The sequence below is a fragment of the Bos javanicus genome, chromosome 10 (assembly GCF_032452875.1).
Source record: "Bos javanicus breed banteng chromosome 10, ARS-OSU_banteng_1.0, whole genome shotgun sequence".
NCBI classification, from domain to species: Eukaryota; Metazoa; Chordata; class Mammalia; order Artiodactyla; family Bovidae; genus Bos; species Bos javanicus.
The window spans coordinates 95624774-95696862 of record NC_083877.1 but is presented as its reverse complement, the minus strand read 5'-3'; positions in this window follow the sequence as shown (position 1 = coordinate 95696862).

The window sequence follows — 72089 nt, the reverse complement described above, 5'->3', positions numbered from 1 at the left end:
AGGATTCCAAATTCAAATACAGCAGGAAAAACTGAAGAAAAAGTAAACAGTATTAAGGAAGCAGTCAGAAAAGCAAGAATTGAAACTCTGGGTGGTCTTTTAGAACACATCAAATATTTTCAGTTCAGAGGACCACACAGAGGATGAGAAAAACTCAAGTATTTTATTATATTATTAACAGTCCTTTCAGCAAAATTTTTCCAGTTGTTAAAATTTAATTGCCTTACGTGTGTGTGTATATCTTAGAACTTCTGTGTCAGGCAGTCACTGGGAATTCTTATCAATAGAAAAAATAAAATCATTAGAAATATACTCAGGAAAATTTGAGGTTAGAAATGAAAATCTCATCTGTATCTCTTCTTTTTAGCTTTCTTTTGTGTTTTAGGTACCCTTGTTTAGACAAAAATCTCATTTACCCTTTTTGATCTTTACTGCACTGAGGCTGCCTTCTTTACAATATCTGTTCCACTTACTGTTTCATTTCTACTTCTGGGTGTTTTTTCCTAAGTCAGTTTGTAGCCCCTTGAAAGTTATTTTAATAAGCTCTATTTTGCCAGTGATCACTAGCTTATTTCCTTTTAACACAATTCAGAAACCATCAGACATTTGTATTTGTGACTTAGTAATATGGTCCCAATGTACATTTCTAAATGTTCTTCTAGCATTCTGTTGGTTGCCCCATATATGTGAACACAACTGGTCTCCATTTATTGCTCTGCTTTTTCACTGGAATGTGGCTTCCTCTGAAATATCCAGTGTGGTTTTGTACTTGTTTTATAAAACTAAACAACATTTTGCAGCTTAAAATGTGATTTTTCAAATAGCACCGCTAATTTATTTCTCACAATAAGTCTACATACAGTAATACTATAACTGTAATAGTATGTTTGCAAATATTGTCCATATTGAACACACACATATAAAACTTGGACTTAAAAAAAGGAGTAGGATACCAAAGATTTACCTATTATAGCCAAGTAAAATATCTATTTAAGAATTTTCTGCAGGGACCTGGGAGCTTCATGGGATTAGAGCCAAATGCGTGGATATCTCAGTGGAGACTTTATACAGCAAATCCCTTCTGCTACTGGAAAGACTCAAAGATTATGATCCTTTATTGCTGCCTCCCCCTAAGTATTTAATGTAAGTATATATATTTTACAGGGTACATTATGAATGATTATGAAATGAAAAAAAAAAATTTCTAACTAAAATGTTCTAATCCATTGACACTGGAAAACAAAATATCAAACATTTTGTTAATATATTAACTCATTATAGACTATATTTTATTCTAATTTTATCTTTTCACATAATTACAGAAGTCAGAAGACTGTGACTGAGCATTCTTTTCTCTTTCTGACCACCTGTTTTGGTCTTCATTGCATTATGTGACATACATGTTTTTCCTTAGGTATAACCCAGTGATCAGAAAGCTTGCTAATGAAATATGGCAGAAGCTGCCTCGGGCCTGCTTCTCATCTGGAACATGCTGGATTGCAGCCTCTTATTTATCCTGATGGATTGACAGTGGGACTCTAGAGACTTAGTTCAATTTCCTGCCTTAGACAGGCACTGTGAACATTAACCCCCCCTGAAATATTTTCCCCTAAAGATGGTATGAGTTATGGCTTTCTAGATAAACATAGCATTCTCCTACCTTTTCAGGTGTTTGTATTTGTTTTTAATTTTGAAATAAAGACAATTTTATTTTAATCTGATTTTCTCTTTTTACTCTTAAAGAGGTGATGCTACAGCAACTTTTGCCTTCTAAACGTGATAGTCCACACGGAGTTTTAAGAAGACCTGAGTTGCAGAAGGCCTGTGGACATCTGTTATCATATCCTTCATAAATGACAAACGGGGAAACTTCCTGGACAGAATAGCTGCAATTACAATTTTAATATGCTGCTTTAGGCTCTCCCACTGACCTCCTAAACACATCACAGCTTCGCGTTGATAGCCAAGGAAGGCGTTCCAACTGGGGGTGGGCTTGGGGTGAGGGCCACGTTCAGAGCTCTTCACAGCACACGACACAGCTTTTGATGGAAGTTGCTTCCCAGCACATCATTTTTACAGTAACAATGGTATGTGTGGCAGAGGGAGATGATAACACAGAAATAAGTGCAGATTGCATTTTCTTTACAGGTCCCCTGACCTTAATCCAATTGAGTTAGTAAGCCATCCTAGAAATGCCGCAGACCTAAAAAGATAAAGGGGATGAGCTGATTGCTTATGAAAAGTTATCCAAAAGCCAGGGTCTTATTTTCACCCTCCCTTTCAAAGCGTTCAGTGTTCCTGTATTATGTTCCTTTATAGAGGAAGAAACACGATAGAGGAAGAAAACTCTTGAAAACTTTTCAAGTCCAAATATTCATGGTAATTTGGGCTGAGATGAATCATAAAGACATATCACACAAGTTAATAACTCTTACAGGAAAGTGGGAAACCTAGCAATGGATCCACACTTCAGGACTACAGTAATCAAATATGTTCAGCATTTCTTCAGGGAAGAAATGAGTCTTATTTGGGAGATTTATTAAAGGTAAAAGGGAAGAGCTTACTATACTGTGTCAGGTTCAGTTCTGGCCCTCAGATTCTCTGTTACCAAGAGCTACACTTTCTATTCCTTCTCTGGCATAAACATTGGGAACCTTTTCTCTCTTTCAAGTAATTTATCAGTATTTTCTCCACAAAGGCATAAAATTCCCCCCATAAGGTCTCTGGTAAATACAATTTTCTCATTTTCATTAATTATTTCTCTAACGATCTTTTCATGTCGAAGTGATAGAAGTGGTCTTTCTTTTACACAGAGGGACCAGGGAAGGAAGTTGATACCACCTCCATCAACTCCATCGCTGCCACCAAAACCACTGCTGTGATCACATTACCACCAGGAGCCACCATCTTTGCATCACTATGCCATCAAAATCACTGCCATCCTAGCACCATATGTATCTTTAAATAAGTTACACAGAGAATTCTTCAGACTGGTACAGTGCTTCTCAAAAGTAAATGAGCATATGATCAATAGAGGATCTTATCAAAATATAGGTTTTCATTTATTAGGCCTGGAGTGTGACCTGTGATTCTGAATTTCTAACAGCTTCCAGGGAATGCTGTGACTGTTGCTTTGTGGCCAGCCTTCAAGACACAAGGCTTTGGTCTATCCTATACAGAGATAATTATAAGACCTGGATCTCTACCAATACAAAGTCTACAACCACAATAGAAATATTTTTAAACAAACCTAGAATATACAAATCTGAACTTACATACAAGATAAACTTGAGGCAACTTTTGCTACAAAAGAATTCACTATAATATTCAACTAAAGAGCAACTTAAGGCTTCTCAGGTGGCGCTAGTTGTAAAGAACCCGCCTGTCAAATGCTGGAGACATAAGAGATGTGTTCGATCCCTGGGTGGTGAAGACCCCCAGGAGGAGGGCATGGCAACCCACTCTAGTATTACTGCCTGGAAAATCCCATGGACAGAGGAGCCTGGTGGGCTGTAGTCCATGGGGTTGCAAAGAATCAGTCATGACTGAAGTGACTTGGCACAAAGAGCAACCCATGTTTTAAAGTTGAGCCTGAGAAAAATGTTATTGCCATAAAACCATTCATTAGCACAACTTTTATTGATATTACTTAAATAAAATAAGCAAAATTTTGAGAAGAAAACCATGTACAAGGAACATTAGCATAAGAATAATATAAAAATATTAAATAGATATAGGAGTCTATCATAAGACAAATATACTACAAAATTGGTAGAAAGTAAGCAGAGACATTACTTTGCCAACAAAGGTCCGTCTAGTCAAAGCTATGGTTTTTCCAGTGGTCATGTATGGATGTGAGAGTTGGACTATAAAGAAAGCTGAGCACCAAAGAATTGATGCTTTTGAACTGTGGTGTTGGAAAAGGCTCTTGCGAGTCCCTTGGACTGCAAGGAGATCCAACCAGAACATCCTAAAGGACATCAGTCCTGGGTGTTCTTTGGAAGGACTGATGCTGAAGCTGAAACTCCAATACTTTGGCCACCTGATGTGAAGAGCTGACTCATTGGAAAAGACCCTGATGCTGGGAGGGATTGAGGGCAGGAGGAGAAGGGGACAACAAAGGATGAGATGGTTGGATGGCATCACCGACTCAATGGACATGGATTTGGGTAGATTCCAGCAGTTGGTGATGGATAGGGAGGCCTGGCGTGCTGCGGTTCATGGGGTCTCAGAGTCGGACAAGACTGAGCGACTGAACTGAACTGAAGCACTTATCGTTTGCAAAGATGTTAAGAAGACTAAACTTGAGATTTCCACTGGCCTGTTGCAGGTTCTATGGCCTTTGGATTTCAAATTTCTAATCTTATTTTGTCTTCTTTTTGAAGCACATAGTTTTTACCTAAAAGTTAGTTTAAGAAAAAGCCTAACATAGAATTGAGATTTTGCATTTGTAAGAGGTGGCTTTATTCTACTACATTTTATTTTCTCCTAGTGCTTTGACATGCTGAATTCAGGAATAATCCTCACTGAGTTTAGAGTTTAGAGGTCAAAGGTTCTATGTATTCCATTCATTTGATTGTGATGTAGACAACAGGCAGATGTTAATATCTTTGCCCAGAGTAGGACATCTTATTCTTATTTACCTGCTAAGGTCCCTACTCATTTCATCCCCATGTCATAGCTGTCTGCAATTTTCTTTTACATCATTCATTTCATTTCTGCACCTACTTTGAAAGCTCATTTGTGCAAATATGGAAATATATTATCTCTCTTCCTGTTTCTAGCTATTGTTTCCAAATGAATGTCCCTCAGATTCAGTGAGTAAGCTTTTAGATTTCTATTTCGCATCTTCTTCTGTATTTGCAGCATGAACCTGAATTACAATTTCTGAATGGTGTGTAGCCTTCACTTCCTAGCTGCAGACAGATCAAATTTGCCTCATTCTCAAAGGGGTAATCAGAATTTATCCTCCTCCTGGGACAAAAGCAAATCAAGCCAGCTTATTTAGTTCTGTTTTAAGTGCCAGTGAGCTAGTTTAGAAGAGAGAAGAATGCTGCAAGGTCCCTATCTAACTCTTCTAACAGATGTTCAATCCCAGTACATTTCAGCACATTGAGATGTAAAAATAGGGACTGAGTTTTTTTTTTTTTTTAAGTAAACTCTGCCTTGTATTCCATGAATAACTATTCAAACACAATTGTACATTTTGAGTTTTCTGTGTGCTTTTAATAAAGAAAGAACATAGATCGTACCATTCAAATGGAAATTATTTTTTCATCTAATCGTATCTAATGTGATGGTGGCAATCTTACAGCAAAAGAATACTTGTCAAAGCTAATAAGCAAGGTTACAAGAATGTTTGCATCTTTCCTGGCATCTTTATATGTATGACAGCTGCCTCAATTATTAAATGAGAGGGTACTATAACATCAGTAATTATTGCTGTGCCTCAGGTGGGAGATTAATAAAAAGTGAGTTTATCGTAATTGCACAGCAATAAAGTGGGCCTTTTGTATTTTGTTGATATATACTGTTATCTTATTAGGAGAATTATGCCCCTCATATCTTTAAGTTGAATAAGTGAAAAAATTATACCCCTGATGCTAAGGTGTTATTCTGATTAAATTTTTGTGTATGGACATAGATAGGATTATATTTCTAATCAGTTTCTGTAGCTTGAATTTAGGAAAAAATCTCCCTCTCCTTGGATGCTTTATATAATTTTTATATATATAATGGCAACCCACTCCAGTGTTCTTGCCTGGAGAATCCCAGGGATGGGGGAGCTTGGTGGGCTGCTGTCTATGGGGTCGCACAGAGTCAGACATGACTGAAGTGACTTAGTAATAGTAGTAGTAGTATGCTTTATATAATTTTCACGACCTTGCTAATCATAAAGACAGTGAATTTCAGCTGCTCTTTAAGTAACAAGAACGATTTGAACATGTGAGGCATATTCTAAAATATAACAAACAAACAATAAGACCATTAGTTCAGTTCTGTTCTGAACTCTGCATTGACCTATGCAACTACAACCAGATGCTGTACTATATTTCTTTATTTTTTTTCTGATTTTTAAAAAATGTAGTTGGCTATACCAGGTTTTACTTGTGGCACGTGGGCCCTTAAGAAGTTGTGGCATGTGGGATATAAATTCCCTGACCAGGACTCGAACCCTGGCCCCCTGCATCGGATGCATGGAGTCTTACTCACTGGACCACCAGGGGAATCCCTGAATGACATTTCTATGGTAAACATTATGTCAGGATTTGGGAATGGAATAGTCACAAATCCAAATGAACAAAAATCACATTTTTAATTTATTTACTTAGTTTTTTTTTTTTTTTTTTTTTAGTATGTGACCTCTTCACTGATTTGCTTGTCTTCCCTAGCTCGGCTTTGGCCTAGTTGATATGATGTTCAAATTCAAGTGTGAATATTTTTGCTAAGTATTAGTCATTCCTATTTTTTATGTGTATATTCTCCAGTTTCTCTGTTTTGTTTGTTTGTTTGTTTTTTCCCTAATCTTAAAAAAACTAGCAGAATTGAGTTTTCCAGCCCAGACTCAACTGCTTGGACTTTATAGTTCTCCCTTTTTTCTTGGTACTGTTTAGATTTTTCAAGGGATTAGTCTAGGCTCCAATGGCAATTAATCTCTACAGGACTCCTAATCCCCCACCTCCAAAGCACGCCAAGTAGATGTAAGTGCTTTAACCTAATAGAGAAAAAATCATCCTTTCAAATCCAATTAAACACCTCTATGTGTTAAAATGATATAGAATGTGAAAGTGGACAGCAGTTAGTACTTAAGTTCCCACTGCCATATACTCATATAAAATCATGTACTTTATTAGTACACTGGGGAATGATTTAAATAATGAGTGCTATATTCTTCAGAGTTGGATGAGTTTAGCAAAGCTGTTGGAGGGAGGGAAGGTTCTGCAGGCTTAGGTGAAATGATCAGTCTAGGATTATCAATTCAGGATGGTGAACATTCCAAGTAGATTACCAAGTGTGACAGCTAAAGTCTCCAATATACTTCTTTATGGTAAGATCTCGGTACTACTTGAATGGATATTAAAATCATTATGTAGTTTTAACATTTACTTGAAAGTCTCTATTGATATCTATACTACATCTGTGTGTATACATTTATCTATGAATACATCTATATATTCTAAGTGTTGTTTATTTCTTCTCTTTCCTTCTGGATAATGTATAGCCCCTAAGAAATATAAACAAAATAAAAGTACTGTCAATTGTATATGCAGAGAAAGCCTGGTAACCTTAACTTCTTTAATAAAAGTAAAGTCTTTGTGATGTCTGAATAAGAAAATATAAAATGTATACAGTTGAAAATAAAAAACCCTGAAGTTTATAATAATATTTGTACCATACTGTTATAAAATTTAGAATGTAGAAAATATTTCTTGTTCACATATCAGCCTGAAGTGTGTGTTCTTGGTCAAGAGGCAGATTTTAACCCCCCAGTGATTTAGAAGCCCAGCTCGCTCTTTGCCGTGGCTCCATGACCCTCTCATGCTAGTGTGCATTCTGCCTGCGGGAGCAGAAAGAGACATGTTTACCCCTAGTCCATGAGCAACATGGAGCAGTACAGTTATCCCTAAAAATAAGGGAGGCTGGAAAATGTCTAACCATGTGTCCAAGATGAAGAGGGATAGTATTTTGGTAATCAGATAGCATGATAATATTAATATCTTACAATTAACCTATATCAATAAACACCATAAACTATTTATTCATCTTCAATACTATATTCCCTTTGTTCTTCTGAACAAATTCAAGGCTTCTCTTGATTTGAAATTTGCCTTTTTTTTAAATGTACCTGTTTTCTGAAAATACATTTTGCTGTTTTTCCAGGTTGATGTTGCATAGCTCGATATTCTACACCATATCCTCATCTCAACCACTATTTCCCTCTGCAGAACATTTGTTATTATTATAAGCATTCACCAAGAGCTTTTTCTATGTTACATATTTATCTGTGGACTTTGCACACCACGTTTACCAAATTTTAACCAGTACACAGATAGGCACTGTACTCCATTATTTATTAAAAGGATACATGATGTCTACATTATTTTTTATTCCTTCTTTCAACAAATATTTTTAACAAAACATTAAACTGCTCTGCAGCAGGTATTGACTATGGATAAAAGGTAAAAAAAAATAGGCAAATCTAATGAGAGGAACATATAAGTACACTTGCAGTTTGGAATGCAGTGTGGTAAATGGATTCTAGGAGGAAGAACAGAATGCTTTTGAAACTCATAGAAGGGGCTCCTTACCAATTAGAAGGAAGTCAACGTGGAGTCTCTGTTGGAGGCTCAATCGAAAGAGACCTGAAAGAGGAGGAGGAAGCAGGGTGTGGGAAACAGACCGCTCTGGGCAGAGGGAACAGCACTGACAGATATACAGAGATGAGATAAAAATCCATTTACTCGGGACATTGAAAGACATCCAGTATAGCTGGGGCATAGTAAGTGAGGTAGGGAGATGGGTCTAGGAGATAACTATGAAGTGCCTCATAAGCCATGCAAGCAAGTCTGAACTTTATTTGAGGGCAAAAGGGAAACATTAGAAGGTGTAAAGGCGAGAGTGGCTTGATGCTGTGTAAGCAATTGCCCGGTGTGGAGGGGGAGAAGAAACGCTGCCAAGAGTGATGGGTCCGCTGCAGCGTGAATGAAGGACTCTCAGAGGGCGCTCAGCACTCTGTTCAAGAGTCCAGAAGATGTCGTGAAAAGCCTCCTGCGTGCCCCATGCAGATGTTTTCCAGATCATGGGAACAGGATGACTTCAGATGAAATTAAAGGCCATTAAATGTACAACAAACAGAAAGAAAGATTGCTTCAGCTTGAGTGTAGCCTACTTCTTCCAATTTCCTGCATTAGAGGATCACAGAATCGTATCTGATGCCTGGATAATTTAAAGGGCTGTGTAGGTTATTTCATTAATCACTAATAATGTTTGTATACTTGTCCTAAGATAAGGGTGATAATTTATCATAAATAAAGCAATTGTAGCTGAAACCAAGAACTCCCTCCCCTCAATCCATGATGCTCTCGCTATTAAAGGGTAGCAAGTCAACTAGATCATAGAAAATCTACTCACCCGAAACCGCCATTCTCAACTAAAACTAATATTCTAGTCAAGATGTGTTTTTGTTTTTAACCTTGCGTGCGTGCTAAGTCACTTCAGTCCTGTCCAGCTCTTTGTGACCCTAGGAACTGTAGCCCACCAGACTCATCTGTCCTTGGGGTTTCCCAAGCAAGAATCCTGGAGTGTGGTTGCCATGCCCACCTCCTAGGAATCTTCCTGACTCAGGGACTGAACACATGTCTCTTGTGTCTCCTGCATCATCATGTGGGTTCTTTACCACTACTTCCACCTGGGAATTCCCCAGAAGATATGCCTGTTTTCTTGTTCAGGTGTTGTGAGCTGCAAAAATAAGACACTTTTTAACAAGTGCTAGTCTGAGTGCCTTTTCTACCCTTCATCCTGCCTGGGTCTTACTTATTCATTCAAATAAGAGTGACTGAGTATATACTGTTAATAGATGTCAGGCAATGAATGAAACAGTGATAAGTAGTCAAATTAATGACATAATTTTAACCAAAAGTAGTTTAAAACCACTGTATACTGTTTTCCCTTTCCAAGAATTTATAATGCACATCATTTAATTAACATCTCTGAAAAAACGTACAGAAAAGAAATGTTTTTAACCTTGTCTAACTTAGCATCCTCTCACTTATTAAATCAAAGGATCGTTTCTCACATGACGCCTGTTTAACACCTGTGGAATGCTAGTATTTGGAAGCACAGTGTGAGGGAAAAAAGTCTGATGGGCTGTTAATAGTATACAATCTTCATCTCTCCTAAAGAATGTATCTGTATCTTGAGAATGGTGATCAAAGACCTCTATATACTGTTCTTTCCCATTTGAAAAGAGGAAGAAAGAAAGAACTTTTATTTACTTCTGCCTTGACCACCTGATGTGAAGAGCTGACTCATTGGAAAAGATCCTGATGCTGGGAAAGACTGAAGGCAAAAGGAGAAGAGGGCAGCAGAGGATGAGATGTTTAGACAGTATCCCTGACTCAATAGACATGAATTTGAGAAAACTCCCAGAGAGTGGAGGACAGGGGAGCCTGGTGTGCTGCAGTCCATGAGGTCGCAAAGAATCAGACACAAGTTAGGAACTGAACAACAACAATAACCCCTTTTGTGAGACTGAACAATCTCTGGCAAACAGCCACTCTAATAAATTCTTACAATTAATTTTTTTAATTTATTATCTCTTAAATTTTGTTTCATGATCCCTGCCCAGAAGCATGCCCAACAGAGCTAGGGGTACACAAAGATCATCACTGGCATTTACTAAGTGCTTATCACGTGCATGCTCTTGTGAGGAGAGCTGTACATCTTTTATCTCACAATAATCTCATAAAGTAGATACCTGAATCCCTGTTTTCAAAGTTAGGTACCAGACTCAGTGGCATTGGGGCGATAAAGACAGTCTGAGTTAGACTGTAAAGGCCACACACTTTCACCCCTAAATTTGGCTTTCTGGTACCAGTTTATGGCATGGAATGTAGAACTACCATCATGATTTGCAAAATATTTCTAGTCCATAAAGTACTCCCACGCGCTGTGTTTTCACAGAAACTCCTGGAGTGAAGGCAGTACGGTTATGGTGTCTTTTTACAAGGTGAATAAATTGAACTGAGAAAACAGACAGACCACACCAACTGAAAATGGTGTCCCTAGTCTCCAAAAAGAAACATGAACAAAATGCCTAATAATAATCAGAGACCCCAAGAGCTGGAAGGAAACACAGAAATCATTTAGTCCAATGCTCTTATGTCACCCAGAAGCTCTTTACACAAACAGCAACTGAGCTTCTAGACTTCACTTCCACAAAGTCTATTTCTTGTAACGCGATATATAGTTTTATTTCCTTTGCAGACTCATTATATATAAAATTATAAAGCAAACATTTAAAAATCTCACATTTGTTATTTTGGGGGTTGTATGCATAGAAATGGTGCTTCCCAGCTAGTGCTAGTGGTAAAGAACCCACCTGCCAATGCAGGAGAGGTAACAAAAGTGAGTTCGATCCTTGGATCAGGAAGGCCCCCTGGAGGAGGGCATGGCAACACACTCCCTCTATTACTTGCCTGAAGAGTAGAGGAGGCTGGCAGGCTGCAGTCCATAAGGTCACAGAGTTGAACATGATTGAAGCAACTTAGCATGCACAGACATAAGTAAAAATGAGAAAATGTTAGCATGGCAGAATGCAATGGGATTGATAATTTTGACTTCTATTAGTTATATTGGGCTTCCCTGGTGGCTCAGAGGATAAACTGTCTGCCTGCAATGCGGGAGACCCAGGTTCGATCCCTGGGTTGGGAAGATCCCCTAGAGAAGAAAATGGCAACCCACTCCAGTATTATTGCTTGGAGAATCCCATGGACAGAGGAGCCTGGTAGGCTACAGTCCATGGGGTCACAAAGAGTCGGACATGACTGAGCGACTTCACTGAACTGATTTTATGGACTTCCCTGGTGAATCAGGTTGTAAAGATCTATCCCTGAGTTGATAAGATGCCCTGGAGAAGGGAATGTCAATGCACTCCAGTATTCTTGCCTAGAGAATTCCATAAACACAGGCGTCCTTGGGATTGCAAACAGTAGAGCAACTAAAACTTTCACGTTTAACTATTGCTATACTCATTCATATTTGATTTTGCTATATGTCTTTGACATTTAACTTTCAGTTCAGTTGCTCAGTCCTGTCTGACTTTTTGCAACCCAATGGACTACAGCATGCCAGGCCTCCCTGTCCATCACCAACACCTGGAGTTTACTCAGACTCATGTCCATTGAGTTGGTGAGGCCATCCAACCATCTCATCCTCTGTTATCACCATCTCCTCCTGCCTTCAATCTTTCCCAGAATCAGGGGCTTTTCAAATGAGTCACTCTTCCCATCAGGTGGCCAAAGTACTGGAGTTTCAGCTTCAACATCAGTCCTTCCAATGAATATTCAGGATTGATTTCCTTTAGGATGGACTGGTTGCTCTCCATGCAGTCCAAGGGACTCTCAAGACTCTGCTCCAACACCACAGTTCAAAAGCATCAATTCTTCGGCGCTCAGCTTTCTTTATAGTTCAGCTCTCACATCCATACATGACTATTGGAAAAGCCATAGCTTTAACTAGATGGACCTTTGTCAGCAAAGTAATGTCTCTGCTTTTTAATATATGCTGTCTAGGTTGTCATAGCTTTTCTTCCATGGAGCAAGGGTCTTTTAATTTCACGGCTGCAATCACCATCTGCAGAGATTTTGGAAACCAAAAATAAAGTCTGTCAATGTTTCCACTGTTTCTCCATCTATTTGCCATGAAGTGGTGGGACTGGATGCCATTATCTTTCCTTTTTGAATGTTGAGTTTTAAGCCAGTTTTTTCACTCTCCTCTTTTACTTTCATCAAGAGGCTCTTTAATTCTTCTTTACTTTCTGCCATAAGGGTGGTGTCATCTGCATATCTGAGGTTATTAATATTTCTCCCAGAAATCTTGATTCCAGCTTGTGCTTCATCTAGCCTGGCATTTCACATAAGGTACTCTGCATATAAGTTAAATAAGCAGGGTGACAATATACGGCCTTGACATACTTTCCCGATTTGGAACCAGGCTGTTGTTCCACGTCGGGTTCTAACTGTTGCTTCTTGACCTGCATACAGACATTTAGCTTTAGCATTTGATAAAAGAATGCATGTTAGGAATATTAAATCAATTTTGTGGGCACTTTTTATGTGAAGAAATGTGAAAAGGATATGTTTGAAACTTTCATCAGTACCAAAAGATTGAAAAAATAAATGACAATTTGGACTACAAGTTAATAGAACCAGCAGAAGAAAGGCTTTGAATTGTAATGGATTTCGAGAATGAAAATGTTTTTAGGTTTAAGACCTGTGGTCTCATGACTATTATTGATTAAAATTTAAAATTTGACTAGAGTTCAGTCTGAATGGTTTAAAAAATTACTCAGGCTTGAGGTTGTCCAGACAGATACAACAGGATCTGAAAATTCAATTTTTTAAATGTAATTGCTTGGAAATGTCAGTTGGTTTTTGTTAGTTTGCTTGTTTTCTCCATTGTTGCCTTAGGGATCATCTGCTTATAGAAGTATTTTTCCCCTGCAATAAATGTGAACATATCCTTTCTTTTCCTGGGAGGAAACACCAGACTGAGTTATTTCTAAAGTCAGAGTCCCATTTTTCTTGTGGAAAAGAGAACACTAATTTATATTGCTATTGATTCTGCATGTTATTTTTTTTCATTGTTGTTGTTGTTATGAGTGAACCGTCTCTTCCTAATATGCCTTTTATGTGTATTATGAGAGGAACAATAATAAAAAGAATAATAGTATTTCAATAGAAAGGAGTAATGGCAATGTGAGACATCCAATGGGTGATTTTGGGAAAATGAAAGAGTTGGTGTTTGAGCTGGGAGAATTGTCCAGGTGTGTGATGCTTGACTGTCACTGGGATTGAGCTGGTCAAAAAACCACTGCAAAGAAATCAGGGCTGTATTTGAATGTGCAGAGTCCTTGCTAGATCTCTGCTTGGTTTACTTGAAAATGTTACTTCCTCTCCTGACTTCACCACTCAGTCTTCCCGTGAGTGGGAACTCCATCCCTGATCCAGCGAGCAGCATGGCAGCTAATTGCCTGGTTACCCACCTAACCACTCTACAATATTCTTTCCACAGGGTTTTTCAACCCAGAATAACTGTGAGACCAGAGGGAAACTTCTGGCAACTCAGCAGTGTGATGGGGTGAGTTCCAGTGGTTGGGGTGAAGATGACTGCTCCCGGCTGCCCTCCATACTATGTCAGGATGGAGGGACTTATATATTTCATAGCCAAGCATGTCGATTCTCCTTTTAAAAACAATACGAACTTATTTTGTTTCTCATCCTTGAAAAAAAAGTGTGTTTGGTTAGAAATGAAATAACACAGCTGTCAAAATTATAGGTTTGTCCTGCCTTTGATGTATAGAATTATGGAAGACCCTGGAGGACTATGGAAAAACTTAAGCTAAGAGGGCAGAATAAATCATAGTTTTGCTTGAAGAAGTTTCCTTGCATGACTGACAGTATTATGCCCTGAAGGATTTCTAGAATTCCACGGCACCCTCCTCATGGAGAAATGTCTAAGATCCAGAGGCAGAGGCAAAGGGCTAAGATCCACCCAGACGGAGTTTAGAAGGATAGCTTTAGCCTTTAAACACTGACAGTGGCTGATGGCGACTCTTAAAGCAAAGATAAGACATAATTCAGAAACATCCCTTTGAAATCAATGTGAGTGGAAATTTCATCTCTTCTGATATTTAATTCATTATATTTTGAAATTCCAGTATTTCCTATTGCTAATTATTTACCTCATCTCCCTTGGATTTTTTTGTTATCATTTTTGAAATATATTCCTATTTTTATATAACTCTTTAATGTCATTTTTTGAAGACTAATCCCTAGAAATTGAGAGCTGATTTCTTTCTTTTTTTGGAATTTAGAGATTTCAAGGTATGGACCTGAAACATATAATTTACTCTGAGGAATGTGTTATGAAAGTTTCTTTATTAATCAAAAGTAACCAGAGGAACTGTTGACCCCATATGTTATTTTGAAATACAGTTTATGTATGAAAAAATAAGATTTTATTGATGTAGTTAATATATTTCAGTGTTATAATATGGAGGACATAAATACAGACTATATTCACAAATCGAGAGAATGTGCTTTGTAAACTACCAAGTCCATCTTTTATACAAATCTTCCTTTTGACGTGATCAAAGGGAAATTGCTATCACATGCTGGATACTGCTTTTCGCCCTCCTCTCCTTCTGTAGGCACAAACTATGATCTTAATCTGCACATGAGATGATGCGTGCATGACTTCAAAAGGCATATTGATCAGGTAATTAAATGAAAGCTGATGTTTGACATCATGTACAAGAATCATTTCTTGACTAACAGAATATTTTGTTTTCAAATCATTGCTGTGGCACCCTGAGAGAAAATGAAAAATGATTTTTTACACAGTTAAAGTTCACTGTATTTGCAGAGCATTTGCAGAAAGATATATAAAAATTAGAATAGAACTTAGGTTTTCCCTTGTTAATTGTTTAATGATAACACCAGCTATGGTAGTATCTTCCATTTACTGAGCATTTTTACTTGTCATATCTCATGTGATTAATTTGTATTTAAAGAAACTGGGTCTAGTAAGTAAACAAGGTTGGAATAAAGGAATACATAGATAATAATATTTTTTGTTTAAAAGCTTCCTAAAAATAATTAAATAATGTATGTCCAGTTGCTCAGTCGTGTCCTTCTCTTTGTGACTCCATGAACTGTATCCTGTCAGGCTACTCTGTCCATAGAATTTTTCAGACAAGAATGCTGGAGAGGGTGGCCATATCCTCCTCCAGGGGATCTTCCTGACCCAGGGATCGAACCCGCATCTCCTGTGTCTCCTGCATTGCAGGCGGTTTCTTTACCACTGAGCCACTGGGGAAGTCCTATGATTAAATAATTATTAGGCCAAATTTACAAACTTCCATGTCTTCCATACAAGCAGACATGAGACTGGTAATTAGCTCTGATCCTCTTGTGAGCAGACAGACTAGGAGGCAAGATCCCCTTAGAAGGGATTCAAAAAGACAGAGAAACATGGTACAGACTTTCTGTAAGAGCAGGAGCTCACCTGGAGCAGCGTGAGTGTGGAAAACTGTCACAGAGTGGAGAAATGAGCAGTCAGCGGCCTGGCTTATGTTAGACAGTTATCTTCAAAAATATGAACACAGGGAAGTCATCGTGGTGATTGCCACTGTGAGTTGTGAAGGTCATCAGATAAATGCGAGCAGCCAAGAAAATCAGATAAATAAGAGAGCATCTTCAGGTGGCAGTATTGGCAGAAGGCCTGGTTTGCAGGACCAGCCGGGCACAAGGAAAAGTAGAGGTAGACAGCAGTGTAACCTGAAACTGAAGACACGCAGAAGGAGACGTTACTTCCTAAAAGACAGACGGCCTCCTCTGCTTTGGGCTATAGTTTTCACTGTTCTTCCGATACGAACTGAGGCAAAGAAATGCAGTCTTGAAATAATTTTGTAAGTTCCCGCTTAAGGTCCCCCACTGTAACGCAGACTGGTAACATGTGAATACTTCTCAGATTCAAATTTGTAGATTATTCAGTAATTGGTTATGGCTAAAGGGCTTCTATGGGCTTCCCTGGTGACTCAGCAGTAGAGAATTCACCTACCAATGCAGGAAATTTGGGTTTGATCCCTGGGTGGGGAAGATCCTCTGGAGAAGGAAATGGCAACCCACTCCAGTTTTCTTCCCTGGGAAATCCCATAGACAGAGGAGCCTGGCAGGCTACAATCCATGGAGGCACAAGAGTTGGACATAATTTAGCAACTAAACAGTAACAACAATGGTCTCCTATATTTTCATTCCATTTTTCCAATAGATATTTTTATTGAGAAACCATTCTATGCTAAACACTGACATTCTAACACTGATTTAGATCTTGGTGATAGAGATAAGTGAAAGTGAGAGGGTTTTCCTGCTACCATGAAGCTTACATTTTAACGAGGAGTGATATGCAAAAGAACATGCCAAATATGGTGCAAAGATGTATAATTGGCTCTTGTAGCGAAGAGGGACCAGTTAACTTTTAAACATTAGGATTTAAAAGATGATGATAATGTGACCGCAAATGATTCTGAGGAAATACACCATTTCAGTAAGAAAATGCAAGGCCCATTGTAAGGATGCTAAAGTATAAGTGAGATTTATCTGAAAATCTAAAATGATATTTGGCAAAACTAATACAATTATGTAAAGTTTAAAAATAAAATAAAATTAAAAAAAAATAATATGAAGCCATGTGTTAGAGCATAATGAACAAACTAGAAAGTGGCAGGGAATGAAATCTGAGACATATGTTTCATGCAATGAGGTAACAATTTGGAGATTTATTTGAAATGCAGTTATGAACTGAGCCGTTTTGTCTCCTCAAAATCCATATGTTGAAATCTAACCCCTAATATGATAGTATTTGGAGGTGAGTACTTAGGGAGGTAATTGAGGGTGGAGTCTTCATGAATGGGATTAGTGCCCTCATCAGAAGAGGACACGGAGAAGGCAATGACACCCCACTCCAGTACTCTTGCCTGGAAAATCCCATGGATGGAGGAGCCTGGAAGGCTGCAGCCCATGGGGTCGCTGAGGGTCAGACACGACTGAGCAACTTCCCTTTCACTTTTCACTTTCATGCATTGGAGAAGGAAATGGCAACCCGCTCCAGTGTTCTTGCCTGGAGAATCCCAGGGACGGGAGAACCTGGTGGGCTGCCGTCTGTGGGGTCACACAGAGTCGGACACGACTGAAGTGACTTAGCAGCAGCAGCAGAAGAGGACAGAGAACTAGCTTGCTTGCTTTCCACTATGTGAAGATTTAGCAAGGCGACAACCTTGTGCAGACACAAACAAAACCTTTTTCAGACACAAACAAAACCTTTTTCAGACACAGGATTGGCCGATACCTTCACCTTGGACTTCCCAACCTCTAGAACTTGTATTGATAAGCCTTCAGGTCTGTGGTATTTTATAATAGCAGCCTGAGCTAAGAGAGCAAGAGTAAAGCACTAGAGGGTTTTTAGGTAGGAGACAAACTGGTTTGCTGTTGTTGTTTTTTTGGCCATTCCATGCAGGGATGTGTTCTTAATTCCCCAACCAGGGATCAAACCTGGGCTCGTAGCAGTGAAAGGACTGAGCTTTCACCATCTGACCAAAAAGGAATTCCCTGTTTTGTTCTTTTAAAAGAACATACTGGAAAATAAATGCAGAATTAAAGGGAGTAGGAACAACAGAAGGAGCAAGAAAATCATTTTGGAGACTACTATAGTACTTAGGACTATGGATATGTGTGATGGTGGTGATGACAGAGATGAATGAAAATGGGATATAATTTGGAGGCAGGGACAAGAGGATTTGTTGAGATGGGTTGGACGTGGAGGGTGAGGGAAGAGGAAAAAAGACTTTTACTTTATGCAGCTTGGTTAGTGATGTGGGAATTTAGAGTAAAGCAGAAGTGTGACATCCAGAGAACACAACTGGAATGAATCTATCAAAAGTTATGTGTCTTTGACTTTAGAGTTTAGGCACCATTTGGAAATGCAAGTGGAGAAGTCCAACAAGCAGTTGGATATTCAAATCTGGACTTTCAGGGAAAGTTTCAGTTTAGATATATTAACAAGTAACACATCATCAGAGTAAATGCAGTCTTTAAAATCCTCACTGTGGCGACATTCCCAAGTATGTAGCATCACACTTGCACCTAGTAGGAACTCAATAAGCATTTATGTGCATTTTTATGCAGAGAGTATAGTGCTAAAGGTAGGGCAGAGAGAAAAGAATCAGAAACAGTTTGAGCAATTTAAGAGATGGCCTGTTAGTTTCCCACAGCGAGTGTAACATTATTAATACCACAACCCAGATGGCTTTCAAGAACAAAAATTTAGTCTTTCATATTCTCAGAGGTCACAAGTCTGAAGTCAGTATCCCTGGGCTGGAATCCGTGCCGGGGGACATGCTCTATCTGAAGATGCTAGGGGAGAACCCTTTCCTGTCTCTCCCAGTTTCTGATAGCTTCTGTCATTCCTTGGCTTTTGGATGGGTCCTTCCAGTCTTTGAGATCAGTATCTTCAAATATCTGCTCTGCATACACATCACCTACTCCTGGCTTCCCAAGTGGCTCAGTGGTAAAGAATACACATGCAATGAAGAAAACACAGGAAACTCAGGTTTAACCCCTGGGTCAGGAAGATTCCCTGGAGGAAGAAATGACAACCAACTCCAGTATTCTTGCCTGGAAAGTTCTGTGAACAGAGGAGCCTGGCAGGCTACAGTACCTATGGTTGCAAAGAGTCAGACACAACTGAGCACGCGTGCACACACTCTCCTTTATATGTGTTACAATTCCCTACTATCTCCTCCTTAAAGGATAGATACGAATGGAGTTAGAGCTCACCTGGATAGTCTAGGGTAATCTTTTTTATTTTTGTGAGTTATAAATTACTTTATGAGAAAACCTCCCAAGTTTTAGAATATAGGCTGCTAAGTGAATCAACACTGCAATACAGCTGGTATAAAAATATCAAACACTGTGCTAAATGTATTCAAATTTGATTTAAATGTAAAGATTTGACTTCATTATTTATTCCAACTAAAACTTCCATATAAGTTATAGAAAAAAATAGGAAAAAGTATAAAGATATTCTCTAAGTGTGAGTGTAAACTTTTCATCTCAAAATCTTTAATTTAATTACATCTTTAAGACCTCACCCCTCCTGTGTGTGTGTGTGTGTGTGTGTGTGTGTGTGTGTGTGTTTTGCCTTATAAGGTAACATTCCCAAGTTACAGGGATTAGGAGGTGGATATCTTTGGGGGGGGTCATTTTTCAATCTAATACAGATAGCAATGAATTTGATAAGTTTATAAATGTTAACATTGTAAGGGTATGTAATTACAGCTAAAGTAGAGTACTGTGTATAGTATCATAGGAGAATATAAGTAAAGCAAATTAATTTTGGGGATGTCCAAGGAGAAATACTTCAATGCCCTGGGTCTTGACAAACAAGTTGGTGCTTATAAGGTTGGAGGTAGAGAGAGGAAACCCCAGGCATAGAGAAGTATATGAATGAAGGTGTGGAGCTGTGAGCAAATGATGTAATAAGCAAAGGAAAATTCAATGAACATGCTTCAATCCCAACTCCTAAGCGAGAAGTGTTATTCAGCCTTTGGAGAATACAAACTAATTTAAGATATGATATTTGTAAAAGTCTGTAAACTTAGATCATCCTTGGGGAAATAAAGTGTGCATACATCGAACAAATAGAGAACACTATAAATCAATATGCAATTATATGCTAACCTTTGTAATATTTACCAGAACTTCAGGGATAGAAAGAATCATCAGGAAATAAGTTTATTTGTGGGGATGAGGTATGCATCACGAAAGAGGGGCAGAATTTGAGTATGTAGAGAAAGTAGAATATGCAGAAAAAAGAACTAGAGTTAAAGCTGAATTAGGAGCTGTGTGAGTGTGAGAATATAAGGCCCACAGAATAACTGGAGTCCTTTGAAACATAACAAGAAATGAGATTGGATAAGCTAAGATGAGGTCCTTCTGTTGAAGGGTTTAAGGACACACAGAAGGTGATTCCTTGGAGCCCTTCTCACATAATAAGGACCATGTTGACACTTGCATTTCTGTCATGCAGTTTGGAGTGTGTGATTATTGTCATGTATCAAGAAGCAATGACTGAAACAGGGAACAAGTTTTAGTAATCCATTAAATTGCAAACTCCCTGAGAGAAGAATACATGGTTTATACTTTTTAGTTTGTTCCCCAATTCAGGGAACAAGAAGTATTGTAGAAAGCCACACATGGAAAGGAGAAGAGGGAGACTGATACGGGAATGGAGAAGGAGGGACTTCCCTGGCAGTCCTGTGGTTGAGACGTCACCAGTGCAGGGGGTACAAGTTTGATCCCTGGTTTGGGAGCTAGGACCCCACATCCTTTGGGGCCAAGGAGCCAAAACAGAGAACAGAAGCAATGCTGTAACACATTCAATGGGGACTTTAAAAATGACCCATATCAAAAAAGATTCTTTAAAGAGATAGAGAAAGAAATAGAGATAAATTGTGTTGTTGACTGGTGTCTAGGATTACACAAACAGAGTGTGTGAAGCCTGGAAGGAGAGTCATTTAAATGATTGATCTGGATCTCTGCCTGACTGTCTTGGTAAGTTTCATGTAATCTAGCAAGGCTCTGAGAGAGACAGGTTGGAGAAAACTCAGCATAGTAAAGGTTGATTTCCATTCACAACACATACACACAAAGACAAACAGACATGCACACATGCACGCACACACGTGCACACACACACACACACACACACACACTCCCTTGGCCTCTCTTCTGGAGCATAAGTGTAATGTTTGCAGCCTGTCTACATTAGTTGAGTTGAAAAGATAATATTTACAAATTGCTCTTTAACCACAGAAGTTGATCCACTAATAAAAAAATATTTTCCTAATGTGACATTGGATCTGAAAGATTTGAAATGTACCTACCTGGTATATTTGTGTGGTTGTTGTTGGCAAAAGAGACAATTTCAGAGCTCACAAGTTTGTCTTTCTGTCTGCCTCCATAAGGTTTTCTTGTTGATTTCACAGATATTTCAGCACCGATTACAAAACAAGCAATATGCAAGAATCTGGCCTTTAATTTTGGTCTGTTTTCAATTGTAGATGGAAGCAGTTCATAACCCCTGTTCTTTCATTCATTCATTTATTAAAATGGACACAAGTTTTCATGCCTGATGTTCTGAACACATTTTCCCCAAGAGCATGCTATGCTTCAGCACCTATATTATCCTCTGGGAATAAACAACTCAAAAGTCTGGATATATGCTTTTGAGGCTACAATATAATATAAAATCATGCAAAAACTCAAAAATATTTGTGTATGGTATGTTGTGTAAAAAAATAAAGAGTAAAAAAAGTGTTAATGGAAACATTATTGGGAATTTCTAATTAATTACTCTTTTTCAGGAAGTCAGGGAAGACCTCACCAAGAAGATATGAATAACTATCGAAGAAAAAAGAAGAGAATGGAATAAGAAGATTTCATACCAAAGAATAAGTGTGATAAAAGACTCAGATTTACAGAGTAATAAGACATATTGGAAATCTCTGTCTTCTACATGGTAGGTGCATAGGATCCAAGGTGAAAGGGCCACGGTAGATGATGGGACTTGTAGGCAACTGAACCTTGTTCACATTGCTTAATAGAAACTGTTTTTTTAAATTACAGAATTTCCCAGTTGATTGAGACTTTGACTTAATTATTATTTCTGCCTGTCTGTTTTGTGCTCAGTTGTGTCTGACTTTTTGTGACCCTTCCAGGCTCCTCTGTCCTTGGGATTTCCCAAGGAGTGGGTTACCATTTCCTACTCAAGGGGATCTTCCCGACCCAGGGATCAGACAGCATCTCTTGCACCTCCTGCATTGACAGGCTGCTTCTTTAACCATTGTGCCACCTGGGAAACCCTATTTATTATTCATTTATTGTCCAAGTTTTCCTGCATTAGGGATCTTAATTTCCTGACCAGGGATTGAACCTGCACCCCTGCAGTGGAAATTCAGTCTTAAACCCTGGACCCCTAGGGATGTCCCTAACAGAAATTCTCGAAACTCTATAAGTGGAGAGCAATTTCGTCAGATTTGCTTTTAAAGGTAAGTGGCTGAACAGAGTGAACAAGCCCCAACAAGATAAGATGCTCTGTGCTCTGTAAGTATTAGTTAATGGCAATATTCAAGTGTTTTTGGAAGACACATATTGTGATGTGGTAATTAAGATCCATAAGTCTCAGTCACTGTTGTAATACCAATACTTTTTGTATCAAGGGTTGGCAGTTTTGAGATTCTTCCTTCTTTTCTATTTTCCTGTTTTGGAGGTTTGGTCCCTCTGGGTCTCTCCATTCATTGCAATTTTGTGTGGCTGAGCTATTACTCTTGATATGGTAACTCAGGAATCAGCAGTCCTAGGTGGGCAGGTCAAGACTCAGTGGAGCCTGAGAATAGTACTTAAAGGAGGAAAACCAAGGGAAAGTAATGACTATAATATAACATGTCCAGCGAGGGGGCTTGACCTTTCAGAATCCTATGAGCTGCTGCAGACGCTCCACTAGCTGTGCTGAATAGTGAAGAGATCAGTCGCCCCTACCAGGCTAAATACCCTTTTCCAAGAGATCTCTATTGGGAAAGAAAGTGAGTGATTTGTCTGCTGAGTTAATGCAGGGCTTTCAGTTGTTTGGAAGTCCAGGACTGGATGCCAAGGAGGAGAAAGAGAACGTTTAACCCTAACGGGATCTAATGTACATTCAGAAGCACAAAACTGGTTAGCACATAAGATCTGAAGATCAAAATGCTCTGGGAAAGAAGGAATGACAGGGGATCTCTGTGAACAGAGTTAAACTTTAAGAATCAACACATAGCTACTGTGACACCACTGCTGAAGTAAATTTCTTACGGTCATAAGGCTGCCTTCAATGCCTGTAGATCACTTATCTCAATCTGCAGTTAGGCTTTTCATTTAGGAGATTCTGTCTTTCCTACTACAGGAGTAAAAGCCAATGTTTGTTTCTGGCTTCTCTTATAGCCACTGAACCCACCATAGGATCAGGGGCACAGTCGGTACTAAGTAAATTAATAACGTTATCATTTATGGGAGGCTTGCTGTATGGTATTGAAGTGAACTGTCAAATTTTAACATGACTACAATCACCTGGGAACTTTGCTTGAAAGGGGGTTTTCATTCAGAGATTTTGGGGTGATGTCGACACTGGGCATACATTGAGAAACAGGAGTTAGGCACCTCGGGCAGAATACCTGGGGATCCGAAAGTTTAGTAACTTGTCTGTTTACCCAGCACTCTCACCCAGGCTGATGACCCTTAGTTCTCAAGCCCGCTCTCTGCCTTCCTAAACTCCAGCCATTCCTAATTGGAGCCACACAACTACCCTTTCTCCCCCTTCCAAAACGGTGCCTGTCTTTCTGGCTCCTGAAACTACTGCAATGGGACACGTGGTTAGCTTGCTCCCAACTCATGAGTAATACAGGGTGCCGAAGGAATCTTGTACAGGAGAGAGCTGCCTTCTTAGAGAAACAGCGCATGCACATTTCTCCAGACCTAGATGAAATAAACTGAGAAAAGTGAGTGAAAGTGAGGGTCACTCAATCATGTCTGACTCTTTGTGACCACATGGATTGTAGCCCGCCAGGCTTCTCTGTCCATAGGATTCTGCAGGCAAGAATACTGGAGTCGGTTGTCATGCCTTTCTCCAGGGGATCTTCCCTTGACCCAGGTCTCCTGCATTGCAGGCAAACTTCTTACCATCATGCCAAATAGCTCTACCAGTCATAAATTACCAGTGGTCTTTTCTGAACAGAAAATAGGTCCTAACACTGATAGAAAAAATAGAACCTCTGTCTTTGCCTGTCTCAGCTGAAGTGACCTTTGCAACAGCACCTAGAAGTGGAATTGAAGAGAAATTGTCAGACCAGAGATAAGTTCAAAAATGAGGGTGAAAAAATTGCCCACAGCTAATTACCTTAAAACATCTCTCTTTCATTACTGGACAGCAATTATGCTCTGATCTTTGAAAGATGAGTTTTTTTTAAAAAATGGCAGAAAATAAAACAATTGAATCTCATCATTAGTCTCTTTACCCTTCCTGAAACGGTCTGTGTAACTGTAGGTTGACATGTGTGTGTATGTGTGACTCATCTTACAACATGCCTGTGATCATGTACCATATGCCTTTTGGCTTCTACTGGGTGGGTTTTACAAGAAAGAAGAGGCAGGGTTTCATTTTTCCCAGCTGTGAAGATGCAAAATTTTTAAATTAAAAATAACCTTTCAGCTGATTTCTTGCATAATTGCTATCTTGTTTTGCTAATACTGTGGCTGAATTATAACTTGCTGAGGCCTTGGGGATTTGCATGCTGGTTTATCCTCTGAATTTGCATTGACATGGTTTTCAGTGAAGTGAGCAACTAAATCCTGTGGCCATGAGCCTGGCTGGCAGTATTTGCATTGGAAATCAGTAGGAGATTATGGGAACAAGGGCTCTGTGCAGCCTCCCTAAATAGACCCAATGGTGAAAATTTTGGGTCTCTCAAAATGCTCTTCTCTCCTATTAAGTGTCGACAGTTGCTGAGACTTTAACTGCACTTCATCAAAGGACCGAAATGACAAGAGAATCCATGGGGGAAATGTACAGACCAACTACCACTCTATGACACATATTGAATGATATGATCATTTGCCAGAATCTTTTAAAATATATTTTTGGGAAGAAAAATTTGGGGAGATTCTTTCTGAATGAATACAAACTTTCTGATACAAAACACTCCCTCAAAACCCCATTGTGTTTCCTGGGGCCAGGAGTTAATGTATAAGGCCAATGAGGAACTTAGCATCTTTAACGATGTTGTCAAACTTCACCAGCTTACAAAATATTTTAAAGGCAGTCAGTGAGACATTCTGTAAATTAAAAGTGAGTGAACTTTTTTATAGACTGGCCTTTTTTTTCTTTCTAGGCATTGGTTGTATAGTGAGATTTGTACCTGCTATAACTAGGCATTGGGGGTTATGCCTGATGCTGAAGAAGCACAAAGAGTTTTAACTGCAAACAAGTTGTTTTTTTTTTTTTTTAAGCTCTGATTATGATTGAATTGCTTTTACTTGGCACCACGGACTCTTTCCCTTTTGAATTTGTAAACCATGCGAGAGTGCACGCAGAGCCACCCAAGGAAGGAAACTACATCTCTGAGATGTTGAGGGGCATCCCCAGACAACGCATGAGTCTCTGGGAGTGTATCAAATCAGTCTTTTTCCAGAAAGAGGGGAGGTGGACATGGAAAAAGATGGTCATTTTAAAGAAAGAAATATGTAAAAAGGATGCTTGGTCTTCTTATATTGTCTCCTCCTGTTGAGTGTCTATGTTGTGAGAGCTAGGCTAAGACCCAAGGTTTCCGAAAACCACCCTCTTGTGATGGGGCTCAAGTTCAGATACCATCAGAGAAGAATCAGGAAGAAGGGGCTCACGTTTGCTCTTATTTGAGAAGGAGGCTACGCCGGTTTGTGGACCAGATATGAAAGCACGTCCTTATTATCCAAACATGATGCCTCGTTTTGATGCCCCAGGTAGTGAAGCAGCAAGCAATTATTGCAAGACCTGCAGAGTAAAGCCTCCTGTGACTATCCCAACAAATCCCTGTCATGAAGAGGAAACACCAGGGCTGTTTACATTTATATTAATTTATAACAGAAACAAATTAGAGAGCTAAGAGTGTCCCAACAAATTTAGACAAATAATGTTTGCTTAAGTTTAAAAAAAAAAAAAGGAGAGCTTTTGCAAGGCATTCTATCACTATAATACAAAGTGTGTTCTGTTGTAAAGTGATGATAAAAAATTATAAAGGATACAATACAATATCCATATAAAATTACCATTACATCTCAGTAAGTCACAGCAATGGAAAAGAATGCTTCACGACTTAAGAAGGCTGAGTGAGATTTGGAAAACTCTTCAAGGTCAATGGCTATAAATATAAATACATGGCCTCTTCATGTTTCCCTCTCCAATTTCCTGGTTCCATTTTGGGTTGCTGGGCAAGCAAAAAGAAGATAAATAAACCAAAAAAATAAAACAAAAAAAAGCCAATTTTCAAACAGAGGAAAGAACATTTTCCTTTCTTTATGATTAACATTTTCCTTTCTTTCTAAAGTTCTTTATGAACATTTCCTTTCTTATCATTTCATATATTTATTCTTTTATTAGTAGCAGTGAATTCACATTCAAAGATCAAATTGATAGCATAAGCATGCGGTTCTCAGAGCATAGCCCTCGGTCAAGCAGCTTTAGCATCACCTGGGAACTTGTAGAAAAGGCATGTGGTTGGTTCCACTGCAGACCAGCTGAATCAGAAATTCAGGGTGGAGTGCAGCAGTCTGCTTATAAAGCCTTCTAGGTGATTCTGGTGCATTCTAAAATTTAAGAACCACCGTTTTAAACAAATATTATGATAACCGAGGGCTTCTCTGGTGGCTCAGCAGTAAAGAATCTGCCTGCAATGCAGGAAACCCAAGTTCAATCCCTGGGTCAGGAAGATCTCTTGGAGGAGGGCATGGCAACCCGCTCTAGTCTTTTTGCCTGGAGAATCCCATGGACAGAGGAGCCTGGCGGGCTACAGTTCATAGGGCTGCAGAGAGTCAGATAAGACTGAAGCGACTAAGCAGCAGCAGCTTGGTCTCTTAAGTTTTTATAATTTATTTCTATTCAAATTGTCTTAGCATGGAAGTTCTCAATTCAATTATTTGGTATTAAACTGTTTTTTAATGCTTTAATGCAGATGAGATTTCATGTTCTAAAACTGATGAGTTGTTTCTTCATAAAGAAAAATAAGCATATCATTTAATAGTTAAAAATTATGTATTTGCTATAAATTAAATAACCCCCAGGCTAGCCTCCTAGTTATCCTTCATAAATATTTGAAAAATGTTTGCCATGATTTTGAAAGGACTGAACATTTTTCATAAAAGACTTTCATTATATGAAGAATATTTTCAATAAAAAATAAATTTAATAAAATAAGAATTGGTTTAAGAGCTTTTCCCTAAAATTTCAATTTATTTACAATATATCAACTCATTATATTTCTCTTTATAAAAAAATATTATTTGCCTGGCAGCAGTGGCACATTATTGGTAACTATTTAAAAAATGTCATGAAGTATCAAAAATTTGTAAGTTTCAATATGTAAATACTAAACAAAACTAATGCTTTTTGCTTTTTTAATTTCACTAGTATTTCTCTGGATGTTTTATTCTTTCATGAGGAAATATGTATACATGATGAATATATATGTTTATCTATATTTTACAATATACTCAATTCTGAACATGAATGAAAATGTTAACTAAATAACTTTCTATGTAAGCCGAATTCAAACAAAAATAGTTCACATGGCATAAAAGGGTGTCACATCTACTGTGTATAGAATAAATCGTTTTTAGACATCACCTGTGATTTTTGATGTGGGCTGAAATAATGATTTTACCCCTTCTTTTTCAATTTCAGATGTATGTGAAAACTAGTCTTGAAGGCATTGTGAGAAAGGAAGCATTCAGTATGATTTCGATACCTCATGCTGTCAGAATATTCAGATATTTTCAATAAATTAAGTTTTGCTATAAAATTCCCTATGCTGTTTTGCAAACCTAACAAAAATGTTTTGGATTTGCATTGGTTCAGTTTCCTTTATGTTCAATCAACACAACATATATTGATGTCAAAACTGTGTAGTCAGGGACGTAGATACAGCTATATATCCGTCCAACTGGGATTGCAGAAAATGAAAGCTTTATCCTTGGATAAATAAGTACGTATTTTGCTATATGTGCATATGTGTGTGTAAAATATATAATAACATATGCTTATATATGACTTTTTAAAATTAAATTGCTTTTGCTTTCCAAGAGCTTCTGAAAGACTTTTCTGTTAACTGCCAAAGCAGATGGGTTTCATTAAACTGCCCAGACCATTCTGTCTCTAAGCATCTGCCTGGGCCAATCTGAGGGGGAAAGGGCAGACATATGAGGAATCTATTCTTCTTTAACCCTCTCTGCAAGGCATCTGCTAAGACCTCATTCATCACCGTGAAAGCTGTGAATGGATAGTTAGGCAATACCCCAAGGTCTCGTTGGGAGTGGTAGTGTAACGCCTAACCTCTCCGCTGGTAAAGCAAAAGCAACATGTACTTTTGTCAAACTGTCAGCAAACACTTCCCTCTTGATACAGTTTGCTCGACCCAACCTTCTGCAATGTCAACTGGCCGCAAATGTTTCATTTTGAAGAAAACCCCCAACCGGTGCCTTGATGTGGCTCTCACAAATGAGGACTTTTGCCTCTGCGGAGGCCGAAAGTGTGTGGTTTGCTTGCCTCCGGAGGGATCCAAACTATGGAGGAAATAAAATGGCTTTCAAATTTGCCTGTCAAATTATACCATTAGGCGATGAGGGCTCCGGAGCTATTGAGTAAAACCAGCCCAATATATCTCCTTATCAACCGAGTTTAAAATGATAGGAGCCCATTCCATCATTCATAATATCACAGAGTACGGCTCCGCGGGCCGCCGTGAGAAGTAACGGATGAAAGTTACAACATAAGCCGCAGACACCAGCCCTACCCCACCCCGCTCCTCACCTGAGGCTGAGCCCGAATGCAGTGTTAGCTACTCGGCCCCCCCTTACTTTCGGTTTTGAGTTCAATAACTTTTCAATCAGATGAAATTAAAGCCAGAATCATCATCCACTTCTTAATTACCGTGTGAAATATCTCAATCACTTTGTTTTTAGAGGTGGCATGAGAATTATGAAAGACAGTTAATGACACTTATTATGCAGGGTGCGGAGGGGTCCATTAAGCCTTAGAAACTTCTTCCGTGCAACAATATTCAGCCTGACTTCCCTCAGAATTCCAATTCCTTGTTGTCCAAAGCCTAAGACACTTGAGAACTCAGCATGACACCTGGTAAAATATCAACTTTCCCTCAGTCGTCTGGGAGTGTCCAATCACAGAGTAGCTTTCGATTCATTTTATTTATTTATTTAGTGCAACTACCTCTCCATCTCTAAATTGTTCCATGATTATTAAGTTATCACAGAAAGTATTTTTATTTATAGTGAATTCAGTTCACCTACCTAGTGCCAATGTAAGTATTGATGTTCTCAGGGAGGATTTTCTGTTCGCATTTTGCTTTAAATATTCAACATCAAATTTGCTGATATTCAGATCAGATCAGATCAGATCAGTCACTCAGTCATGTCCGACTCTTTGCGACCCCATGAATCGCAGCACACCAGGCCTCCCTGTCCATCACCAATTCCCGGAGTTCACTCAGATTCACATCCATTGAGTCAGTGATGCCATCCAGCCATCTCATCCTCTGTCGTCCCCTTCTCCTCTTGCCCCCAATCCCTCCCAACATCAGAGTCTTTTCCAATGAGTCAACTCTTTGCATGAGGTGGCCAAAGTACTAGAGTTTCAGCTTTAGCATCATTCCTTCCAAAGAAATCCCAGGGCTGATCTCCTTCAGAATGGACTGGTTGGATCTCCTTTCAGTCCAAGGGACTCTCAAGAGTCTTCTCCAACACCACAGTTCAAAAGCAGCAATTCTTCGGTGCTCAGCCTTCTTCACAGTCCAACGCTCACATCCTTGCATGACCACAGGAAAAACCATAGCCTTGACTAGACAGACCTTTGTTGGCAAAGTAATGTCTCTGCTTTTGAATATGCTATCTAGGTTGGTCATAACTTTCCTTCCAAGGAGTAAGCATCTTTTAATTTCACGGCTGAAGTCACCATCTGCAGTGATTTTGGAGCCCAGAAAAATAAAGTCTGATGCTATTTCCACTGTTTCCCCATCTATTTCCCATGAAGTGATGGGACTGGATGCCATGATCTTCGTTTTCTGAATGTTGAGCTTTAAGCCAACTTTTTCACTCTCCACTTTCACTTTCATCAAGAGGCTTTTTATTTCCTCTTCACTTTCTGCCATAAGGGTGGTGTTATCTGCATATCTGAGGTTATTGATATTTCTCCTGGCAATCTTGATTCCAGCTTGTGTTTCTTCCAGTCCAGCGTTTCTCATGATGTACTCTGCATATAAGTTAAATAAACAGGATGACAATATACAGCCTTGATGAACTCCTTTTCCTATTTGGAACCAGTCTGTTGTTTCATGTCCAGTTCTAACTGTTGCTTCCTGACCTGCATAAAAATTTCTCAAGAGGCAGATCAGGTGGTCTGGTATTCCCATCTCTTTCAAAATTTACTGATATTACATAGCCTAAACTCAGTTTTTTGTTCTGCTTTATTTTTCATCTGTATTAGCAAGTATGGCAAATGATAATAATCACTCTTAAGATGCCTTAATACAGTTTTTTTTCCCATTTACAAAATTGTTAAATATATTTCTCATTTTGAAAAGTATTTATAGATTGATTATAGTTTCTTTTAAGGAACTTAAATTATTCAAGTGACTATAAACTGTCCCAAATACTAAAGTAAATCTTGTAAATTAAATAGATGCAATATATATGAAAGTGAAAAGTGTTAGTTGCTCAGTCATGTCAATTCTTTGAGACCCCATGGACTGTAGCCTGCCAGACTGACCTGTCCATGGATTCACCAGGAAAGAATACTGGAGTGGGTAGCCACTCCCTTCTCCAGGGGTTCTTCCTTCCTGACCCAGTGAATGAACCCCAGGCCTGCTGCATTCCAGGCAAATTCTTTACCATCTGAGCCACCAGGGAAGTCCTCAGAAATATGGTGTTCTCTCAAATAATTTGTTAATGTGTATAAATTTTACTGGACTTCAATGTAAAGTTGCAAAACTAATCACTTGCTGTGGCATGCTGTCACTTCAGTTGTGTCCAACTCTGAGCAGCCTTATGTCCATGAGATTCTCCAGGCAAGAATACAGGAGTGGGTTAGACTAATCACCGGGCCCCAGAGTGCTCATTCATGTCCAACTCTTGTGACCACATGGACAGCATCCTGCTCTGTCCATTAGATTTCCCAGGCTAGAATACTGGAATGGGTCGCCACTTGCTTCTCCAGGAATCTTATTGACCCAGGGATCAAACTTCCATCTTTTGTATCTCTTGCATTGGCAGGCAGGTTTCTTTTTTTACCAGCTGAGCCACCAGCCAAGCCCTGACTGGTCACTTAACACATCTTAAAAAGGAATTGCAAGTATTAACATTTATCCTGATTAGCCAAATTCTCAAATTGTCAAATATGTACAGCATATTCTGAAATCAGACTATTGATATCCAAGTTAAATTCTCTTAAGTACTTCTCTACTTAATGTAATCTTCTTCAAATTAATAAATAGAACTCAATTAGATATAATAATTCATCCTAAAATCCTTGGCTTTTCTGTTCTGGTGATTATGGTTGGATAATGACCAGATACATAAATTGGGATTTGAATGGCACACCTTGGTTTTTAGAGTGTGTAATGGAGACTTTGTCATTTAAATAAAGAAGTAGTCAGGATACAAATATCCATGCCACCACATTACCTACTTCTGAAAGCTTGCAGAAGTCTGCAAATGTCGCCAATTTGGCATAGAATTTAGCTGTATTTTGCATTATTTTTTCTTTATATACATTTAAGTGGATTCCCATCTAGATATCCTAAGTAGTTTGATAGGACTCTATAATTCTTTAAAATAATAAGATGAAATCTGACCGATTTTTAAAATTTTTCTAATAGTTTAAGGGTATCGATATTATTTATACTTAAGTTGTGAAAAGACTTGTGTGACTGTCATTTTACATCCCAGTGAGAGTAAAGTTTCACATTCACTGAGACTATCTTGAGGACTATTCAGCTTCTTCCCTTTGATTTACCTGTTTTTAGCTATTTTCTTTCTTCAGGAAGTCTATAAGGAAGACATTTTATAACCTCACACCATTATCGGTCTTGATTTCTCAGTACAAATGTCCTGATTTTGTTAAATGGCTGGCTTTTCTTGTTGACCATCCCACAAAATAAAACTACTTTCCTAAGTAAAATCAGAGAAATGCTACTTATGATTTGAGGCCCACATCAAATCCCACCAGATTTGTGAGTCTTTCTCCATTAATTTACCCAGATGTGACCACAGATACTATAGCCTTAGAATCCCTAGCAATGATTCCTAAGCCACGCTGGTTAGAACCCAGTTCCAGCTCACCCCTCCCCTTGAATGATGAAGGGGAATGGGTACCGAGGAGTGAAAATGTGAAAGTGTTAATCACTCAGTCATGTGCAACTCTTTGTAACCCCTTGGGCTCTAGCTTGCTAGAACCCCTATCTGTGGAATTCTCTAGGCAAGAATACTGGAGTGAGTAGCCATTAGCTTCTCCAGGGGATCTTCCTGACCCAGGGATTGAACCTGGGTCTCTTGCATTGCAGGTAGACTCTTTACCATCTGTGCCACTGGGGAAGCCCAGGCACATCGCATAGATGGAACACTAAATCTTGCTCACCTGCTTTGGAGTGGAAACCCTTTGTTTACTTATGTATTTTTTCCTTGTTCAAATGAAGCTTACATCTGTTTGATACCACAGCTTTTTTAAAAAAATAATAAATGAATCCGAAAGAAAACAAATCGAAACTTACATTTCCTCTCCCTGTTAGAGTGTAAGTGCCAAGGAAGTGACCATTTTCCCCTCATTCCTTTGATTCCCTGACTCCACTTGGTTTATAACTTGGTGAGTGAATAAATTCTGTTATGTGGGTTGACGTTAGGCTTGTTGTTGTTTAGTCTCTAAGTCGGGTCCAACTCTTTGCAACCCCACAGACTGTAGCATGCCGAGCTCCTCTCTCCTCTCCTGTCTCCTGAAGTTTGCTCGTATTCATGTCGATTGAGTGAATATTGCTATAGAAAGCTTGTTCAAACCTAACCTCACCGCTGTGCTAGCAATCAGAGTGGGATAACCCTCTTTATTATTAAGTTTCAATTAAATTGAATAATAAGAACTGTAACACCAAAAAAAAAGAAAAAAAAAGAACTGTAACACCAAAGTCAAATGCTGCTGCAGGAAGGCAGGTAGTAATTATGGTTATGACCTTGGGCTTTGAAGCTAGACTGGGGACGTTCACATCCTGGCTACCATTTATACTTTCATATTTGGATCACTTACTTAACCCTATGCCTCAGTATTTCTATATGTAAGATGGAAATATCTTATGGAGTTGTTCTTTGATGCATTAACTTGTGTGTCTCATGCAACAGTACCAAGAGAATTGCATAGGGAACTTATAATCTCAGTGTTTATCATTTCTAGCATCAGGAAATTTCTAGCCCTAAGTTAAGGAGAACTTAATGCAGCTTTTAAAACTGCTCAGAACTTCAGAATTCTAACAGCACCATAAGTATCATATATTCTATGAAGTTTTATATTAAAATAAGATATAGTAAAATCATGATTATTATTATCAATGTTAACAAAAACTACTGTAGTAGCATCTTTTCTGGTCATTTAGAACCAAAATATACCTATTTGTATTGCTGGCCATCTAATAAAGGTTAATATGACATCATGTATTTTTTATTTCATTGTCTTTTTCTACTTGAGAAAATTTCCTAACGAGAGGACTTCAGTTAGGGTAAAATGCCTGTCTTGGTTTGCCTAGAAGTTTTCCAGTTTTAGCACTGAAAGTCCAATCCCCAGGTGCCCCTCAGTTCTGGGCAAATCAGCACAGTTGGTCACATTAGGGCCTCTTTCTCTATTCCCTAAAAGGTTTAGCCTCATTTCTTACATGTGAACAGTGTTCAGTTAACATCTACGGAATTGCAATAAATTCAGTTGGTTGCAGTCAAAATCCATCTATCAGGTCAGGCATAGAACCAAGGGAAATGTCTTTGTGTGATGTGGTAGAAAAGTTACCAGGTGGATTGATGTAGGCCCCAAAATTCAAAGAAAATTAAAAGAGAAAGTAAATCCTATAGTGCAATAAAAGTAAACTACCCAGAAATTTTTAATATACAGTAATTAAATTTTTATTCATCTGTTGAAAAGTAAGGGAGAGGTTGATATTAACTTATTAACTAGCCAAAGTAGTAATATATTAAGTTTCTCTAATTGACAATCAGTTTTTATTTTAATAAAATAGTAATTTTATGTTTAATAAATACTAACAGGTAATTAAGATGTGGTGCTGGGCCATTATATTAAGAGTTTATAAAATGTCTTTCTTTGTAAGGTTTCAAAGCATTTTAAGAAATGGTACTTGTGGAAACTCATGTACAATTAAAGAAGTGCAGTAAATATCTCTGCTTTAAGAAAAGCACGGCTAATGCCCTCCCCTAATTGAGAGTGTTAATGCACACTGAAGGAGTCTGCTGGGTTATTCATCTTTTGAAATCCCCATCAGTGACTCCTTGATCTTGGCAGTCCCCTGAGAGCTAATGTAAGCCTGATACATTCATGCTTTGCACTTCCAGCCTCAGTGACACTGCATCAAAGGGGGAGAAGTTCATAAGTCATACATTCTGTTCCAGTCCCTGTTAGAAATATCAACAGAACATGCTTTCTGAAGAGTTTTAAGTACTTCCAACCTCTGTTGGAAACAGGAAGGGCAAAGGTAAAAACACAAAATATTAAAAAAAGAAAAAGTAAAGAAAACAATATTGAACTTCAAAAAAAGAAAGAAAATGCTTGCTTTGCATTTGGAACCAAGGTTAGAATTTTTTCTTTCTGCTTACTAATTCACCCACCCCATCATCGTTGCCAGGGCAGAAAGTCAAACAGCCTTCTCCTCGTGCACCTCTGTACTCTGGGTGACTTTTGTAAGCTCAGTGCCCCCACTGACTTCAAAGAGGGGAAAGGCCATGGAAGAAACCCACAGGGTGCTGGGGGAGTAGGGGAAAGGGTCAAGGACAAAGCTGCAGTTAAGTCATGTGAAGTGTAGCATTGTTTCTTTATCATCTGATGGGTTTAATTAAGTCCTATCTTCAATATTATATAGCAAATATTTTTTCTCTAGGTGAAATGGAAACATCTGTATGTTCTCATAAAACTGAGCTCCCACACATGCAAAAATAATAATTCTGAATGGTTTTATGTGTATAAATGTCAAGTCAGGCAAATGTTAGGAATATCATCCCTTTCCTGCATTCAGTTCAGTTCAGTTCAGTCACTCAGTTCAGTTCAGTCGCTCAATCATGTCCGACTCTTTGTGACCCCATGAATTGCAGCACGCCAGGCCTCCCTGTCCATCACCAACTCCCGGAGTTCACTCAAGCTCACGTCCATCGAGTCGGTCATGGCATCCAGCCATCTCATCCTCTGTCACCCCTTCTCCTCCTGCCCCCAATCCCTCCCAGCATCAGAGTCTTTTCCAATGAGTCAACTCTTCACATGAGGTGGCCAAAATACTGGACTTTCAGCTGCAGCGTCATTCCTTCCAAAGAACACCCAGGGCTGATCTCCTTCAGAATGGACTGGTTGGATCTCCTTGCAGTCCAAGGGACTCTCAAGAGTCTTCTCCAACACCACACTTCAAAAGCATCCATTCTTCGGTGCTCAGCTTTCTTTACGGTCCAGCTCTCACATCCATACATGACTACTGGAAAAACCATAACTTGGACTTTACAGACTTTTGTTGGCCATGTCTCTGCTTTTTTCCATGCATTATGGATTCATATTATGCAGAAGCTGTCCTGGCAAAAGTCAATATTTGAGGAGTAATTAAATCTAATGAGAAACCTATAAGGTATTCACAACTACTTGACCAACAGTTAATTCATGCAGAGGTCTGCTTTGGTGAAAAGGGGGAAGAGGTCACAGAAATGGAAATGTAAGATGGGGTTTTATGAAGCTGTTTCTAGAGACTGCTGTTAGGTAATAGCTTTGCCACATGGACGTTTTTTATGTGTGAATGTCACATGAGGATAATCCCATTGGTCTTCCTCCTCTCCTACCTCAAAGTGCTTCATTCTTGACCTGTATTTTGAAAGGGACAAGACCAAATGCATATATTTTTTAAGTGTATCACTTGAAATAACTTACTCAAAAGGTGTATCTTATTTATAGAGCTACTTATTTGATGAAATCCAGAGAAGTGATTCAAATCCTTTGTTAATCATAACTGTTCTTAACTTACTGTTGTATGGGTCTTACATCAATTTTTTTTTCTATAATTTGTCCATTTTAAAGGCCTGCTGTCAAACACCATTTCACAGTCTAATTTTTAATATTTCCATTCAACCTTCTGCATCTCCACGTGGGATCCTTTCCTTGAACATCACATTCAGGTTATCTTTCTTCCAAAAATCTAATAATGATTCTTGCAACTGTGTGACTAATTTCTTCCAGAACTTGTCACTACCAAACGCTCACACCAAATGTTATACTGTTAGTAGATGAGAAGCTCTATATTCAGCAAAGTTCACTCTTCTTTTTACCCTTCAGATAGCCAAAAACACAGATACCTGTTTTCATCACCAGAATGGAAGCCTAGTTGCCATGGCATGGTCTTTGCTGGTTCTAACAGAGCTCCCTTGTGAAGTCTTTATTCTTAATAAAGTCTGTCCATAAAGCATGATTGAGGGACTTAACATAGTATCTATGAAATAAGTTTAATGTGATGACTTTGCTCCTGTGCCTTCTCCTGCATCCTGATTACAAAATCCAGGCTCCCATAAAATACAGTATGTTGTGTATTCTCGCCTAGGGGTCAGCGCTGGGAGCCATAGCAGGTCACACCTATTCATTTACTCTGGTCAGTGGCTGACTTTTGCTACAACTGCTTCATGGAATAGTTTCAATAGAGACTATATCATGGTTTGCAAGCCCCAAAACATTTACATCCTGGGAAAAAAGTTTCAACCTATTGTCCAGTGAAAACCAATGATAATTCCTATGATTGAGTTTCTGCTCTCATTTCTAATTGCCTTCCCTTTCCCACTAAAACATAGTAGCCAACTCAGAACAAATCTCAAGATCTCCTTCAACTTTATTTATTTATTTTAATTTTATTTTTTTTAATTTTTATTTATTTATTTTTTAAATTTTATTTTATTTTTAAACTTTACAATATTGTATTGGTTTTGCCAAATATCAAAATGAATCCACCACAGGTATACACGTGTTCCCATCCTGAACCCTCCTCCCTCCCCACTCCCCATACCATCCCTCTGGGTCGCCCTAGTGCACCAGCCCCAAGCATCCAGTATCGTGCATTGAACCTGGACTGATGACTCGTTCCATATATGATATTATACATATTTCAATGCCAGAGTTCTTGCTCTGGAGTTCATGAATGAGATTTCTTTAAATGCACATGCATGTATGTATGTGTGTGTGTGTCTGTACTGATGTTCTCTGGAGTGGTGTATATTCACTGGCTCAGAATGTAGTTCAAATTTAGATAATTCTGATGTTTGCATGCAGGCTCTGATGGTTTGTCTGTATGACTTTATGTGGATGGCTAGGACTTTTTCAAATCTTAATTTTTTCACCTGAGAAAAATAGATCAATCAACACCAACCGAAAAGATTGTTTGAAGATGAAAATAAATATGACACTGTCTCTCGGGTTCATAGAGTCATATCAAGTGCTCACCAATGCTCTTGGCCAGTAGTTGGGAAATCTGTTGGATACTCAATGCCAAAAGACACTCACTTGCAACTCCTGTCCCTGAATCAAACTCGAGAAAATTTAGTCACCATAATGATTCCAAATAAAGCCTTTGTGCTATGGTGAAGAATGAAATGAACTGTAACTGTGCATTCATTGATAGAATAATGGGGTGCCACGGAACAAGCTTAATACAATACTTAAGCTTGTATTGAAGAACATGTATTAATACCAGTCTCCAGCTTATTTCTAAGAGTAGTCATAAGTAAAACCTGGAGAGTCCTGTAAATATATAAACCTGTATCAGAACTTTTTAAATGGTTTTTAAATGCTGACATCACATGCTGGTAAGAATTTTGCATGACTTACATGCTGATATCACATTTTGCTCTGAAGGAAAATGAACAAAGCAGAAATGTCCATTGGCCTAAAGGTGATTCAAAGAAAAGCCATTGAGTAAAGCTTTTAGAAATCTGGTTAATTTCATTGAGCATCATACAGCACAAATACATACTTAATAACTGAGAATTAAAAAAGTAAGTTGACTCAGTAATGGGTATTTTTTAACCCAGGGCCTAAGACAGAAATGATAAATGTAGTTTTAAGAAACAGATCTGCCTATTTAACATCCTTTCCAATCTGAAGTGGTACCAGCAGTGTTGAGAATGACAGTACATATGTTATGACTGTTTGAATTTCAGAAAGCCTTTGGTTAAATTCTGCATAATTGGTTCCTGCTTAAGACAGAGCTTGCAAGAATCCAGGAGGAGACATGGGAGTAGATAAAGAATGAGTGAAAGAAACAAAGAACAGACACTCCTAGTAAGAGGAACCATGTCCACTCTGGAGGAACGCACTAAGAGGCTCCCACACGGAGCAGGGCTTAGATCTTGGCTGCCTTTTATCTGAGTAACTGGTTCAGACAGTGGGATCAGATTTAAGTGGTTACATTTGCAGAAGCTGATTGGAGGACAGTGAACACGGAGATGGCTGCCAGAGAAATTCGGAAGGCATGGATGTACTTAATTATAGCACAGAAGACCAACACATGGCATTTAATATTAGTTATAAACACATTAGGCTTAGAATGCATTTACATAAAAACACACGGAAAAGGGGCAAGACGCTGAGTCTCAATATATAGACACTTATGACTCAAGATAGCGTAAAAATCCATTCACAGAAGCTTGGATTTGAAAGTTCTCATACTTAATACTTCAGGGTCTGAAATATAAGCAACTCACTGGGTTAAACTATTTTCTTTAAATGATAATGCTTTGGGGAGAAGTATATATGCTTGGGGAATTAAGATAGATTCGGGGATCTTGTTACAATATGGATGCAAGTTCAAATTTCAAGTCCTTTAACAAAGAGCAGAAAGACTTTATCAACTACGATAAATTAGCAATGTAGTTCAGACTTTGTGACTATGCCTCTACAAGTAAGTTTGCAAAAAAAAAAAGAAAAGAAAATGTCTATGTTTAATGTGCTGATATGATTTCTCTTAAAAGGATGGTAAATTTAAATATGGTGGTATAACGTGGGCCTGATAAATTTGAAGATGGCTGACTGACTAAATAAATGTCCGTTGGCATAGGACTAAAATGTACTATGTCTCCACTTGATCAATTTAGAACTCAACTAACAAAAATTGTTCATTCTTCAGGAACTGTTGCACTTGCAAGTGTGATCGTTCTGACTTCAACTTAAAGAAAGCAAGTCAGTTATTACCATTTCCAGCCTTCAAAATGAATAGCAAAATGCAGGCAACAGGAAATGAATTATTTCCTTAAAATACACAGTCACATTATATGAACAATCAGATGATTCACATTGACTTAAAAAAGAAAACACTTAAACACATTCTAGCATGCTCTGCTATTTATGTTCTTGTTTAATTGATTGTTCAAAGTACTCCAGGGTGATGACAAAGTCCCTGCCTGTCACTGTGATTGATCATCTAAGAGTAAAGTACAAAATGCAAGAAGTCAGCAAGCAATTATTTTAAAAATGAAAACTCGAGACAAGTAATTTAATTTTAAGCTAGTGAGCTGATGCTCATATAAACACACCAAAACTGATCAGAGAAAAGGAAAGTTAACATTAAAGATTTGGAATTATTTTGACAAACACTAGTACATTTCGGAAAAGATTCTGTATATTCTGCCTAAGAGTTGAGGATCTTAACTGCAGAACAAACAAGATTACAGGAAATAATCAGATCCCAGAGATTCTTCAGTTGGATAAATAAGGCTAAGCATTCATAACAAATAAGCTGTATCTTTTGTGTGGGCTCTCAAGCGTGTGCTGGTAAGATTTTGAGGTTATCTAGACTCTAAAAAAATTCCTTATACAACTATCACTGTTTCTTGGAGGAAATGCTAGTAGGATGTTTGAATGTACAACTTTGAAATTTCCTACTTTTTCTTTTGTTGTGATTCATTAGAGAGGATCAGGTTGTGCTGCTACTTCTCTGTAGAAATATTGACTTGTGTTCATTCAAAAAATTAACTTTGCCAACACACTGAATTACTTTTCACTGGAAGACTAGCAAACATCTTATCAAAATTTCATGTTAAAGGTAGTTTTTCCTTATTTTTCTTTTTTGTTTCCAGAAAAACAAATATTGATCTATATCTGATATTTATTATAATGTATTAAATAGGTGACAACACGATGTTAAAAGACAAATAGTAATATTTAACTTAATGACAGATGATGACAACACAGTGTTAAAAAGGCAAGGAATAATATTAACTTACTGATGATTTACTGTTTTCTTAAGTACTCTGGGAATGCTTGATATTATTTAACTTATTTGTGCTTCCCAAGTGGCTCAGTGGTAAAGAATCCACCTGCCAATGCAGGAGACACAGGTGCAATCCCTGGGTTGGGAAGATCCCCTGGAGAAGGAAATGGCAACCCACTCCAGTACTCTTGCCTGGAAAATCCCATGGACAGAGGAGTCTGGCAAGCTACAGCCCATGGGGTCACAAAGAGTTGGCCATGACTGAGTTGGGACAGCACCACTTATTTATATGCAGTTCGTAAGAGATGAGGTTTGTTTTCACTTTTTATAGATAAGGAAATGAAATCTTGGTGAAATTCAGTAACTTGCCCAAGGTAATGTCAGACCTAAGAATTAAATCTAACTAGGTTTGCTTGTTTTAGAGTCTGCATTAAGGAAGATTATAAAAATTAGGTATTAACATATATGAATTTTCAAATATTTGTTGGATGCCTATTCTGTTCTCAGTATTACTATGGGTATTGAAGAAACATCAATGAACAGAAGAATTACTATAGCATTCAACATATTTTTCAACTTAAAATGATTCAGTGCCTGCAAGTCTGAGCAGATAGACTGCAATGGATAGCCACAATCACTTACCTGAGGAAATAGGATTAGCTATCAGATGTTTTGTTATTGTTGTTATACAGACGTTTTTGAAATAATGCCAAAATATACCAAATGACAGGCACTTAGTATAGTTTTTTTTCCTGCTTATTTTTTCCTGACGTGTGAGACCTCAGCTATTAAAGCAAATAGATTATATAGGATGGCTACTCTGCTACCACCCATTATGTGTTATATATACATGCATTATATATACTTCTTGAAATGGCAACCTAGAGGGGTTGCATGATCTCCAACTTGAAGTTCAAGAGATTTATGCACTCATATGCTTCCCAGCTTGACAGAGCAGTCTATGGAAGCTTTGAGGATCAAACCAAATTTTTTCCTCCATTAAACTATGATCAACATAACATGCAAAGACATGAAGCATACCTCTTAAAAGACCAGAGAATCCCAACTAAACTGCAATGGGTAAGAGATCTCAAAAGCCTCATTTTTAAAGTTGCTTACAGAAGCTTTTCTACTCTGCAGAGAAGACTCTACAATGTTAAATAAAGGAGCAACTCAGATGCTAAGCATTACTTTGTGTGTCTTTCAGATGATAAAAGAGAAGTCATCCCTAAAAAAGAGAACAGTTTTTATCTCAGCTTTTAAAACTTTTACTTAACAAAAGAATAAAATCACCATACATGTATAAAACCTATAAACGGGACAGGATATTTTATCCCTTATTGTCTTTAAAGTCCTGTTAGCTTTTATTTATTTCTATTTCACTTGGTCATTTTGCATTCAAGAATCTCCTTCTCATGTGGCTAACGCTCTGATGTATTAAAATAGCACTTAGTATATTACTGCAAGATCTAAGAGTGCCTGCGTGTCTAGTCAATCCTTGCTTCCTTCTTTAAAATTACTCTTGTGGTTTCTACAGTGATAAAATGAAGAACATTTGTAAAAACTTCCACAGAGACCATCAGTTTGCAAAAGACTCATATATTTGCTTTCATCAGAATTAAATTCTTTGTATTGTATGGGTGTGTGTGTGTTTCCATAAAGAAAATTGAATCACCTGTATTGATTGAATTTAGAGTGAAAAGGTCCTGATAATTCTTTTTTCCTCTTCTAGCTCTTTACCATCGGAAGTTCCAACTGCTCTACTTTGCTATCATGCCTGTTCAATGTGTCCAGTAAAACTTGCATTTGCTGAAAATACAGAGAGTAGAGGAGACAAGGTTGTTTTTTGTTTGTTGGATTTCTTGCTGATTTAATTCAAGAAATTTTGGTCTTGTTCTGCTATCTACAAGGATCATGAAAGTAAAGAAACAATATGCAAAGATTATTTCACAGAATCCCAGTAGCAACCCTATGAGCAAACTTGGGCAAACTCACATGCAGTGAGTGGCAGAACAAAATTCAACCCATGGTCTCTCTGGTTCCAAATTTCTACCCTGAATCTCCTACTCTTCAAATTCTACCAGTTGATGGAATTCCACCATTCCATGTCTTGATCTTCCTCCTCAGCTAAGTGCAGATCCCTGGAAGGAAGGAGGCTTGTAAAGGCTCTCAGATTAAAAATGCTTGTCTATATTTTCTTTGATGCCCGAATATTGCATCAGTATTGTTTAAAAATAACTATAGGGTAGGACAGAGTAGAACAGTGTGCAGTAAGGAGTGTGTTTCCAGCAAGCACAGTTGTCCAAGCCCTATGATCTGGTTCACTTCAGACAGGAGCTAATACATTGTTTATTACCAGAAAATACTAGGATATCAGTTGTTGGAAGACCTTAGTGGTCAAATGCTTTTTTGTTGCTGTTCTGTTTTTAAGTTGCATCTGACTCTTTGTGACCTCATGGCACGTCAGGCTCCCCTGTCGTTCCCTATCTCCTACAGTATATTCAGACTCATGTTTTCACTGGTGTTTATTGTAGATCTGTATGTTTGGAGCCTAGAATTTCAGAATTGAAATCCTCATTAGATTTTTCTCTGTCCCAGTTCCTTTATGTTAATGTTGGAAGGCATGGGGTCACAAAGAGTCGGACACAACTGAGCTACCAACACACCCAGTTTCTTTGTGTTAACATTGCAAGGAAGGCCTGTGTCTAGGAGATGGACATCTCTGATCAATGGTAAAATATTCCCACTTAAAAGCAGAAGACAGGAGCTTTCATTCTGAATTGCGTGCTTTTCATTTACCAGATGACCCTTCTCCATACTTGCTACCCTCGCAAGCATAAGTACACACACACACACACACACACACACACACACACTACACTTCTCTTCCTACTTCCTTCATACATATCTTTACAATACTTCCTGCCCTGACAAGTTTGAAGATTTAAATAAATGATGTTTTTTAAATGGTTTAGGAAGATTAAGGGAATTTTAAGAATTCATGCCGGAAAGAAACCATGGTAAAAAGCTAAGCGCTCTGCTGAGAAAAGAAACATTTTTCTGTGAGAATTTCAAGAGGGTCTCCCCACCCGCTCTGGGTTCTGCTTTTGATTCAACTTCCATAAAGACGTGGCCTTGTAAGTATCTGCCAGCCTTGAGCCTTGTGTATTTAAGCTGGGGATGTCTGGTGTCTGCTCAAAGCAGCCTAAAGACCTGTTGTTCTTATGTTGTTTATTGTTTATCAGTTAGGAACAGAATAGAATCTGATGACTCACTTGGTAGGAGGACACTGAGTTTGTGGAAGAAGGAAGAGAAGCATTTGATTAACACCATGAATCAGGAAGTGTGTTTACACCAACTCTCTGACAAGATCTCCCACCATTCTCAGAATATCACTCCTTGCTTTGGGGCATTGTGTCCCGACCCATGGTTCTTATGGCAGATGCCCCTTTTGCCTTAATTCAAAGTAACTGTAAAAAGCATAAAGCTCTCATGAATTCTTACTTATCTGAATTGTATTTAGTCATGATTTTTGCTTTCTGGAAGAAGATTCGTGTTCCAAGAAAAAAAGCACAGTTTTCAAACTTTGGTGGGAACATGAGGGGATTATTGGATTTTAGGAAATTGTCACATAATTATCGTAACTTCTAGACTTAGATTTCAGTTTCTATATAAGGAATTAAGACCTGTTTTTTATAACAATGATATGTTATCTTTTTAGAGGTCTCAAGTTTTAAACTTTTATTTAAAATGTTAGACTGAGCCATAAATATATATATATGCTTACATATGCGTATTTGCATATGTACACTTTTTCAGCAACAAAGTGTGAAACAAAAAGATTTGAGGCAGATATTGCTTACTCAGCATAGTACACATTCTTTTTCCACTTACTTTGGGGTTAGGTCCCAGTAGACCCATCATAAGTTGGAAATATCTTCTGAAAGTGAATTTAATGTGTTTAACCTACTGGATATCATAGTTTAGCCTTGCCTATCTTAAGTGTGCTCAGAACACTTGCACACTAGCCTACAGTGGGCAAAATCATCTAACACGAAGTCTATTTTATAATAAAGTGCTGAATATCTCATGTAATTTATTGAATACTCTACTGAAAGTGGAAAATAGAATGATCCTGTGGGTACAGAATGGTTGTCAGTGTATCAGCTGCTTAATATTGTGATCACATAGCTGACCAGTAGCTCTAGTTCAAGGCCACTGACCAGTATCTTGAGAGAATGCTGGACACACATCCAAAGAGCAGGAGAAAATCAAAATTCAGGATTTGAAGTAAGGTTTCTACTGAATTCATAGGACTCTAACACCGTCATGAAGTTGAAAAATTCTAAGTCAAATCGTCTTAAGTTGGGGCCATTTGTATCCATAAGAAACTTAATCAGCTTTTTATTGCAGAATATTCAAACTCTGCTCTGGAATAGAGCTGTATTTGGATACTCTCCTCTAATATATATATATATATATATATATATATATACATTAAAATTCTCATTATTCTCATATATATATATATATGGAACTGTGTTCATGAGAATTTTAATTTCAGCATCTATCTAGCCAACTACCTACCAACCTATCTATTTAACCACCTTTGCTTCTATGACTCCTCTTCATGTTACTACTGTGTAAGGGGATGTCTTTGAGTCTTTATCACCCTAATACAGAGAAAATAATCCTTTCTTTTGAATTAAAGATCAAAGGATTCCATGATGAGATTTGATTATCTTGCTTGCATTGAAAGTACCATCTTTACCTCAAAGACTCCGCATCATTCAAATATATGCATCATTCAAATACATGCCTTTAAAATTTTAATATGGCTTTAAAGCAGAAGAGCAGGCATCAGAATGCAGTTCTCCCAGCTGCGTTAGTTCTCCATATGGCAGTGGTTTCACGTAGTGATGAAAGTCAGATAGGAAAGGAGCTTTTTGGAATGAGAAGTGGAAATCTGGGTGTGTGCTTGTGTGTGGAGAGGGTGGTGGTGAGGATATGCGTGTATTTCTGTTTAGAAAAGAAAAACTATTGATTACCTCTTATTTACCAGCTGTATTGTTAGTTACTGTACAGGAAATATTTCAAAGAATTCTTCCTGTGACGTAAGTCTGAAAATCTTTATTTTCACTTAGTTGTTTATGGCTGTGCTGGGTCTTCCGTGCGATGCATGGGCTTCTGGTTGCAGTGGCTTCTCTGGTTGCAGAGCATGAGCTCTGGATGTGCAGAGTTCAGTACTTGCGGGCCCCGGAGCACAGGTTCAGCAAGCTGGATGCACAGGCTTCAGTTGCTCAGTGGCATGTGGGAGCTTCAAGGACCAGTGATTGAACTCTTGTTTCCTGCACTGATTGGCAGGCCGATTTTTAACCACTAGACCACCAGGGACATCCTATAAGAATGTTTACTTTAAAAGTTAAATTCTCCTAGGTTGTCCAATCTGTAAGTAAAAGGGTAAGAATTTGAATGTAAATTCGCATTATTGTACCCACTTCTCTTTATAGCATTTGTTGTAAAAAGTACATTGATTTCCTAGAAACTTAAGAAAAAGTCACCAAATACAATAAACCACACAAACATTGTAACTACACAGAAGGAAAAAGGTGTAGTAACTTTCCAAATAAATTTTATGCACATGTATTATATATGTGCATCTCTGCCTGCCAGCATTCACATGTTGTACTTTCCTCTTCTATCTTGTGATATTTCTACTCTGATTGTGTCTCCTCATTTCTCTAATGCAGCTACTGGAATGGCTTCCCGTTATAAGTTTTATATTTCTTTCCGCTCTTTAACATGTTTACACACACTTAATTCTTACTCATACGGATTAACTTGAGATGAAAAAGATAAAATTGTTCAAGCAGGTATCAGCAAATTAAGATACACGCAGTTTATATTATTCACTCACTTGTACACCAGCATCTCTCTCTGGATTAAAATAAGAATCCTAGAAGGAAGGCAAATTGGATATGTTGATCAGTCCTTGTCAGAGCTGACAAATGGAAAGCCTGTGGGTGAGGAATGCAGTCTCTACTCTCTGAATTTAATAGCATAAATCCATAATGTGGATTTTACAGATCCCAGATTCTTATCTGAGCCACAGACTAGGAGTACCATCTTGCCCTAGACGCTTCCTAGTCAAGAGTTTCAGAAACTCAATTTCATCACACTTTGGAGATCATGTAAACATTTACACACAATGAAAGTATACTTACCACTCACCGAATAATTAAAGGGACTAGTAATGGAAGAGGTCAAGACCTTAGAGACAGCACACGGTAAACCGCTCACTGTTTCAGAAGATAATGTCCCGTCTTTAATGCATCTTCCTCATTCTGTACGCCTATCATTCTCTGTTCCTATTTCCAGTTTACCATTTTGAAGATAACCTTGGCTTCCTTGGTGGCTCAGGGGTAAAGAACCTGCCTGCCAATGCAGGAGACAATGGTTTGATCCCTGGGTCAGGAAGATCCCCTGGAGAAGGAAATGGCAACCCACTCCAGTATTCTTGTCTGGGAAATCCCATGGACAGAGGATCCCGGTAGACTGCATTCCCTGGGATAACAAGAGTTGGACACGACTTAGTGACTAAACAACAAGATAACATTAAAGCTAGTTTTATCACTCTACACCTGTAAACTGTGAACTCACTGAGTTATGACCACATATTTGTTGTTGCTATTTCATATGTATTTTTTCTTTTATTACACATCTGTATACTTAGAATGAGTTTGAATAACATATAGAGTGGACCTTTGACCACCTTGAAGAATTAGAGGTGCTCACCCCACCCACAGGGCTTTCCAGAGAGCTCAGTTGGTAAAGAATCCGTCTGCAGTGCAGGAGATCCTGGTTCAATTCCTGGGTCAGGAAGATCTGCTGGAGAAGGGATAGGCTACCCCCTCCAGTATTCTTGGATTTCCCTTGTTGCTCAACTGGTAAAGAAGCCACCTGCAATGTGGGTTGGGAAGATCCCCTGGAAAAGGGAAAAGCTACCCACTACAGCATTCTGGCCTAGAGAATTCCATGGAGTCACAAAGAGTCGGACACAACTGAACAGCTTTCACTTTCACTTTTTTTCACACCCACACAGTTAAAAATCCACACATAACTTGACTTCCCCCAGACTTAACTACCAATAACTTAGTGTTGACTGGCAGCCTCACAGATAACATTAAAATCAATTAACACATATGTTGTATATTGAATAACAAAAAATATGTATTATATATTGTATTCTTATAATAAAGTAGCTAAAGAAAATGTGATTAAGACAGTCATAAGGATGAGAAAGTATATTCACAGTGCATACGTGTACTCACTGAAAACAATCCATTATAAGTGGATCCATGAAGTTCAAATCTGTGCTGTTCAAGAGTCAACTGTATTTAGGATGCTGATACGTGTGTTTTCTGAATCTATGTTAATGACATTAAGTGATTTGATTACTCATTTTGCATAATATTTTGGTCATCTGGAATGTGGTGTGTTATGCTTGAGCATCATCACTAAAAATTCAAGCTTCATTCCAGAGATCAAGTGATTATAACCAAAAACTGCTTTTTCCTTATGTGTCAAAGAGTTCTTAGTTTGGAGAGTCAAAAATAGGTAGATTGCAAGTTTAGAAAATATAATACTGACTGAACAGAGACATGTTAGAAATTTTAGATATTATAAGTGCTTCTTGATTTCTGTACAAGTAAACATAGTCTATTCATCATTATTGTTTAAATATCTCTTCTTCTCTCTAACTTTTTGATTAACTATACTCTCCAAGTTCCTCTCCAGAGCACAGTATTTTAATTGTAAAATACATTTTAGTTGTGATATGGTAATAAAACTAAAATCATGATAAGAAAACTTTAAACAACATTGACAGCTTTAAAGAGAAAATTTGACACTGAAATAATTAAAACCATGATGTGCAATCATGAAACACTTTCCTAGAATGCAAATAAAAGTAACTTAAAGTAATAGCTATGGTGTAAAGACAAGACATTACTAGATTGGTAATCATATGTGCACAGGAAGGAGAGATCAGAACATATGGTTTAAAGGTAATAATCATGCTTGTAGCTAAAGTAACAAGTAAAAATGAAATAACAGAGGAACACATTTTAAAACTGCCCTATATTTCAGTATGATAAACTAAAAAGAGATTCAGCCTTGATACACTTTGGAAAACATATACAATTTAACAGGCAAAAAGAGTTTGCATGAAAATTCAGGTCGATAAAAATTATAGTAATGTATACAACATAATCAGGCTGATCTCAGCTTTGACTCTGCAATACTAGATGGCAGAAAATAATGAGAAAAGCCTACGATGTTTAAGCCAAAATGACTCATTGTTATAGTCAAGTACCTTTTTGAACTACAAGACTCAACACAAAAATCTCATGGAAAAGTAATGAAGCTGCACATTTCCAAACTTGAAATATATCCAGAAACAAGACAACCATGTATTTAATTCTCCTGGATCCACATCAGCCTTTTTTCTTTTTTTCTGTACCAGTCAGTTTCTATTTTATAGTCATAGTTTTTGTTTTTCAACAGCTTTGGAGTCAGTGTCACTTGGCTATGCCGTGGCTCTGACCCTGGACCCAACTTTTACGTGACCTTCATGACAGCTAACTGCAGTAGCTGCCCACAGTCTTTGTTTCCAGCGTTAAAGAAGAAATGCCACTGGTCACTGGCAAGCTGGTAACTAATATTCCCCTCGATCCAATCAGCTAAAACAAGGTGAAAGGCAAAATTACTTCATCCCCTATTTTTCCTCCATAGTGTTGTAAGGTAGGATAGTGTAAGAAATATATACTTGGTGCATAAATATTATGTTGAAGTTAGTTTACGTTCCACAAAACTGTAACAGAAATATTTGCTTAATAAAAAGGCTTCAGGGAATATATCATCTTCAAAATCCCTTTAAAAATGTTGGATTCCTACTCTAGGTTGCGAAAGTGAGAACTGCAAATAATAATATAAAGTGGCAAACAAAGTGAAATGAAAGGACTACTGGTGGGCATTTAAATCAGTTAAACAATTAAATAAGTAATAAAAATAGGAATAAAAGTCACAGTGGAAATACCAATGATAATTTGTTAAAAGAAGTTATATAATACAGTTGTTACTGAGTTCAAGCTTGCATTGTTCACCACAAAGCAGGCCAGTAAATCAAGACACAGTTGCTGGGGCAAGGAAGAGTGACTTTATTTGGAAAGTCAGCAGACTGATAAGATGGTATACCCATGTCCCAGAGAGCCATCATTTCTGAGTTAGAATTCAAGCTTCCTTTATACTAAAAGGGGAGGGGATACAGTCCTGGTTCTGATCAGACTCCTGAAAGGACGTGTTAATTTCTTCCTTCCTTGCAGCCATTCACAGGTGGGCCTGGTCAGGATGTTTCCTATGGACTAAATAAAGTTATTTTAGCTTAACATTCTTTACATGGCAGATATGTAAAGAATGGTTCCCAGAGATCAGCCATTATGTATAGTTTAAGCTTGTAAGCAACATTCCTTCAGTGATTAACTTGTAGCAAAAGCAATAGAATACGAAGATTAAAGAAAGGGATTCGATATGAAGTCAGACTTGTTATTCCCTATTACACAATAATTAATAATATTAACAAAATAGCAGGTGGCCAACAAACACATGAAAAGATGCTCAACATCACTTATTATTAGAGAAATGCAAATCAAAACTACGATGAAGTATTACCTCACCCCAGTCAGAATGAACATCATCAGAAAATCTACTAATAGGAAATGCTAAAGAGGAGCATGTGGAGAAAAGGGAACACTCTGGCACAGTTGATAAGAATGTAAATTGATACACTATGGTGAACAGTATGGAGATTCCTGAAAAAACTAGGCATTAAACTGACAGATGGTCCAGAAATCTCATTACTGTGTATACACCCTGAGAAAACCATTGTTGAAAAAAACACATGTATCCGCATGTTCATTGCAGCACTACTTAGCAATAGCTAGGACATGGAAGCAACCTAGGTGTCCATTGACAGATGAATGGATAAAGTATGGTACATATATACAATGAAATATTACTGAGCTATAAACACACACACTCACACACATTTGAGTCAGTTCTGGTGAGGTAGATGAATCTAGACCCTGTTACACAGAGTGAAGTAAGTCAGAAAGAGAAAAACAAATATCATATATGAAAACATATATATTGAATCTAGAAAAAAGGTACTTATGAACATATTTGAAGGGCAGGAATAGAGATGAAGACAGAGAGCAGACTTTGGACACAGAGAGGGTGGGATGAATTGAGAGCATAGCACTGAAATTTATACATTACCATATGTCAAATAGATAGCCAATGGGAAGCTGCTGTAGGGAGCTCAGCATGGGGCTCTGTGACAACCAGGACAGGCTGGGGCATGGAGGGAAGGTTCAAGAGTGAGGGCACGTGTATGCTTATGGCTGATTCACACTGCTGCATGGCAGAAGCCAACACAGTAATGTGGAGCAATTATCCCCCAATTAAAATAATACTAAAATAATTTATAAGAACTCATGCCATAGGTTTTAAAACTATAGGAAGGACTTCTGCTTACCTCTTCTTCTGGTGAGAGGACAGTGGGCTTTCTGAGGGATTTGTCCTCCTCATTATCTGTCAATTCACCTTGTCCCAGAACTTCTGTCTCTTGGAAGTACAGAGAACCCAGATTAATTCACTGAATCTCAATGCTTGATCTTTATATTTTCTAAGTCTGTTAGTTAATAGATGTTTTTTTCTTGGGTTTGAAACCAGTGGGTTAAACACCTGGAATTTGGTCAGATCAACCTGCAATGATATTACCTGGAAATTAAGTTAACATTTAAAGTCCACAGTGAAAAGACATTGACGTCTGGTGATGCAATCTGAGCACCTGAATTAGCCATACTAGTCTGTACTTAAATTCTAACTTTCTGACACCAGGTGATGTGTATTTCTTTCACTTGCAGCAATATCAGTTCTAAATATTATAAGCATGTTTCTCGAAACCTTGAATAAATTCTTACAGATGGAACATTTCTTCTTTTTTTCTCTTATTAGTTCTGCCTAAATAGAACATTCTTGTTCTCATTATGTAGCTTAGTTTAATTCCCTTAAATCCCTTTAAATGGATTGTGAGATTTTTTCCTGATGGGTTTTTGTTTGATATGATAATTTTTCCAAGGGTACTGTTTTAAGAAACCTTTTAGATGAAGTTGTTGGGATTTCTGCAACAGTGATGCAGTCATGGGTTGGGATAAAATCATGGCACTTAATGCCAATAGGCTAAGAGGGAATCAGGCTACAGAGATGAAATTTCTCTGAGGACACGTGTGAGGTTGCCTCGCTTTGTCATCAGTCCTTTCCTGATGAAAACAAAAGAGAACATGCCAATACTTTGGGAGCAGTTTGCCTATCAATGCCGCCAGAAAATGGACAGGGAGATTTTCTATCCTGCATTTATCAGGAAAGACTCTCAGATAAATGTCACATTTGCTCCACTCTGCCCAGGGGAAAAGCCTGACAATAAGACATAATGAAGACTCAATTTCTCCAAGTACTTCAAAGCCTCAAAAGCACATGGAATTTCCCCCACCTCCCTTATCCACACCTGTAAACTTATTTAGATAAATGAGTCATTCACACAGGGAGGTCAGAGGAAAAAAGGAGGGTCATCATCTTGCTTTCAACATTTACTGCTTCTGTTCTTGTTTATGAAACCGAATTTGGATTCTTTCTGAGTCAACTTAGAATTTAACATCAAAGAGAACATAATACGTAAGTCAGGCTGTAGAAACCAAGGGAGCAAAACTATAAACGACACCTGGGCAGAGTGATACAGAGATGAGCAAAGACGTCCGCTATGGCGCAAAGGGACGAAGGCCGGCACCCCTGTCAGTGCACAGCCTCTGTGTGGACTGAAATCAAAAGTCAACTGTATGTTTCTTACAAAAACAAAAAAATACATCTAACAACATATCATGGAAAATAAAAAGGATAGTCAAAAGTCATATTAGACAAAAGCATACAAGGTTGGGGAAGGGAAGGGGTGGTGAGAGTTGTAATTCCACACACAGTAGAAATCAAGGCAGAAAGCATTAAACAAAAATGGAGCTTATTTTCTCTTACAAGGTATAATCTGCATGAAATATAGCTGTCATAAGTCTTTATGAGTTAAATATAGCATCAATGCCTATGACTTAGAAAGCAAAAAATGGAATAAAATGAAAAATATACAGAAGCAAACCATAGTAGTAGACACAGTCTGTAACTCTTACTTTTGACATGTCAAGTGGCTTAAAAGTGTATGCAGGCAGCTGTTTTTCAGAACCAAGAAATATGTGGATTTATTTAAAAGGAAAAATATAGATACATATTTGCTCACAATATTTTTTATATTACTTAAATATGTAGAGACACAACACTAGATATAAATCTTTACGTCTTTACCAAACTATAAAAGTGCAAATTAAATGTGAACCAAACTTTAAAAATTTATAAAATTCAAATTAAAATCACATTTGTATTTACAATAGCAGAACATTTTATGTTTCAAGTTTCATTTGTTATCTCTGACATTATTTATATTACTGGAAGGTAAAGCACAGTGGTTAAGGCTTAAACTGTGATTATAGTTGCCACTTTACAATATTCAGGTTAATCTTGGTAGCTTACCTAACCTCCATATGCCTCAGATTTTTATCTGTGAAATTGGCATAATCACAGTACCTGCCTCAAAAGACAGCTATAGATGTACTCCTAACAGAAACAGGCACTTAGTAAATAGCATGTGTGCTCATTTTTAAAAGAACTTTAATTTTTGATTTCCTTGCATTCATGGTGAGCTACTTATTTTATTGATCTTTAACCAAATACTGTGTTTATACATAAAATAAAAATGTTTCTCCTATAAGACCTTTGATTATTTATTAATATGCTTTCAGCTAAAGAAATTAAAAAAAAATTTGAGTACAGATACACAATAAATCATAAAATTTCAAAGAAATTGTTCCCTCATTGCAGAATTTAGAATATACTCCTAGACTATGGGGTATGTATATATATACATATATATATGTATCAGGTCAATTCAGTTCAGTCTCTCAGTCATGTCTGATTCTTTGCAACCCATGAATCACAGCATGCCAGGCCTCCCTATCCATCACCAATTCCCAGAGTTCACTCAAACTCATGTCCATTGAGTCGGTGATGCCATCCAACCATCTCATCCTCTGTCATCCCCTTTTACTCCTGCCACAAATCACTCCCAGCATCAGGGTCTTTTCTGATGAGTCAACTCTTCGCATGAGGTGGCTAAAGTATTGGAGTTTCAGCTTTAGCATCAGTCCTTCCAGTGAACACTCAGGACTGGTCTCCTTTAGGATGAACTGGTTGAATCTCCTTGCAGTCCAAGGACCTCTCAAGAGTCTTTTCCAACATCACAGTTCAAAAGCATCAATTCTTCAGTGCTCAGCTTTCTTTATGGTCCAATCCTCACATCCATACATGACTACTGGAAAAACCATAGCCTTGACTAGATGGACCTTTGTTGGCAAAGTAATGTCTCTGCTTTTGAATACGCTATCTAGGTTGGTCATAACTTTCCTTCCAAGGAGTAAGCGTCTTTTAATTTCATGGCAGCAATCGCCATCTGGAGTGATTTTGGAGCCCCCAAAAATAAAGTCTGACACTGTTTCCACTGTTTCCCCATCTATTTCCCATGAAGTGATGGGACCAGATGCCATGATATTTGTTTTCTGAATGTTGAGCTGTAAGCCAACTTTTTCACTCTCCTCTTTCACTTTCATCAAGAGGCTTTTGAGTTCCTCTTCACTTTCTGCCATAAGGGTGGTGTCATCTGCATATCTGAGGTGATTGATATTTCTCCCGGCAATCTTGATTCCAGCTTGTGCTTCCTCCAGCCCCACATTTCTCATGATGTACTCTGCATGTAAGTTAAATAAGCAGGGTGAGAATATACAGCCTTGACGTACTCCTTTTCCTGTTGGAACCAGTCTGTTGTTCCATGTCCAGTTCTAACTATTGCTTCCTGACCTGCATACAGGTTTCTCAAGAGGCAGGTCAGGTGTTCTGGTATTCCCCACGTCCAAGGAGTGGCGGCTGTGCGGGCACAGGAAGGCTGAGAGGAGCTGCTCCACGTTCAAGGTCAGGAGGGGAGGCTGTGAGGAGATACCCCTCATCCAAGGTAAGGAACAGTGACTGTGCTTTGCTGGAGCAGCCATGAAGAGATACCCCATGTCCAAGGTAAGAGAAACCTAAGTGAGATGGTAGGTGTTGTGAGAGGGCATCAGAGGCCAGACACACTGAAACCACCATCACAGAAAACTAGTCAAAACTAGTCAAAAAGTTCTGATCACATGGACCACAGCCTTGTCTAACTCAGTGAAACTAAGCCATGCCACGTGGGGCCACCCAAGACGGATGGGTCATGGTGGAGAGGTCTGACGGAATGTGGTCCACTGGAGAAGGGAATGGCACACCACTTCAGTATTCTTGCCTTGAGAACCCCATGAACAGTATTAAAAGGCAAAATGATAGGATACTGAAAGAGGAACTCCCCAAGCCAGCAGGTGCCCAATATGCTACTGGAGATCAGTGGAGAAATATATATATATGTTGTATATGTATGTTGTTGTTTAATCACTATCATGTCCAGCTCTTTTGCAATTCCATCAGCTGTAGCCCACCAGGATCCTCTGTCCATGAGATTTTGCAGGCAAGACATTTCCTTCCCCAGGGAATCATCTTGATCCAAGGATCAAGCCCATGTCTCCTGCATTGGCAGGTAGATTCTTTACCACTGAGCCAACAGGGAAGCCCATGCTGCTGCTGCTGCTGCTGCTGCTGCTGCTGCTGCTAAGTCACTTCAAGTCACTGCTAAGTCGTGTCGGACTCTTAGTGACCCCATGGACTGCAACCTACCAGGCTCCTCCATCCATGGGATTTTCCAGGCAAAAGTACTGGAGTGGGGTGCCATTGCCTTCTCCAAGGGAAGCCCATATGTATGTATATATAAGCATATATACATATGGACTTTATATTATATGTATATGGGCTTTATATTCTAAAGTTATATGTATGTATAAATTTTTGAATATAAATCTTTAGAATTTATATAGAATTTATATTATATATATAAATTATTTGGAATGTATACATATATATATTTATATATATATACATAAATCCTTTCTCAGTTAAGTGTATCTCTGTGGAAATGTTTTAGAAACAAGTTTAAAAGTGACGTTAGAGTACCTACAACAAAAAATATTTTCCGATTAATTTCACGTTTTACTAGACTAGACCTTGTTAAAAATGCAAAATATTTAATACTAAGTTTCATTTATTTACACAACTCTCATGCATTATTTGCCAATTGTATTTAGGTGCCATAGTAGGAGCTATTGAAAAACAAAAGACAAAATGATCTTAAAATGATGTCTCAGACATTAAATGACCAAAGGAGAGATAACCTTTCAGGAAAAAAAAAAAAAAAACATGAAAGGTAGGAATAAAAGCAAAGTTGGCACTCTCTGCTTTAAAGCAGAGTACAAAAATCTGGTTAATGTAATAGAGGTAAGCTTTATTAGAGGTAAATTGTGACAACTGAAAATATGATCGTGTCATGTAAGATGAGTAATGTGTGCATTTGTTCAGCCATGTCTGTCTTACCTCATGGACTAAGAAGCCTGCCAGGTTCCTGTGTCCATGGAATTTTCCAGGGAAAACTACTGGAGTGGGTTGCCATTGCTATTCCAGAGAATCTGCCCAATCCGGGAATCAAACCTGTGTCTCTTGCATCTCCCGTATTGGCAGGCAAATTCTTTACCACTGCTCCACCTGGGAAGCTGATCAATATTTTTATTAATTTTAAACTGTCATTCAGATATTTTTGATATATTCAAAACTAAAATAAATATATTATCTTATTCAACCTTAAGAAGGAGGTCATCAAGTAAAATGCTCTGGAAGTATTTGAATAGGAAGGCAAAGTTCTGCATTCGTATCTAAGAAAGCAAAGAGAACTGTATGGACCCTCAGGTCACACTGATCACAGCACCGGCTGATGGCCTTTGGGAGTCATGGCAAAAAATTTCCCCTGCGTAAATAGCATGAGTTAGTTGGAAAAGTTGTGCTTCGTTTTTCCTGTCTCAGGCCTTGGAAGCAGCCTCTGAAGATCCTCAGCAGTAGAAAGGCCACCGGGATTTTTGATTGACTTTTACTGAGCATGAATGCCTCCCTGCATTCTCCTGGGCCACGGGCTCAGGTAAGAAGACGAGCGGCTCACAGGAGGAGGGCTCAGCAGGTCTCTGCAGTCAGAAACTCCTGCTCCTCATGTGGAACCCCAGCATGGGAGCACAACGGGTCCGTTTATGGCCACGGAGAGCTTAAACTATGGCCCTGGGTGGACCTGGACTTGTTCCGCACGATATAAATCACCTCCTGCTGTGGTTTTTCTTGCCATTTTATTTGCAACCACGCTATAGAACAATGTTTTCACATGCTTGGTTGAGGACTTTTCTTAACCATATACAGCGGTTAGGGTAAAGAATTATGTCTTTGTTTATTTTTCTAAATCTCAATGGAAAACATATCTTTTCCCAAATGAATGTGTTCTCGAAATACTTTGTGAAAATAAAACTATCATTTGAGGAATCAGATTCAGACCGTGTTCTATCCATAAGTTCAGCCTGTGTTTAGTCACAATTAGTTTTTTTTCCTCTCTCTCTTTAAGAATGTTTTACATGAAAAGATTATTTTAATTAAATGCTATTTTGATATTATCTTGTTTTATACACTAAATTGAAGGGAGATAAAAGGCAAATAGAAATGTATTTATTCTTAAAATCAAAGTTAAATGTGATGATATGAATTTTGGCAATAATTCTAAAATCAAGAATAAAAATTAAAGAGTTACTTTCTAACCAAAATTTTTCTAAGAAGGAACTTTTGGAATTATGACATGTAGTAATTTAGACAGTATCTTAATAATCGGAGGGAAATAATTGACAAATTGGAAGTGTAGGTCTAGTCATTACAGTTAAAGTTTATTTGCTACCACTCACATTTATAAGATGTTTTAATTTATGTTTACTATTAAAACCAATACCGTGAGATGTTATGCTTCTTTCCTCACATTTCACAAATGAGAAAAAATAGATAAATTCCTGAAATTTCAGTGATTATCCTAAGTTCACACTGTTCATAAATCATGGGTCTGGGATGCAACTCCTTCATCCTATACTTTCTAAACCCAGTTCTTTCAGCTACATCACAGTGATCTCATTTTTATTCTTCATCTTCATTTTTGCTTAGTATATATTTAGGAAAAGAAAAAAATAGGTTCTTCCAACTTTAATTAAAGTGTGTATGTTTCCTTATCAACCTTCTTGGCTATCTATAAGCCCTATTAGTGCTTTGTTATGCCACCTCGTGCGAAGAGCTGACTCACTGGAAAAGACTCTGATGCTGGGAGGGATTGGGGGCAGGAGGAGAAGGGGACGACAGAGGATGAGATGGCTGGATGGCATCACTGACTCGATGGACCTGAGTGTGAGTGAACTCCGGGAGTTGGTGATGGACAGGGAGGTCTGGTGTGCTGCGATTCATGGGGTCACAAAGAGTCAGACACGACTGAGCAACTGATGTGATCTGATCTGATCTGATTCTTTCAAAAACCAACTTTTGGCTTTGATAATTTTCTGTGTGTGTGTGTGTGTGTGTGTGTGTTTTAAACATTCTTTAAGGTCTGTTTTTTAGTAATTTCCTTCTGTTTTGAGTCGGATTATATGTCCCTCCTAATGATATGTTCATGTCCCAGTCCTTGATACTGGTGAATGTGATTTGATTTAGATAGAGGGTCTTGCAGATATAAGTAAGATGTAAGTCAAGATGACAGCATGATAGAGTGGACCTTTAACCTGATGTGACAGGCGTTCTTATAAGAAGACACAGAGAGACACAAGGGAAGACTCCAACGTGACAACAGAGGTGGAGATTGAAATTATGAAGCTCCAACGCAAGGAATGTCAAGGGTTTCTTGCAACCCCTAAACACCAGGGGAGAGCATGGAACAGTTTTTAACTCTGAACCCCTTAGAAAGAGGCACTCTTGTCCATACTTGGATTTGAGACTCCTGGCCTTTTGAACAGTGAGAAAATGCACGTCTGTTGTTTTAAGCTGCCCAGTTTGTGGTAATGTGTTATGCAGACCTAGAATTCTCTTAATAATACATTCACCTTCATCTCTTGGGGTTTACTTTGCTGTGCACTTTCTCACTTCTTGAGGTGAATCCTCAGATCATTGGCTTATAGGTTTTCTTCTTTTAAAATATGCCTATAAGTTATACATTTATTGGTAAATGCAGTTTTAAACAGAGCATGCCAGGCCTGCCTGTCCATCACCAACTCCCAGAGTCCACCCAAACCCATGTCCATTGAGTCGGTGATGCCATCCAACCATCTCATCCTCTGCCGTCCCCTTCTCCTCCTACCCTCAATCTTTCCCAGCATCAGGGTCTTTTCAAATGAGTTGGCTCTTCACATGAGGTGACCAAAGTATTGGAGTTTCAGTTTCAACATCAGTCCTTCCAATGAACACCCAGGACTAATCTCCTTTAGGAGGGACTGGCTGGATCTCCTTAGGTCTTAGGTAAAGTTTATTAATAAGATTATTCTTACTGTTTTACTTTTTCAATTCTGTAACGCGGATCCTGTTTGAGACTCCAGTTGTTCTTGCTGTTCACGCTGTCTGCACTGTTTGCTGAACCCAGAGGAGGCAAAACCCGAGTTAAAGAGGCTGGAAGAAGAGGGGAGGAGCTGTAGGAACTGCAGAGGTGTTTATTCCCTCCTGGCTGGCACTGCAGCCATAACAAAGTCTCTCTCCTGGCTGATGCTGCAGCCATGATATCTGCTAAGTTTTTTCCGACTCCTGCAACCCCATGGACAATAGCCTGCCAGGCTCCTCTGTCCATGGGATTCTCCATGCAAGAATACTGGAGAGGGTTATCATTTCCTTTTCCAGGGAATCTTCCTGACACAGGGATTGAACCTGAGTCTCCTGCATTGGCAGGAAGACTCTTTGCCCATCAGGGAAGCCCTCAACGTAACCACAACAGAGCCATAACATAACCTCATATAACATAATCATGACGTCACTCCAGTGTTGCCCAATGCAGCAGCAGCCAGAGCTTTTGTGGTGAAGCTTACAGGAGCGTGCTGCCTAGCCCATGACTAAGAGAGAACCTCGGGACGTGCATGCACAGTGCTGTGAATGATCCCAACTGTTACATAGTCATCATTTATAAAACAAGAGGTGAGAGCACCTGAATGTGCCATCTTGGCTAATTTGCTCTCTCCCTGCAAATTCATACAATCTGTTTTTGGAAACTTTATTATTAGATGCATGCATATAAGTCAATTGACTGTTTAATCAATATGTAATTTCTTACTTTTGCTTTGATAATTGCTTTTCTTTAAAGCCTACTTTCTCTGATACATGGGGTTGTAGACATATAACATTGTTTGCTCTTTTACTTTCAACATATTTGTATAATTGTATTTAAACTATGTCAGTAAATGGTGTGGTTTAGTTGTAGTTTTATTATTTTTTTTAAATCCAGTATAATTTTTTTATTTAATTTATCTATGATTGATGATTATTCCATTCCTACATATTTCTTCTTCTGCTGCTGCTAAGTCACTTCAGTCGTGTCCAACTCTGTGTGACCCCATAGATGGCAGCCCACCAGGCTTCCCCGTCCCTGGGATTCTCCAGGCAAGAACACTGGAGTGGGTTGCCATTTCCTTCTACAATTTCGTCTTCTAAACTTCATTAATTTAAAATAGAAAATCTTTTCAAACTGTAAATCTCAAGTGCTCTTTAGGTATTATTGGTAATTTTTGGAGCAATGAGTACTACAGCAAAGATTTTGATTTACTAAATATTTGCAAGATTAAAATGAATTTTCTATCTATGATTTCCCTCTCAAGAATAAATATTTTCTATATCTTAGGTAAGTCTATGGGAGACTTGGAAGCCTGTGCCCATGACAGCAGCATATCCATCTGTACTTGTAACGTCAGGAGTGAAGAATGCTGTGTTTGATCTTGTTGCTTCCTTCAAATGTACTATTGAAACTTGCTTATTTAAGCTATTTGATATGTTATGGTTTGAGCAGGCTTGATGCTACAGAATATCCTTTTATTCCTCAATCCCTTTAATTTCAAATGAAATACAAAAAAATATTCCTTCAACTATCTCTGCCATGTGGTAATAGAGGTAAATCAGATGATAGATATTGAGTAATGGATATAATGTTTTAAAGGTTCTGTTGGAAATAAAGTATGCTTTATGATTAAGAAAAGCTGGAATAGAGTATGTGTTAATATGTTCGGATTCGTTAGGAATCACAAAAGCCCCGCTCAATTAACTAGGACTGTCTTGGTCATCTATTCAGTTACTTAATTGTGTAAAGATATTTTAGTACCTTCTTAAAACAAATTTACAGGGTGATATCAATTTAATATTCTTTTCTAGGTGATGATAGTTTTAATAATAAAAATGGTAATTTCATTTAGCAATTACCTACTGTAGAAGACTGAACTGTTCTAGATACTTTACATGCATTACTTCTTTACTAGTCACAGCAATCTTGCAGAATTTCTGTAATTATCACCATTTTATAGATGTAGACAAAGTTTATAGAGGTTATATGTCAAAGGCCCAGATTTGTGTTCAAAGTCTTTGCTTTTTTTTTTTTTTCCAAAACCCAACATTCATATAGCAGGTCCTACATGAAATAATCAATGTTCTACTGAGATATTGAGAAATTCAAGAATTGTAAGACCGTTTTTTTTAAGGAAAAGAATGGGACTGAAGTAGAATAACGTAGAGCACAGTAGCTCTGGAAAGTAGTAAATCAAGACACTAAGATAATGAAAGAAAGGTATATTAAAAACATGCTTCTTGATTCTCATTTCTGCTTGTGAGTGACTCCAGGTAATAACTTAGGAAGGAGAAGCTGGAGGGCTCTAGTCTTATGAAAGATATCGGTTAAACCTGCTATAAAGCACAGGGAACTCAGCACAGTGCTGTATGATGACATATAGGGTTGGAATGGGAGGGTGGAAGTTGAGTCCAAGAGGGATGGGATATATGTATGCATATAACTGATTCATCTCATTGTACAGCAGAAATACAGCATTCTAAAGCAATAATACTCCAATAAAAAAATAAAAGATCAATTGAAAAACCAATGCATCTAATAATAAAGGTAGTTATCATTTCAAATTATAAGAACATCAGGTATTTATATCTTTACTTTTCACCCACTATTTATTGAGCACTTACCCTGTGCAGGCGTTCAACTAGGTGACAGCCATACAGGAAAAATCTACAGATAAGGAGACTACCAAAGATCTTGAGAAAGCAGAAAGATTAGGGGAGAACTAGTCTGACATGGACAGGGGAAGGGAAGGGGTGATTAATGAGTGTTCTGGATGAAGGGAAGGGTCTTTGCTATGTACCAAAAGGGACAATTGTAAATCTAATCCCCATTATCAAGAGGATCAGCTTCATCAAATTTTTAAGAAGCAAAAAGTTCAAGAATGAAAAAGAAAAAAATTAAAGGTATTTCTTCAAGGCAAATTTAAATTATTTTCCCCTGAATTTCTACACTATTAGCTATGCAAACTTACTCCCTTACAAAGGGAAAAAAAAATATTCTTTTAAATGGAAACTGTGTTTTAAAAGCTTTTATGTGTAATGGGAGAAGTTTTAGAATGTTCATCCAAATTTAGACTTTACTGAAAGTGGGGAGGAAATTGGTTATAATAAAATATTATGCAAACATAAAAGGCATTTTATAACTGTGTGTAAGCTAAAATAATACGGCTTTGGTGGGGAGCAGAATAAATTATCAGTGAGAGGCACTAGCAAAACTGAGCCTTTCAATTTTTATTGTCCATGGTGAATCAATTAGAAATGACCAAAGTGACTACAGTGAGAAGAATATAAAGTGTCTTTCATTTGCTGGTTTATTTCTAATTCACATAAAAATATTTTGAAGCAAAATGTTACAAGTCACAGTATGTTTTTTAAATAAAATTTTCCTGGTGTTGCCCATCTCATTTCATTTTTTTCCCTACATTAAAGCTAATTAGTTCATGCATGGTTTTACCCCTAACTTTGGAAGCAATGACTAGATAAACCTTGAATGGGCCAGGATTAAAAGTATTGAATAAAGAACCAGGTTATAAGAGATTTGTTTTTAGTTGCTTTGTGTATATGTGCATGTGTGTGTTTGTCTAAGTTAGCATTTTAATGTTTTGTCACTTTAAAGTGTCCATTTACATTTCAGATAAAGGCATACAAAATGGAAAAGCTCTGCTAAACATTTCATTTCACTAAGGTTCAAATATGTTAAGAAACAAATGTCTAGGGACGTATGTTAGGTCCTGCCACCATGTACGCCCGTGACACATTTTCTTTCCTTGAATCATGTCCATCAGACCTTATTAGGATTGCAGGTCAGTTTCACCAAGCCCTCTACTGGCCCAGCCTGGGTCTGTTTTGCTTATCATGGTATACGTATGAACAACATGGATGATGAATACATTTTGCCTGAATGAAGCTAAACACCTAAATGATTGTAATAATCTAACTCTTCCCCTTTGACTTCAGACTTCTCCCCATTTCTTACACTTGCCATGCTGCAACAGTGCACACAAAATGAAGATTCTTGCCTTATGGATAAATAGGCTTTTTTATCTAGGAATTTGAGAGTTTTTTCATAAATATTTACTTAAAAAAGACTTCTGAGCAGACTCCCACATAAAAAAGATGTTCTGAAATGAGTGCTAAGTTTTTAGGCCCTTTTCATAAACATTAATTTCCTATCTTTATGTTTCTCCTTGCTAAGAAACTTTTGAAATATGCCCCCAAATGTTTGAATTGAATCCGTTCACAAGTGCACTTTTGTTTTCTTTAAATACAACTTAAGGTGATTTGAATTGAGAAAATGACATCCAGTTGTCATGCCTTCTTAAATGAACTTAATTGTCAAAGATTTATAGTGAGAACTTTTTCTCCTTTTCTGCTTTAAGAAAACAAATTTCAGAAAATAGCAAAATTCTGTAAAGCAATTATCCTTCAATAAAAAATAAATTAATTAAAAAGAAAAAACCTACATATGCCTCTGTCTTTGAAAAGGACAGATATCAATAAATAGATTCCCTGATGAAAACCAAAGGATTTATTTTTCCTCTAATACATTTATCCAAGGGTAATTCGTTGAAACAAGGATAACTCAGGGGATTCTAGGCTAAGTACATTTTGGATTCCAATACTAACCATGTCACTGACTTAAATATGGGTCTTATTTCTCATGTGTCTTAATCTCCCTGACTTTGAAAGGAAAATGAAAATTTCTCCCTTCCACCTAGTGCTTTGAAAATCCAATAAAACATCACAAAAAAAGATGATTACAACTATACAAAATGTAATGATGGAAAACACAGTCTATAAAATGAATAAGGTGGAGGGGTCTTGAATATGGACTTCATTGATGAAATGAAAGAAATGCCATGCATTATTCATTGTATGTCATGTGTGATGATGTGCTAGATGAAAGGATTGAGAAGTAAATAAGCCGTTCTATCCTCACTTCCCTTCAAAAGGAGCTCCTTACTTAGTTGAGGCAGTAGACATATAGACCAGATTACACTCTTCATTCAGTGAACATTTGTAGTGTATAGGTTATGTGCCAGATACTGTTTTAGCCAGTAAGGATACAACAGTAAGGATGGATATGAGTAATCTCTGCCCTCATTGGCTTCTAAATGGGTGAAACAGCAAAAATCAAGATAAATAAGTCTGTTTTTGTTGTTCAGTCACTAAGTTGGGTCTGATTCTTTGCAATCTCATGGACTGCAGCACATAAGGCTTCCTTGTCCTTCACTATCTCCCAGAGTTTGCTCAAATTCTTGGCCATTGGGTCCATGATGCTATCTAACCATCTCATCCTCTGTCACCCACTTCATATGTTGCTTTTAATCTTTCCCAGCACCAGGGTCTTTTTCAGTGAGTCGGCTGTTTGCATCTGACTTCAGTTTTGGGGTTGATTTATTTTAGGGTTGATTGGCTTGAACTCTGTGCAGTGTAAGGGATTCTCAAGAGTCTTCTTCAGCACTACAATTGGAAAAAAAAAGCATCGATTGTTTGGCACTCAGTCTTCTTTATGGCACAGCTCTCACAACTGTACATGACTACTGGAAAAAAAACCCTAAGTTTGACTATACAAACCTTTGTTGACAAAAAGATTTCTCTGTTTTTTAATATGTTATCTAGGTTTGCCATCAGTTGACCACAAAGGTCCTGCAAAACCAAGTTGACTGTGGTTAGGAGATAACTAGACCACCTTCCAGGCAGAGGCAAAAGAATGTGTAAAGGCTTGGAAATGAAGGATAGACATTTTCAAAGAAATGCTGCTTCATCTTGGACCACAGTATATGAGATGTAGAATGGAATCACTAGAGGGAAATCTGTAAAGGAAGTCTGGGATCATATGGAGGCATTTAAAGGACCTGGATTCCTCCTGTGGGCAGTAAATGGTAGTAAGCAAGAAAGAAAAATGGATGCTATTTACACTTTAGAAAAAAGATGCTTCTGCATAATGTTGGGTGAAAGAAACAAGGAAGAAACTGAAGTCAAAAGGAGCAGATGGTAGACAATAATAAAGGTTTATTTGTAAGAGTTTCATTCATTTCATTTCAGTTCAGTGACTCAGTCATGTCCCGCTCTTTGCAACCCCATGGAATGCAGCACGCCAGACCTCCCTGTCCATCACCAAATCCTGGAGCTTACTTAAACTCATGTCCATTGAGTTGGTGATGCCATCCAACCATCTCATCCTCTGTCATACCCTTCTCCTCCCACCTTCAATCTTTCCCAGCATCAGGGTCTTTTCCAATAAAGCAGTTCTTTGCATCAGGTGGCCAAAGTATTGGAGATTCAGCATCAGTCCTTCCAAAGAATATTCAGGACTGATTTCCTTCAGGATGGATTGGTTTCATCGCCTACAGTCCAAAGGACTCTCAAGAGTCTTCACCAGCACCACAGTTCGAAAGTATTAATTCTCCAACACTCAACTTTCTTTATAGGCCAACTCACATCCATACACGACTACTGGAAAAAACATAGCTTCGACTAGAACTTTTGTTGGCAAAGTAATGTCTCTACTTTTTAATATGCTGTCTATGTTGGTCATAGCTTTTCTTCCAAGTAGCAAGCATCTTTTTATTTCATGGCTACAGTTACCATCAGCAGTGATTTTGGAGCCCTCCAAAATAAAGTCTTGCACTGTTTCCATTGTTTCCCTATATATTTACCATGAAGTGATAGGACCAAATGCCATGATCTTAGTTTTCTGAATGTTGAGTTTTAAACCAACTTTTTCATTCTCGTCTTTCACTTTCATCAGGAGGCTCTTTACTTCTTCATTTTCTGCCATAAGGGTGGTGTCATCTGCAGATCTGAGGTCCATTCATTTAATCAATGTTTATTTGTCATGCATTCTATATGCAAAACTGTGCTTGTCAATAGGAATGTCATATTGAGCCAAACAGACCGAGGGTAGACCCTTAGAAGGCTTGATGAGACAGTGTTCTCAGTAAGATAGGATGGTTATGGCTGGCTCAAGGAACAGAACGATGCTATGGGGACATATGGTGACACAATATAATATTGGTGTGACCAAGAGTACTGACCTGGGAATTGACAGGAAGTAACTGAGGGGAAAAAATCATTTCAAGAGATGCTTAGAACACAGAATAAATACATTGTCTAGAAAAGAGAGAGAAATTATGGAAATAAGTCAATGAGTTCTTTTGCATCTCTCCTCATTTAATTACAGGATGCTCCCACTCTCAATTTTTAGATACTGTAGCTCACAAGGCGATGTCTACTAAAATTAACAAGCTCTGTTCTAAGAGTTTAGATACAAAATGTACTGAGACTTCTTTTCTAAAAGTTTCTTCACTAAAACCAAGTTCTACACAGCTTAAGACTGGGGATGAATTTATATAGAGCATGAAAGAGAGGGAGAGAGACAGAACTTACTGTTCTAAGAATGGACACACAGGAAACCAAATAAATATAAATTTGTATTCCCATGGAAATTACTTTTTTAGTAGGCAGGAGATGGACAATAATAATAGTAAGGGTTAATTTGTGTACTTTATGATTATAGCATATGATTATGATGTTTTTGATTTGTGGTGCTGGAGAAGACCCTTGAGAGTCCCTTGGGCAGCAAAGAGATCAAACCAGTCAGTCCTAAAGGAAATCAGTCCTGAATATTCATTGGAAGGACTGAAGCTGAAACTCCAATACTTTTGCCACCTGATATGAAGAACTGACTCATTCGAAAAGACCCTAATGCTGGGAAAGATTGAAGGCAAAAGGGGAAGAGATCAGCAGAGGATGAGATGGTAGCATGGTGTCACCAATTCCATGGATATGCACTTGGGCAGACTTCAGGACACAGTGAGGAACAGGGAGACCTGTGTGCTATAGTCCACGGCGATGCAAAGAGTCAGGCAAGACTTAGCAACTGAACAACAACAATGGTTATAAAACAATGGGGAAAACAGTAGAAGGTAATGGAAAACCAAGAACATAAGGGATTATATTTTACATGTTGAGAAGCTGGTGTTAGAACAGACCCTGAAGGACGTAAAAGAGTGCTTAACCTGAATGTCTGAGGGAGAGCCGTCCAGACTGACAGAAAAGTTTTGGGGGCTCCAACTCTTTGGTTCACAGAATGATGAGAAAACTAGTAAACCTGGAGCTGCACAAGTGAGGGAGGACCAGTAAAAGAAGAAGACTGCAGGGTGATGGAGGGGACTGAGCATGTAGAATCTTATGAGCCTACGATGGACTTTGGGTTTACCTTTGAATTTAGGGGCCATTTGAAAATTTTTAGAAGAGAAATGACATGGTGGATTTAAGCTTTAATTGTACTTCTATGACCACTCTGTTGAGTATAGACTACAGGGGCAAGAGTGGAAGCCAGCAGATGAATTAGTGAGAAATATAATTATCTAAGGGCATTGCTGTATTAGATTTAAACAAATCTGTAACTCAGAGGTCTTAGCATCATAGACTTGTTGAGTGACTTTCAATTTGTTATTATTAATAACATCAAATCTATGAAGCCTAGGACACATACCATGATAGATATGGAAAAACGAATACCTCTTAAGAAATCTATGTATCCAGAAAAATAAGTTGGACTACACAAATCAGCTAGAGATCACTACAACTGCTTACAGGTAACAAAGTTATTTCAAAGTTGCCTAGATGTTTATACATTTCCTTCTAGCTCTAATATTTTATGCAATCATGAAAAGAAATGCAATAATCAAATGGAGTCAAGTGCTCTAAATTTTTAACCAGTGTTTATTGCTTAATCATTTAGAGATCATCTAAACCAATATTTTATTCTATAGACAAAGATTTTTTTTACCTTGAAGATTTTATAATTCTCGAATATAAGAAAATTTTAGGGAAAAGCTATGAAAACACAATAGTGGAGATTTGTTAAACTTATTATGTTACCATAAAAATACAGGTTGATTTCAGTAGTACAATGTGTTATTTATTTTGCAAGAGAAACTTGTGTTTGCTATTGAAAGAGAAGTAATATAAGACATAGTTCACAGGCATAACACAAAGTGAATGACCAAAAGATAATTTTCTCTTTACTTCCCTTTTCATACAACCTTAAAATTAATGATCATATCAAAATCTAAAATGTGATAGTGAGGCATAGGGAATGGAAATTTTCCTCTTTCTTCCATAACTGTTTTCTTCCATTCATATATGTCAACTTTAATATTATTTTCTGAAAATATTTTGGATTGTTATGTGTATCAAGTTTAGTTATAAATGCAAATTATAAGAAATCTTCAAATAATGTTGCCTAAATCAATACTTTGCCCACCTGATGTGAAGAAAGAACTGACTCATTAGAAAAGACCCTGATGCTGGGGAAGATTGAAGGCGGCAGGAGAAGGGGACGACAGAGGATGAGATGGTTGGATGGCATCACCAACTCAATGAACATGAGTTTGAGCAAGCTCTAAGAGTCAGTGAGGGACAGAGAAGCCTGTCATGCTATAGTCCATGGGGTCACAAAGAGTTGGACATAACTGGATGACTGAACTGAAGCAAAAATAAAAGCTTACTTTTCTTCTTGTTGACAAAGTCCAAACTGCTATGATGCTAATGAAATCAGAGACCCAGGCTTATTCTTTCTTGTTTCCTTGTCATGTATAACTTCTATCCCCGTGTTTGCCTCCACAGTCCAAGGTGGCCAGAACTCCCACCAGTTCATCTGATTTCTATCCAGCAAGAATATGATGGGATACAGGATTGGAGACAAAGGGTATGCATCTGTTTTTTGTCATAAGAAGGGTTCTCACATGGCATTTTCATTTTTACTCTTTGGCAAGAACTAAATCAGATGACAAAATCCAGGTGTAAAAGAAGTAAGGAAATGGTCCAGTTCCTCAGAATCTTTGTATTTAGCTAAAAAATGAAAAGTTCAATTAATTGAAGGAAAGAATGAGTACTGAAGAATAACAGAATCTCTACCAGTAAAATAAGTAATCAATACTTTTATTTGATCTCTCTTTGATTACCACCACCGATCATCTGATAGATGGTATAGCCAATGTATAACTGGAAAAATTCCTCAAATACACACCTGAAATTCATAGGGAAGCTCACTGAGCTGCATAGGCTGTTTGTAGAAGGGTTTTTCTTAAAAGAAAAAGAAACGACACGACAGAACCTAATGCACAAAGCCAAGTGTGGCCCAGAGTGCAGAAGGGAATCTGTGACGGCATATTAATTGGTAAACTGCAAGGGAAATATGGAAAAACAATTATGCCTAAAGACAGCAGCACTCGAATAGATCCATTGAAACTAGTCAATAGCAGAAGTTCTCAAAATTATTGGTGTCTTTAAGATGTGGAGAATTCAGACCCATAACTTGACCAGAGTCCACCATAGGCTGGCTTACTTCTAATTAGACTTGATTTTTATTTCTATCAGGGTCTCATTATGTAAATGAGAAAATATAACACCAAAAAGGTTTTTAGGGAAAAGAGAGAGAGGTTAGTCATCTTATGAGTTTTGATGGGGAGCTCCAAGCCAGGCTTCAGCAATACATGAACTGTGAGCTTCCAGATGTTCAAGTGGTTTTAGAAGACAGAGGAACCAGAGATCAAATTGCCAACATCTGCTGGATCATAGAAAAAGTAGGAGAGTTCAAAAAAAACATCTATTTCTGCTTTATTGACTATGCCAAAGCCTTTGACTGTGTGGATCACAATAAATTATGGAAAATTCTGAAAGAGATGGAAATACCAGACCATCTGATCTGCCTCTTGAGAAACCTGTACGCAGGTCAGGAAGCAACAGTTAGAACTGGACATGAAACAACAGACTGGTTCCAAATAGGAAAAGGAGTACGTCAAGGCTGTATATTGTCACCCTGCTTATTTAACTTCTATGCAGAGTACATCATGAGAAACGCAGGGCTGGAAGAAGCACAAGCTGGAATCAAGATTGCTGGAAGAAATATCTATAACCTCAGATATGCAGATGACACCACCCTTATGGCAGAAAGTGAAGAGGAACTAAAAAGCCTCTTGATGAAAGTGAAAGAGGAGAGTGAAAAGTTGGGTTAAGCTCAACATCCAGAAAACTAAGATCATGGCATTCAGGCCCAGCACTTCATGGCAAATGGAGAAACAGTGGAAACAGTGGCTGACTTTATTTTTCTGGGCACCAAAATCACTGCAGATGGTGATTGCAGCCATGAAATTAAAAGACACTTACTCCTTGGAAAGAAAGTTATGAACAACCTAGACAGCATGTTCAAAAGCAGAGACATTACTTTGCCAACAAAGGTCCATCTAGTCAAGCCTATGGTTTTTCCTGTGGTCATGTATGGATGTGAGAGTTGGACTATAAAGAAAGCTCAGCACCGGAGAATTGATGCTATTGAACTGTGGTGTTGGAGAAGACTCTTGAGAGTTCCTTGGACTGCAAGATCCAGCCAGTCAGATCAGTCCTGGGTGTTCATTGGAAAGACTGATGTTGAAGCTGAAACTCCAGTACTTTAGCCACCTGATGAGAAGAGCTGACTCATTTGAAAAGACCCTGATGCTGGGAAAGAGTGAAAGCAGAAGGAGAAGGGGATGACAGAGGATGAGATGGCTGGATGGCATCACCGACTCGATGGACATGGGTTTGGGTGAACTCTGGGAGTTGGTGATGGACAGGCAGGCCTGGCGTGCTGTGATTCATGGGGTCACAAAGAGTCAGACATGACTGAGTGACTGAACTGAACTGAACTGAAGGAATATTTTTCAAAATTTAAAAGAAATCCGTGGATTGTTGTTCAGTCCCTCAGTTGTGTCTGACTCTTTGTGACCCCATGGACTGCAGCAGACCAGGCTTCCTGTCCATCACCATCTCCCAGAGCTTGCTCAATTCATGTCCATTGAGTCGGTGATGACATCCAACCATCTCATCCTCTGTTGCCCCTTCTCCTCCTGCCCCAGTCTTTCCCAGCATCAAGGTCTTTTCTAGTGAATCGGCTCTTCACGTCACGTGGTCAAAAGTTGAAGCTTCAGCTTGAGTATTAGTCCTTCCTATGAATATTCAGGGTTGTTTTCCTTTAGGATTGACTGATTGGATCTCCTTGCAGTCCAAGGGACTCTCAAGAATCTTCTCCAGCACTACAGTTTGAAAGCATCATTTCGTTTGCCCTCAGCCTTCTTTATGGTCTAACTCTCACATCCATACATGACTACTGGAAAAACCATAGCTTTGACTATACAGACTTTTGTCAGAAAAGTAATATGTCTGTGCTTTTTAATATGCTGTCTAGGTTGATCATAGCTTTTCTTCCAAGGAGCAAGCGTCTTTTATTTTCATGGCTGTAGTCACCATCTGCAGTGATTTTGGACCCCAAATCCCCCCAAAAAAAGTCTCTCACTGTGTCCATTGTTTCCCCATCTATTTGCTTCATTTTTTGAATGTTGAGTTTTAAGCCAGATTTTTCATTCTCCTCTTTCAACTTCATCAAAAAGCTCTCTAGTTACTCTTGTCTTTCTACCTTAAGGGTGGTGTCATCTGCTTATCTGAGGTTATTGATATTTCTCCTGGCAATCTTGATTCCAGCTTGTGCTTCATCTAGTCTGGCATTTTGCATGATGTACTCTGCATATAAGTTAAATAAGCAGGGTAACAATATACAACCTTGACGTAATCCTTTCCCAATTTGGAACCAGTCTGTTGTTCCATGTCCGGTTCTAACTGTTGCATCTTAACCTGCATACAGATTTGCCAGGAGACAGGTAAGGTGGTC